At 41.5% G+C, this 72,089-nt stretch overlaps 2 protein-coding genes and 2 pseudogenes across 2 annotated transcripts in view; 3 read left to right on the top strand and 1 right to left on the bottom strand.

The window, feature by feature from the left end:
* The window catches only part of LOC139413167 (zinc finger protein 180-like), an 11,812-nt gene extending 7,364 nt beyond the window's left edge, over nucleotides 1–4,448 (bottom strand). Inside the window, exon 1 of the mRNA XM_071160265.1 lies at nucleotides 3,995–4,448. Within this exon, the coding sequence (XP_071016366.1) occupies nucleotides 3,995–4,448 (454 nt within the window). The remainder of the gene's footprint in view (nucleotides 1–3,994) is intronic.
* Nucleotides 4,449–12,577: 8,129 nt separating this feature from the next.
* On the top strand, nucleotides 12,578–19,222 carry LOC139412577 (zinc finger protein 79-like; annotated as a pseudogene).
* A 2,946-nt stretch (nucleotides 19,223–22,168) lies between these two features.
* Nucleotides 22,169–46,093, top strand: LOC139412576 (zinc finger protein 180-like; annotated as a pseudogene).
* A 15,668-nt stretch (nucleotides 46,094–61,761) lies between these two features.
* LOC139413165 (zinc finger protein 180-like) lies at nucleotides 61,762–69,857 on the top strand. The gene is made up of 3 exons (XM_071160263.1): nucleotides 61,762–62,493; nucleotides 65,452–68,718; nucleotides 68,907–69,857. The coding sequence occupies exons 1-2, from the start codon at nucleotides 61,986–61,988 to the stop codon at nucleotides 66,324–66,326; spliced, it is 1,383 nt and encodes a 460-aa protein (XP_071016364.1). The 5' UTR covers nucleotides 61,762–61,985; the 3' UTR covers nucleotides 66,327–68,718; nucleotides 68,907–69,857.
* The last annotated feature ends 2,232 nt before the right edge of the window (nucleotides 69,858–72,089 follow it).

Genomic DNA, 72,089 nt, shown 5'->3' with positions numbered 1-72,089 from the left:
TAACGACTGCTGGTGTAGTCTATTAACAGAAACTACAGGAGCATAATGACTGCTGGTGTAGTCTATTACCAGAAACCACAGGAGCATAACGACTGCTGGTGTAGTCTATTAACAGAAACTACAGGAGCATAACGACTGCTGGTGTAGCCTATTACCAGAAACTATAGGAGCATAACGACTGCTGGTGTAGTCTATTAACAGAAACTACAGGAGCATAACGACTGCTGGTGTAGCCTATTACCAGAAACTATAGGAGCATAACGACTGCTGGTGTAGCCTTTTACCAGAAAGTTTAGGAGCATAACATCAGAATTTACAAAGGAATTTAAGAAGGCAAGCAGCAGTGAGAGGAGTAGGCTAAGGAAGAAATATTTTTCTGATGGTTAGGCTATCTTGTTTCAGAGGGGTGTCATCAATAGCACATAATGACAAAATGAAAAGAGGTAATACATTATTTACTCATACCATTTGCTATGAGACTCGAAATTGCTTTCAGGTGCATCTTGTTTCCATTAATCTTCCTAGAGATGTATTGACAACTTGTTCAGAGTCCACCTGTGGTAAATTCAATTGATTGGATATGATTTGGAAGGCACACACCTGTCTATATATGGTCCCACAAATGACAGTGCATGTCAGAGCGAAAACCAAGCCATGAGGTCGAAGGAACTGTCCCTAGAGGTCCTAGACAAGATTGTGTCGAGGCACAGATCTGGAGAAGAATACAAAAAAGAATTCTGCAGCATTGAAGGTCCCCAAGAACACAGTGGCCTCCATCATTCTTAAATGGAATACTCTGCCTAGAGCTGGTCACCTCCCCCAATCGCTCAGTTTGGACAGAAGGGCCTTGGTCAGGGAGGTGACCAAAAACCTGATGGCCACTTAGACAGAGCTCCAGAGTTCCTCTGTGGAGATGGGATAACCTTCCAGAAGGACAACCATCTCTTCAGCACTCCACCAATCAGACCTTTATGGTAGAGTGGCCAGATGGAAACCACTCCTCAGTAAAAGGCACATGACAGCCTGCTCGGAGTTTGCCAAAAGGCACCTCAAGGACTCTTAGACCCTGAGAAACAAGATTCGCTGGCTTGATGAAACCAAGATTGAACTCTTTGGCCTGAATGCCAAGAGTTATGTCTGGAGGAAACCTGAAAGACCTGCTCCAGAGTGCTCAGGACCTCAGACTGGAGCAAAGGTTCACCGTCCAACAGGACAACGACCTTAAGCACACAACCAAGACAACACAGGAGTGGTTTCGGGACAAGTCTCCGAATGTCCTTGAGTGACCCAGCCAGAGCCCGGACTTGAGCCCGATCTAACATCTCTGGAGAGAACAGAAAATAGCTGTGCAGTGATGTTCCCCATCCAACTTGACAGAGCTAGAGAGGATCTGCAAAGAAGGATGGGAGAAACTCCAAATGCGGGTGTGCCAAATAAATGAGCTAAATGAAAGGGGGGAAAAATAATTTGATAAATTTTAGAAAAAGGCTTTAACATAACAAAATGTGGAAAAAGTCAAGGGGTCTGAATACTTTCCGAATGCACTGTATACAGCAACACCTCCCCATAAGAATTCCTGTTTATTCTGTAGAATTTATATTCCTGTATTGCTACTGCTGTATCAAAGGAATTATCTCAGTGAGTTTCAGAGATGAACAGTACAGTGCATTCCATATTCAATAGACAGGCAAGTAAACAAAAACGTTTTCAGAAAAAACCTATTCCAGAAAATGTCAAAGTGTATAAAACGCCCGTCTAAGAGACTGTGGACCAATGACATTGTCATGCTGTGACACACAGATCCTAAGCTAATTCTCACTAAATCTCTTTTTAAAGTCAGGGTATGAGTCGAGAAACATGCCTATTTTCCTTGAAAGCACAATGTTATGATTGCAAAGCTACACGATATTACAGAGAACAAGATAATTATCTCACATCTTTGAAAATATTTGTAATGTTGTGCTTCTTGTTCACAGAGGATAATTCATGCCAATGTTCTTTTCTTTAAGCTACTAATACGAATTCGAAAGGAGTTTCCAATATCCTAATTTCTTAAAGTATTTCTGGTGATAGCAAGTGATAGTGATACACAAGCTAGGTCTATTTGAAACATTGCCATTCAATGGCAGCATTTAGCAGTCACCAGATTCAGAAGCTTTAAAACCACATAAAAAATATTATATTTTTGCCCAAAGTTAAGATATCAATTATTCAAACTTAACATAATACAGGCTGGTTATTATTTTAGGCTATTTTAGTTTTGGAGTCAAAGATAGTTTTGGAATAGTTTTCATTTTTCAAACATGTTTGTTATTTTATTTCAGTTTACAAAATAGTTTTCCCCTAATTACTTTTTCTATAATAAGCATGGAGGTTTCCCCTATCAATCTGTCATAGGTACTGGAGACAAAGTGCCTCGTAACCTAGCTGGAAATGGGACAGACATAACCCTTCTGTGGTAACAGACAGGGGTGATTTGTAATCAAATCTAATTCCCAGGAATGGGGTTCATAGGAACCACAGAGGCTGTGTGTGGGATAATAACATGGCCGCGTCCAGAGAGGTGTCAGCAACATTTAAAAAAAATATATATATATATATAGTGTTTAATGACAAACCATTTTTACAAATCTGTCAAAACACCAACTTAGACTTTACCATGAAATGCTTTACTTACAAGCCCTTAACCAGCAGTGCAGTTCAGGAAGAAGAAAATGTTTACCAAGTAGACTAAAATAAAAAGTAATAATAAAAAGTAACACAATGAGAATAACAATAACGAGGCTATGTACAGGGGGCACCGGTACCGAGTCAGTGTGCATGAAGGTGGGGACGTAGTGACTATGCATAGGTAACAAACAACCAGCGAGTAGCAGCAGTGCACATAAGGGTAGTGGTGGGGGGGTTTTGGTCCTTTTGAGGATCTGGGTACCCATGCCAAATCTGTTCAGACTCCTGAGGGGGAAAAGGTTATGGTGTGCCCTCTTCATGACTGTCTTGGTATATACCCACGTAGGTGATTGAAAAATGAACTGGGGTCCACACTCCAGTCCAGTTGATGTTGGTAATGCACCTTAAAGTTGGTTGCCAACCGCCATATAAAGTCCAAAGAAGAAAAAGAAGCCTGAAGGAAGGAGAAATTACGAGAAACGAATTTGGTTTAGCGTATGGGGCGTCGCGACTGGTTACCTATTTTGATGTGATATGAAAGTAGTGTGAAATGATTTTGATGTGATATGAAACTATTGTGTAAAATTATTTTCATGTGATATGTAAGTATTGTGTGAAATGATTTTGATATGATAAGAAAGTACAGTGATTTATGTTTTTAGAAACGTATCGCAATTGAGAATCGATTCACATTTTGATGGAATATTTGACTATTTTAGCTGCCAGAGCCAGTCTCCCTCTGAAAATAACATACAGTCCTTGGACCTTGAGGAGTAACGGGGGCAGCAATCAGCAGTAGAAACAATAACAAAGCGTACTCCCTGCCCATTTTGGTAAAAAGCTGAGGGATGGTGCTGGAGAAATGCAACGATCCATGATATCAACATTATTGTTTTAACCATGTTTTGAGGATATACAGTGTTTGTTTATATTTACTGACAAACATTGGAGTAAAAAAAAACGTATATTTTGGGGTTTTGATGGGGTACGACAGTTGAACTATGCTCATGAGGCATTTATAAGTGAATTCTTCAAGAAACAATGAGTACATATCATTAATGTATAAGTCCCAAAATGGATGTAACAACTGCTGATTGCCCCTTTAAGAGTACATATTGGGCTAAGCTAACATGAGATATTGAGGACTACAGTCTTTCAGGCATTGTCATTGGATGCATTTGATCAATTGCTAACGTTGTGTTGATGGTCCACTCTTGATGTTCTACACGCTACAGTGTAGCTTCAGCAATTCCTACAGAACAACATTAAAGTGTAGAACCCCATTACTGCATATTGGTTCAACGACTGCAGAGACGGTACTTACTGGTGTTAAACAGATCTCCAACCTCCTCTTCTTCCTCCAATGTGACAGTAATCTCCCCCTCCTCCTCTTTCACTCCATAAACTACATCCTCTTTCTCTTCCTTCACTGTAACATCCTCCTCCTCTTTCACTCTGAAAGCATCTTCCTCTTCTTTCACTGAAACGTCTTTCTCTTCTTCTTTCACGGTAACAGCCTCACCCTCTACTTGTTTTTGTATTGTAACATCCTTCTCTTCCTCCTCCTCTTCTTTTACTGTAACATCCTCCTCCTCTTTCACTCTGAACGTATCTTCCTCTTCTTTCACTGAAACGTCTTTCTCTTCTTCTTTCACGGTAACAGCCTCACCCTCTTCTTGTTTTTGTACTGTAACAGCCTCCTCTTCCACAAGAGTTTCTTCCTCCGTCCAGCACACCGCCTCTTCTTTATCAGGAGGAGAGTAGCTTAGTGAACTCATGGTCGGGGATGTTAGCTAGCTAGCATTAGCGACTAGCCTAGTTCTAAGCTAACTTAGCAAACCAGCTAGCTGACAAACGTAAATATATAATTAAATGGGCCAACAAGTATATACGACAGAAGTGTGTTTAATACACAGCGACTAATATACACCAAAACAGTGTAAAGAGAGTGAATGTTGAAGCTGTGTTTGCTAGAAAGCTATCGAGGTGTCTGACTAGCTGTTGTTGCTGAAGGAGCGTCCCGTCCACTAGATTATACGTCACACTGGCAGCATCGCCTGATCCTAAAATACGCACATCGTCATCTGCTGACTGGAGTGGGCAACGCAGTTGAGGAACCAAAAGTTTATTTTTCATTTAGTTCATAAAAGTTTAATATTATATTAAGTCGTTCAAAGAGAAGCATGTGTTGATTGATTCGTTTTTAATGAGTGAGAATTTAAAACAAACTTTACACCCACTACACATTTGCATTGAACCATACTTCTGACATGGATCTGATTTTGACCCCAGAGGCATATCTTTTATCATAGCCAAAATGTGGTTTATTCAAATCTTCCATTTGTTCATGACTTTGACAATCAACTTGTTCTTAATAAATCTAAATCACGGTTTAGTGTTTCTGTATCAATATGGACTTTTAACATATTCAAATCCTTTACATCTTTGATAAATAGGACATTTATTTCAAATCAAAGTCTAATTTTATTGGTCACATTGACGTGTTTAGCAGATATTATTGCGGGAGTAGTGAAATGCTTGTGTTTCTAGCTCCGACGGTGCAGTAAAATCTAACAAGTAATATCTAACAATTTCACAACAAATACCCAATATACACAAATCTAAGTATTTGAATCTAGGTTTCTCTGTAGACATGATCCATCCCACCAGAGGGTGGAGGGGCACCTGTATCAGTGGTTTTGACCAGATAGACACCTGCAGATACACAGTACAGTGCCTCTCATGTACTCTCCTAAGTTTGGACTTTTCTATACCACGTATCACATGAATGTGTTCCTGCCAAGGCAGCAGCTACTCTTCCTGGTGTTTATTTTGGATCCCCATTAGTTCCTGCCAAGTAAGAAGTAAGGTCAGGGAGCGTGCCAGCCTGCCTGAACCGCCCCTTTCGAGCAAAAGGTATAAATGATGGGTTATGAACTAACAGGTATAAATGATGGGTTATGAATTAACAGGTATAAATGATGGGTTATGAACTAACAGTTATAAATGATGGGTTATGAACTAATAGGTATAAATGATGGGTTATGAATTAAAAGGTGTAAATGATGAGTTATGAACTAACAGGGATAAATGATGGGATACGATTTAACAGGTATAAATGATGGGTTATGAATTAACAGGTATAAATGATGGGTGATGAACTAACAGGTATAATGATGATGAACTAACAGGATATGGGATTTAACAGGTATAAATGATGGGTTATGAATTAACAGGTATAAGTGATGGGATATGATTTAACAGGTATAAATGAGGGGTTATGAACTAACAGGTATAAATGATGGGTTATGAATTAACAGGTATAAATGATGGGTTATGAACTAACAGGTATAAATGATGGGTTATGAACTAACAGTTATAAATGAGGGGTTATGAACTAATAGGTATAAATGATGGGTTATGAATTAACAGGTATAAATGATGGGTTATGAACTAACAGGCATAAATGATGGGTTATGAACTAACAGGTATAAATGATGGGTTATGAATTAACAGGTATAAATGATGGGTTATGATTTAACAGGTATAAATGATGGGTTATGAACTAACAGGTATAAATGATGGGTTATGAATTAACAGGTGTTAATGATGGGTTATGAATTAACAGGTATAAATTACGGGTTATAAATGAACAGGTATTTTAATGATGGGTTATGAATTAACAGGTATAAATGATGGGTTATAAATGAACAGGTATAAATGATGGGTTATGAATTAACAGGTATAAATGATGGGTTATGAACTAACAGTTATAAATGATGGGTTATGAACTAATAGGTATAAATGATGGGTTATGAATTAACAGGTATAAATGATGGGTTATGATTTAACAGGTATAAATGATGGGTTATGAACTAACAGGTATAAATGATGGGTTATGAATTAACAGGTGTTAATGATGGGTTATGAATTAACAGGTATAAATTACGGGTTATAAATGAACAGGTATTTTAATGATGGGTTATGAATTAACAGGTATAAATGATGGGTTATAAATGAACAGGTATAAATGATGGGTTATGAATTAACAGGTATAAATGATGGGTTATGAACTAACAGTTATAAATGATGGGTTATGAACAGGTATAAATGATGGGTTATGAATAACAGGTATAAATGATGGGTTGAACTAATAGGTATAAATGATGGGTTATGAATTAAAAGGTGTAAATGATGAGTTATGAACTAACAGGGATAAATGATGGGATACGATTTAACAGGTATAAATGATGGGTTATGAATTAACAGGTATAAATGATGGGTGATGAACTAACAGGTATAAATGATGGGATATGATTTAACAGGTATAAATGATGGGTTATGAATTAACAGGTATAAGTGATGGGATATGATTTAACAGGTATAAATGAGGGGTTATGAACTAACAGGTATAAATGATGGGTTATGAATTAACAGGTATAAATGATGGGTTATGAATTAACAGGTATAAATGATGGGTTATGAACTAACAGTTATAAATGAGGGGTTATGAACTAATAGGTATAAATGATGGGTTATGAATTAACAGGTATAAATGATGGGTTATGAACTAACAGGTATAAATGATGGGTTATGAACTAACAGGTATAAATGATGGGTTATGAATTAACAGGTATAAATGATGGGTTATGATTTAACAGGTATAAATGATGGGTTATGAACTAACAGGTATAAATGATGGTTTATGAATTAACAGGTGTTAATGATGGGTTATGAATTAACAGGTATAAATTACGGGTTATAAATGAACAGGTATTTTAATGATGGGTTATGAATTAACAGGTATAAATGATGGGTTATAAATGAACAGGTATAAATGATGGGTTATGAACTAACACATCCCCTCCAGGTATTTCAGTAGATTCAGGATTTCTTATAGTGACCATAACATGACAATACATGACATCTAAGTAGCTGAATATGATTATGGACTAACAGTCTAACAGTCTGAAGGACACAACTCATGTTATTCTGGTTAAACAGTGGGAGACTCGTTGATTAAAACCTCTTGGATATAGGGGGCGCTCTTTTAATTTTTCGATGAAAAACGTTCACGTTTTAAACAAGATATTTTGTCACGAAAAGATGCCCGACTATGCATATAATTGACAGCTTTGGAAAGAAAACACTCTGACGTTTCCAAAACTGCAAATATATTGTCTGTGAGTGCCACAGAACTGATGTTACAGGCGAAACCCAGATAAAAATCCAATCAGGAAGTGCCGCATTTTTTGAAACCGCCTCATGCCAATGACTCCTTATATGGCTGTGAAGGAGCTAGGAGTCAGCTTACGTTTTCAATGTTTTCCCCAAGGTGTCTACAGTATTGTGACGTCTTTTTAGGCATTTCCATTGGAGAATGGCTGTAAGAGACCATATAGGGCGAGTGGTCGCATGGTATCTCCCGGAGAAAACCTTGCGTAAAATACTGAGGTAGCCATTTTTCCAATCGTTTCTTATGAGAAACCAACTGCCTCGACGGATATATTATCGAATACATATGTTAAAAACACCTTGAGGATGGATCCTAAACAACGTTTGCCGTGTTTCTGTCGATATTATTGAGCAAATTTTGAAAAAAGTTTGGCGTTATAGTTTAAGAATTTTTCAGTCGATTTCTCAGATGAACAAACTCGTTACTCGTTTTTCGCCTACAAAAATATTATTTTTGGAAAAAAGGAACATTTGCTATCTAACTGGGAGTCTCCTGAGTGAAAGCATCTGAAGTTCTTCAAAGGTAAATGATTTAATTTGGTTGCTTTTCTTATTTTTGTGAAAATGTTGCCTGCTGCCAGCAGAGCTTTGCATAGCATTATGCCATGATAAACTTACACAAATGCTTGTCTAGCGTTGGCTGTAACGCATATTTTGAAAATCTGAGATGACAGTGTTGTTAACAAAAGGCTAAGCTTGTGTTCGAATATATTTATTTCATTTCATTTGCGATTTTTTGCGTATTTATGTCTGCTGCGTTATGCTAATGCATTTGAGGCTATGATTACGCTCCCGGATACGGGTTTGCTCGTCGCAAGAGGTTTTAAGGAGTGTGGATTTTTTGACAATTAGGAAATAATATGTTATGTTTTACTCGTACCTCAGCCAGCATTGTGAATGGTTAGGAAATAATATGTCATGTTTTACTCGTACCTCAGCCAGCATTGTGAATGGTTAGGAAATAATATGTCATGTTTTACTCGTACCCCAGCCAGCATTGTGAATGGTGTCTGAGGCAGTGACATACTAGACCATGGCAGTAAATCTAATACTTATGTGTTTTTAGTCACTCATGAAAGGTCTGTGGGGGTTCTGTGGTTATAAGTTACTGACCTTGGAATACTTTTCTGGCCATGCTGGCAGGGTCTGAATCAAACCTAATGTTCACCTGACACACTGACAGGATCTGAAACAAACCCAATGACCACCTGGCACACTGACAGGGTCTGAATCAAATGTCCACCTGGCACACTGGCAGGGTCTGAATCAAACCTAATGTTCACCTGACACACTGACAGGGTCTGAAACAAACCCAATGACCACCTGGCACACTGACAGGGTCTGAATCAAACCCAATGTCCACCTGACACACTGACAGGATCTGAATCAAATCCAATGTCCACCTGGCACACTGACAGGGTCTGAATCAAAGCCAATGTCCACCTGGCACACTGATAGGGTCTGAATCAAAGCCAATGTCCATCTGGCACACTGGTAGGGTCTGAATCAAACACAATGTTAAGGGGAGGGAAGATTGGTCAAGAGGGTGATGATTATTGTTGTTCTACTGCCTGATTGTTATGCAACAATACTGTTTACAAAAGCTTTGATAAAGAACAAGAATGCCTGCACACGGTTTACAAAAACGTTGATGAAGAACAAGAAGACCTGCACACGGTTTACAAAAACTTTGATGAAGAACAAGAAGGCCTGCACACAGTTTACAAAACATTTGATGAAGAACAAGAAGGCGTGCACACGGTTTACAAAAACTTTGATGAAGAACAAGAAGCCCTGCACACGGTTTACAAAAACTTTGATGAAGAACAAGAAGGCCTGCACACTGTTTACAAAAGCTTTGATGAAGAACAAGGCCTGCACACGGTTTACAAAAGCTTTGTTAAATAAGCACAACAGTTTTCAGCTGTGCTAACATAATTGCAGAAGTGTTTTATACTGATCAATGAACCTTTTAAAATGCCATTGAAACACAGGAGTGATGGTTGCTGATAATGGGCCTCTGTACGCCTATGTAGATATTCCATTTTCAGCCTTTTCCAGCTACAATAGTCATTTACAACATTAACCATGTCTACACTGTATTTCTGATCAATTTGATGTTATTTTAATGGACTTGTTTTTTTCTTCCAAAAACAAGGACATTTCTAAGTGTCCCCAAACTTTGGTTACACCATGTAGGAGCAGTCTAGACCTAGTCTGTTAATTAAATACATCTACATGATGTATTGTTACACCATGTAGGAGCAGTATAGACCTACAGTAGCTAGCTACTGTAATGGCTGTTGGAAGGAGTGGAGGACCAAGGTGCAGCGTGGTACATGTTCATCTTTATTATTTGAACTGAACACTGATTAACAAAAATAACAAAGAGAATGAACAAAAACCTAAACATTTCTGTCTGGTGCAGAAAGACACAAAACAGAAAACAACTACCCACAAAACCCATGTGGGGAAAAAGCTATCTAAGAATGGTTCTCAATCAGAGACAACGATGGACAATTAGGAAATAATATGTTATGTTTTACTCGTACCTCAGCCAGCATTGTGAATGGTTAGGAAATAATATGTCATGTTTTACTCGTACCTCAGCCAGCATTGTGAATGGTTAGGAAATAATATGTCATGTTTTACTCGTACCCCAGCCAGCATTGTGAATGGTGTCTGAGGCAGTGACATACTAGACCATGGCAGTAAATCTAATACTTATGTGTTTTTAGTCACTCATGAAAGGTCTGTGGGGGTTCTGTGGTTATAAGTTACTGACCTTGGAATACTTTTCTGGCCATGCTGGCAGGGTCTGAATCAAACCTAATGTTCACCTGACACACTGACAGGATCTGAAACAAACCCAATGACCACCTGGCACACTGACAGGGTCTGAATCAAATGTCCACCTGGCACACTGGCAGGGTCTGAATCAAACCTAATGTTCACCTGACACACTGACAGGGTCTGAAACAAACCCAATGACCACCTGGCACACTGACAGGGTCTGAATCAAACCCAATGTCCACCTGACACACTGACAGGATCTGAATCAAATCCAATGTCCACCTGGCACACTGACAGGGTCTGAATCAAAGCCAATGTCCACCTGGCACACTGATAGGGTCTGAATCAAAGCCAATGTCCATCTGGCACACTGGTAGGGTCTGAATCAAACACAATGTTAAGGGGAGGGAAGATTGGTCAAGAGGGTGATGATTATTGTTGTTCTACTGCCTGATTGTTATGCAACAATACTGTTTACAAAAGCTTTGATAAAGAACAAGAATGCCTGCACACGGTTTACAAAAACGTTGATGAAGAACAAGAAGACCTGCACACGGTTTACAAAAACTTTGATGAAGAACAAGAAGGCCTGCACACAGTTTACAAAACATTTGATGAAGAACAAGAAGGCGTGCACACGGTTTACAAAAACTTTGATGAAGAACAAGAAGCCCTGCACACGGTTTACAAAAACTTTGATGAAGAACAAGAAGGCCTGCACACTGTTTACAAAAGCTTTGATGAAGAACAAGGCCTGCACACGGTTTACAAAAGCTTTGTTAAATAAGCACAACAGTTTTCAGCTGTGCTAACATAATTGCAGAAGTGTTTTATACTGATCAATGAACCTTTTAAAATGCCATTGAAACACAGGAGTGATGGTTGCTGATAATGGGCCTCTGTACGCCTATGTAGATATTCCATTTTCAGCCTTTTCCAGCTACAATAGTCATTTACAACATTAACCATGTCTACACTGTATTTCTGATCAATTTGATGTTATTTTAATGGACTTGTTTTTTTCTTCCAAAAACAAGGACATTTCTAAGTGTCCCCAAACTTTGGTTACACCATGTAGGAGCAGTCTAGACCTAGTCTGTTAATTAAATACATCTACATGATGTATTGTTACACCATGTAGGAGCAGTATAGACCTACAGTAGCTAGCTACTGTAATGGCTGTTGGAAGGAGTGGAGGACCAAGGTGCAGCGTGGTACATGTTCATCTTTATTATTTGAACTGAACACTGATTAACAAAAATAACAAAGAGAATGAACAAAAACCTAAACATTTCTGTCTGGTGCAGAAAGACACAAAACAGAAAACAACTACCCACAAAACCCATGTGGGGAAAAAGCTATCTAAGAATGGTTCTCAATCAGAGACAACGATGGACAGCTGCCTCTAATTGAGAACCACAGGCCAAACAACAAAGAAATACAAAACATAGAAAATGAACATAGAATGCCCACCCTAGTCACACCCTGGCCTAACCAAAATAGAGCATAAAAGCCTCTCTATGGCCAGGGCATGACAGCTACTTATTTAGATTTAGTTTGACTTAAATGAAACTGCCTTAAATGTGCTGTAGTAAAAAAAAAAAATATTCGCACTAATCAATCAACACATTCCTGTCTTTGTATGTCTCAATATAATAGTATTATTTAAGTAAATCAATTTAAAATAATCTTTGTCTGAAAATAGGGTCTCTGGTGGCACAGCTGGCGCTGCAGTACAGCGCCCTTAACCACTGCGCCACCTGGGAGGCCCGTTTTAGACACACTTCTGTCGTATCTACACGTTAACCTATTTAATTTAATATTACATTATTTTGTATTAGTCAGCTATAGTAGCCTAGTTGCTAATGTAGCTAGCTACATGAGCTCCCTAAACTACTCCCCTCCTGTTAAAGAAGAGGAGGTCTGCTGGACGGATGAAGCTCTGGGGCTGAACATTGTCATGAAAGAAGAGGAAGAAGAGGAGGATGTCACAGTAAAACAAGAAGTAGAGGGTGAGGCTGTTACAGTGAAAGTAGAAGAGAAAGACGTGTTCAGATTGAAATAAGAGGAAGACGCTTTCAGAGTGAAAGAGGAGGATGTTACTGTGAAAGAAGATGAGGAAGGCAAAGAGGATGCAGTTTTTGGAGTGAAGAAGGAAGGGGAGACTACTGTCACATTGAAAGATGAGGAGGTGGAGATCGGAGATCTGATTAACACCAGTAAGTACCACCTTCAATTTGTTCAATTTGGATATTCGGAGTTGGCTCGTCAATACCTCTTCAACGGAGGGCCCTAGGATGATGACTGATATGTCTAGAATCAGACGACGTAGAGAGCAAGCTACCCGTTGTTTTCTCCGTTCCGTTTCCAAAAAGTGACTTAACATATATATTTGAAAAGGGTCTATCTGCTGACCGCAGACTGGGGGGCAGGGCATGTAGTGATTTTCATGTAGTGATGATTTACGACACACCGTGCCCCCCAATAGTGCCATGCAAGAGTTGGGTTGGCTACACCAAAGATTATGTATATACTGAAAAGATGACTCTCTGCCCTAACAAGGGGAGTCGTTGTCCACAAAGCTGCACTGCGGGTTGTCTTTCTCCCACCTATCCTGTCTTTGGATTGGTGGATCCATCTTATTATTGTAATCTATTGTTTATATTCTATGAGGGTTGTTGACGTCAACCGCCTGTATTCAATGGAGAGAGATGCTAAGCTACTAGCATGAATATGCATAGCGATCTGATGACAACTCCTATAGTGTTTTTATCAAAGTTGTCGGTATGTCACGTGTCCACATAACAACTTAATTATTACGAAACGTCTGTTGGATCAAGTAAACCTCACGTAGCAAATAAGCCATTAATTTTGTTGTTGACCAATTTCGACACTTTACACATTGGGTTGATAATTGTTTCCACTTGTATACAACCTACTGTAGCCTACTGGCATGACCTAGAGAGATACAACCTACTGTAGCCTACTGGCATGTCCTAGAGAGTTACAACCTATTGTAGCCTACTGGCATGTCCTAGAGAGTTATAACCTACTGTAGCCTACTGGCATGACCTAGAGAGATACAACCTACTGTAGCCTACTGGCATGACCTAGAGAGATACAACCTACTGTAGCCTACTGGCATGACCTAGAGAGTTACAACCTACTGTAGCCTACTGGCATGTCCTACAGAGATACAACCACTGGTATGCAAGCATTTCTAAACTTTTTTCTCTCACTTTTATGGGGTATTGTGATGTCATTGAGGTATTGTCTGAACATTGATAATTTAAAAAAAAATGTAATCCGTTTTAGAATTTGAACGTAACGTAACAAAATGTGTAAAAAGGGAAGGGGTCTGAATGCATGTATGTTGTATGTTCTAGGTATTTTCTTTCTACCAATTGATTGGTTGAAATTTTATGACGTGTATTTTTTCATATAGACACACCACGTGTGTTTAATAAAATCAACTGTATGTGCAGAACTTGAACTGATGCTTCAAGCTTTTGATTAAATAATTAAGACACACAAATGACTTGAGGAAGCCAGAGATCAATATAACCAGAATAAAATGACCAATTCCCGACCTGCTGCTGGCCTTCGTAAATTCTGACGTTAAGCTCGTGAAGTTTCCGGTGAAATCGACAACAAACCATTTCCATTTGGAGTGCCAATTTATGACCATTTCTACCGATCTGTGTGCCAGTTATGAACGAGGTTCAACACCTGTTTGGCCCCGCCTCTTCCAGGGTCGGCGAAGAGCGGTATTAAATTTAAGGAATAAATCAGAGTCTCATGCTCATCACCTGTGGAAGGCGGGGCTTCCAGCGAGACGTGGATTTAATAGTATGTTGTACCTAGTTTCCCTCCTTCAAGGAACAGTAGTTATAGTCATAAAATGTGGATTTAATAATATGTTGTACCTAGTTTCCCTCTTTCAGGGAACAGTAGTTATAGTCATAACTTTAAGCTTGTCATATGGTGAACTTAAACTTAAATAGTGGATCTTGCTGTCGGACAGTTTGTTGTATTCAGATCTCTGAAATGCTCTCTAACTACGTAACATTTAGTGGCTCTTGAAATTACGCTGGGAAAACAGTTTTCATGGGCACATAAATCATAAATCATTTCAGAGTTTGCTAAATCCAATGGTTCTACCCGAGAGTCACCTTAACTTTATTGACAACACCCAAATGGATACGGTCATTAATGCGGTTCTTCAATAATTACACATAATACTTAATACTGTAGCTGTTAGTCACATGTTCAACTATCATCAGCTGATTCAGGAAATCCTTTTCTGAATGACAAACATCACGACATGCAACAACAACCAAGGTGCTTCTTCATTCATTACTCTGGTAAAGACAGTTATGCCATGCTCCACGTTGGATCCAACATCCCTAACAAATTGATGTTTATAATGTGTTATTGTCTGTCTATGTTGTTGTTAGGTGAAGTTACGGGTCCTACAGTAGGTCTATGGTATTTGTATAACTAGTGGTTTCCTCAGTAGCATGGAGGAGTTTCTGCAACCAAATTGTGTGTGCATCGCCCTCATGCGGCATATTTAGCAAACACAGAAAGGGGCCTATATTGGAGACCAAAAGTCATCTGGCTTTCAACAACAACTTTAATAAATTACGTCTAGCCTACAATCATCGATGTTACTACTAATATGTGAACAAGACTAAATTACTATTGTTGCTCACTTGACTGTCTTAAGTCAATTGTCAAATAATTTTAACATTCATTACAGACGTCAATTGTTGCACAACGTCAGGGCTACGCTGTTGGCATCTTTTACGATGGATTCCTGCTGTTGTGGTCCTTAACCATCTGTCTGACTTGTTCACGCAGGAGAGAGACGTGACTATCCTGGGTTCTCTGGGGAGCCTCAACAACGTCATGATGCTGACGAGGCAGAGAAGAGTCTCTCCACATCAGAACTCCTCAAGAAACAACATAGGAGACCCACAGGGAAGAAATCTCATTGCTGCTCTGACTGTGGGAAACGTTGCAAATCTTCATCAGAACTTAAAATACACCAGCGAGTACACACAGGAGAGAAATCTCACCACTGTTTTGATTGTCGGAAGAGTTACTTAAGATTAAAAGTGCACATGAGAATTCACACTGGAGAGAAACCTTATAGCTGTGATCAATGTGGGAAGAGTTTTACTGTATCTAGCTATCTGATTATACATATAACTGTGATCAATGTGACAAGAGATACTCTGATAAAAGATCTTTGATCAAACATCAGAAAATACATACATGAAGGAGTTGTTTCATGATATCAATGAAATTATGTCACAATGTAGAAGGTTTTAACAATGTAGTAGGAGTATTTTAATGATGTCATAATGTAGAATGTTTTAACATTGTAGAAGGAGTATTTTAATGATGTCACAATGTAGAAGCCTAAATGTTTGTCCCCTGTTCTATTGATATGGATATTAGCCTCAGGGGGAGAATCCAGGCTCTGAATTGAAAGAGTACTCTTTATGTGATTTAACAAAAAGAGACTAACAAAAAAAGAGTTGTGTTGCACTTACAGTGCCTTGTGAAAGTATTTGGCCCCCTTGAACTTTGCGACCTTTTGCCACATTTCAGGCTTCAAACATAAAGATATAAAACTGTATTTTTTTGTGAAGAATCAACAACAAGTGGGACACAATCATGAAGTGGAACGACATTTATTGGATATTTCAAACTTTTTTAACAAATCAAAAACTGAAAAATTGGGCGTGCAAAATTATTCAGCCCCTTTACTTTCAGTGCAGCAAACTCTCTCCAGAAGTTCAGTGAGGATCTCTGAATGATCCAATGTTGACCTAAATGACTAATGATGATAAATACAATCCACCTGTGTGTAATCAAGTCTCCGTATAAATGCACCTGCACTGTGATAGTCTCAGAGGTCCGTTAAAAGCGCAGAGAGCATCATGAAGAACAAGGAACACACCAGGCAGGTCCGAGATACTGTTGTGAAGAAGTTTAAAGCCGGATTTGGATACAAAAAGATTTCCCAAGCTTTAAACATCCCAAGGAGCACTGTGCAAGCGATAATATTGAAATGGAAGGAGTATCAGACCACTGCAAATCTACCAAGACCTGGCGGTCCCTCTAAACTTTCAGCTCATACAAGGAGAAGACTGATCAGAGATGCAGCCAAGAGGCCCATGATCACTCTGGATGAACTGCAGAGATCTACAGCTGAGGTGGGAGACTCTGTCCATAGGACAACAATCAGTCGTATATTGCACAAATCTGGCCTTTATGGAAGAGTGGCAAGAAGAAAGCCATTTCTTTAAGATATCCATAAAAAGTGTTGTTTAAAGTTTGCCACAAGCCACCTGGGAGACACACCAAACATGTGGAAGAAGGTGCTCTGGTCAGATTAAACCAAAATTGAACTTTTTGGCAACAATGCAAAACGTTATGTTTGGCGTAAAAGCAACACAGCTCATCACCCTGAACACACCATCCCCACTGTCAAACATGGTGGTGGCAGCATCATGGTTTGGGCCTGCTTTTCTTCAGCAGGGACAGGGAAGATGGTTAAAATTGATGGGAAGATGGATGGAGCCAAATACAGGACCATTCTGGAAGAAAACCCGATGGAGTCTGCAAAAGACCTGAGACTGGGACAGAGATTTGTCTTCCAACAAGACAATGATCCAAAACATAAAGCAAAATCTACAATGGAATGGTTCAAAAATAAACATATCCAGGTGTTAGAATGGCCAAGTCAAAGTCCAGACCTGAATCCAATCGAGAATCTGTGGAAAGAACTGAAAACTGCTGTTCACAAATGCTCTCCATCCAACCTCACTGAGCTCAAGCTGTTTTGCAAGGAGGAATGGGAAAAAATGTCAGTCTCTTCGATGTGCAAAACTGATAGACATACCCCAAGCGACTTACAGCTGTAATTGCAGCAAAAGGTGGCGCTACAAAGTATTAACTTAAGGGGGCTGAATAATTTTGCACGCCCAATTTTTCAGTTTTTGATTTGTTAAAAAAGTTTGAAATATCCAATAAATGTCGTTCCACTTCATGATTGTGTCCCACTTGTTGTTGATTCTTCACAAAAAAATACAGTTTTATATCTTTATGTTTGAAGCCTGAAATGTGGCAAAATGTCGCAAAGTTCAAGGGGGCCGAATACTTTCGCAAGGCACTGTATATGTGGGAACTCCTTCAAGATTGTTGGAAAAGCACTCCAGGCGAAGCTGGTTGAGAGAATGCCAAGCGTGTGCGAAGCTATCAAAGGCAAAGGGTGGCTACTTTGAAGAATCCAAAATACATTTTTTTACCACTTTTTTGGGTTACTACATGATTCCATATGTGTTTTATGTGTTTCAAACATGTAAGGAAAGATTGTTTTTAAATCAAAAGGGATGCTGTCAAAAATATATTGAATTCAAATGGATTTACCCAGCCTACATAGCAGTACAGCCACTCTGTGATGACCAGTTCTGCTCTTTTATTGAGGGATCTAGTCTAGATTAAACCTCATAGGAAGACAGTTTTACTATGTGGAGGTTTCATTCATGTCTTTGTTTAACTAGATACTCTGTTTGTCTTTGGCAGGAGAGAGACCAGACTCTCGCTATGACAGCAGGAAGAGTCCTTTGGGGGAATCAGACCCAGAGACGCCCAAACCAGCGAGACAACACCACTGCTCCCACTGTGAAAAGAGTTTTCGCTGGTTAGGGAACCTAAAACGCCATGAGAGGACACACACAGGTAAAAAGCCATACCACTGCTTCCAATGTGTAAAAAAGATTTTCCGGATCAGGGGATTGTAAAGCTCATGAGAGGACACACACAGAGTTTTGTTCAGTTAGGAAGCCTGAAGGAGCATGAGTGGATGCACACAGGAGAAAAGCCATATCACTGTTCCCAGTGTGGATAGGATTTTACTGTGTTAAATAACGTGAAAAGGCACGAGAGAATACACACAGGAGAAAAGCCTTAGCACTGTTTCCAATGTGAAAAGAGATTATTCCAATCAAGGGACCTAAAAGCTCATGAGAGGACACACACAGGAGAAAAGCCTTTTCAATGCTCCCAGTGTAAAACTAGTTTTACTGTGTTAGCTAATCTGAAAATGCATGAGAGAATACACACAGGAGAAAATCCTTATCACTGTTCCCACTGTGGAATGAGTTTTATTCAGTCAAGGAGCCTGAAGGAGCATGAGTGGACACACACAGGAGAAAAGCCTTTCCAATGTTCCCAGTGTGGAAAGCGTTTTGTCGTGTTAAGTAACCTAAAAAGGCATGAGAGAATACACACAGGAGAAAAGCCATTCCAATGTTCCCATTGTGGAAACAGTTTTACTCAGAGAGGGCACCTACAAGAGCATGAGAGAATACAGACAGGAGAAAAGCCTTACCACTGCTCCCAGTGTAAAAATAGATTTTCCCGAGTAGGGGACCTAAAAGCTCACGAGAGGAAACACACAGGAGAAAAACCTTTCCAATGTTCCCAGTGTAGAGTTTTACCGTGTTAGCTACCCTGAAAACGCATGAGAGAAAACAAACAGAAGAAAATCCGGGCACCGAAGACGTGGATGTCGATTTAAGTCAGCACCCCGCACCTCTCTGATTCAGAGGGGTTTGGGTTAAATGCAGAAGACACATTTCAGTTGAATGCATTCAGTTGTACAACTGACTAGGTATCCCCCTTTCCCTTTGCTTATAGAGCTCTGCTATAAACATGAGAGCAAGATTAGATTTTATGTTCTGTATTATTATTATTATTATTATGGAGGCCACCAAGTTAAGAAATTATGGAATGTTCTGAAAACTGACTTCAGGTTTTTGAGGAATCTAGTCTTGCAGGAAGACAGTTTTATTTTATGGAGGTTTAATTCAGTTCTCTTCTTAGTATTTAGCTAAATATTATGTATTTGGTATGAGAGGGACTAGACTTATCACTGTTCCCACTGTGGAATGAGTTTTATTCAGTTAGGGAGCCTGAAGGAGCATGAGTGTTCAAACACAGGAGAGAAGCCTTACCACTGCTCCCAGCGTCAAATTTATTTTCACGAGTAGGGGACCTAAAAGCTCATGAGAGGACACACACAGGAGACAAGCCTTTCCAATACTCCCAGTGTGGAAAGAGTTTTGTCTGGTTAAGGAGCCTGAAGGAGCATAAGAAGACACACACCAAAAAAGCCCTACCACTGCTCTCTCTCTGTGTGGAAGGACATTTTCCCAGTCACAGAACCTGAAATCACATGAGAGAATAAAGGCGCTTTGTTCTGACTTTAATTTTTGACTGAGAATTTGTGTTTTTGTTTATGCCACATGAAATCATATTGTTTATGATTATACCTGTCTATATAAGGTTCCACAGTTGACAATGCTTGTCAGAGCAAACGCCAAGCAATGAGTTCGAAGAAATTGTCCATAGTGCTCTGAGACAGGATTGTGTCGAGGCACAGCTCTGGGGAAGGCTACCAAAAAATGTCTGTAGCATTGAAGGTCCCCAAGAACACAGTGGTCACCATCATTCTAGAATGGAAGAAGTTTGGAATGACCAAGACTCTTCCTAGAGCTGGCTGGCCACCTGCCAAACTGAGAAATGGGGGTAGAAGGGCCTTGGTCAGTGAGGTGATCAAGAACCCGATGGTCACTCTGACAGAGCTCCAGAGCTCCTCTGTGGAGATGGGAGAACCTTCCAGAAAGACAACCATCTCTGCAGCACTCCACCAACCAGGCCTTTATAGTAGAGTGGCCAGACATAAACCACTCTTCAGTAATAACAACAGGACAGCCCGCTTGGAGCCAAAAGGCACCTAAAGACTGAACTCGCCTGAATGCCAAGCGTCTCGCCTGGCGTAAAGCAGCGACAGGGACTGGGAGACTAATCAGCGGCAGGGGCTGGGAAACTAATCAGAAAGAGAAAGATGAACGTAGCAAAGTACAGAGAGAACCTTGATGAAAACCTTCTACAAAGAACGTAGGACCTCAGACTGGGGCAACAGTTCACCTACCAACAGTACAACAGCCTTAAGCCCAAAGCCAAGATAACGGCGGAGTTGCTTCGGGACAAGTCTCTGAATAACCTTGAGTGGCCCGGACTTGGACCCGATCTAACATCTCTATAGAGACCTGAAATTAGCTGTGCAGTGACGCTCCCAATCCAACCTGACAGAGCTCGAGAGGATCTGCAGAGAAGAATGGGAGAAACTCCCCAAATACAGGTGTGCCAAGCTTGTAGCTTCATACACAAGAAGACTCAAGGCTGTAATCGCTGCCAAAGGTGTTTCAACAAAGTACGTAGTAAAGAGTCTGAATACTTAGGTAAATATGATTTTTCAGTTTATTTGAATAAATTAGCAAAACAAAATCTAAAAACGTGTTAAGGGGTAGATGGTATTGTGTGTAGATTGATGAGTATTTTTTTAAATCCCTTTAGAATAAGGCTGCCATGGTAACGTAACAAAATGTAGAAAAATTGAAGTGGTTTGAATACTTTCTTAGTGAACTCATGGTCGGGAATAATAGCTGAAGTTATGGGTCCTACAGTAGGTGAATGTTATTGTTAGGTGAAGTTATGGATCCTACAGTAGGTCTATATTATTGGTATGTGAAGTTAGGGGTCCTTCAGTAGGTCTATGTTGTTGTTAGGTGAAGTTATGGGTCCATTTTGGCAAACACTTAGTTTACAAACCCTCATTGTCAGGCTGATGGAAAAACTAGCTAAAGAGCATTTTACTAGTTGAAGTGTTTTTTAAGTATGAAGCAGATGATTTGAGACAAACACAAACATTACACTAAGCAGGAGACTCAAGCGAGCCTTACAATTATAATCCAAAATTAGTGTGAAATGCACTCATATTCAACCTGTAAATGGAGGCTATTTTTGCTGTCAGCCTATGAGAACTCCCCTGAGTTTTCCCCCACGGTAGTGAATTAGTGAATAGACACAGAGCTTAATGTGAGTTTCCTTCAGTAGCACTCCTGATCTTGCGTTGTAATATTCAGAATACATTGTGAAAAACTAAAATCTTGGCTCACCATTTTTTGCTCCAACCAGATATACTACATCCATAACTAGTGGTTTCCTCATTACCAGATATACTACATCCATAACTAGCGGTTTCCTCATTACCAGATATACTACATCCATAACTAGCGGTTTCCTCATTAGCAGATATACTACATCCATAACTATCGGTTTCCTCATTAGCAGGGAGGAGTTTCTGCTACCAAATTGTGTGTGCTTCACCCTCGTGCGTCCATTTTAGCAAACAGAGAAAGGGGCCAAAATTGGAGACTAAAAGTTGTCTGGCACATTGCTTAGAGTTTCAGCATCTTTAATAACTTGTTTCTAGCCTCCAATCATCGATTTTACTACTAATGTAAAAACAATACAAAATTGTTGCTCACTTGACTGTTTTAAGACATTTGTCAAATAATTTAGCAGACGTCAATTGTTGTACAACTTCATGGGTACGATCTGGGCATCACCTTTTAACTCAAGTAAACAGAGGATTCCTGCTGTTTTGAGCCTTCAACCATCTGTCTGACTTTGTTGTTCACACAGGAGAGAGACGGGACTATCGTGGATCCTCTGGGGATCCTCAACAACATCATGATGCAGAGAAGAGTCTCTCCAGATCAGAACACCTCAAGAAACACCTGCAGAGACCCACAGAGAATAAATCTCACCACTGCTCTGACTGTGAGAAGGGTTACTCAAGATCAGATTCACTTAAACTACATAAGAGAATACACCAGCGAGTACACACAGGAGAGAAATCTCACCACTGTTTTGACTGTGGGAAGAGTTACTTAAAATCAGATTCACTTAAACTACACCTGATAATACACACTGGAGAGAATCTTCACTGCTGCTCTGACTGTGGGAAGAGATTCACCTCTTCAGTAGACCTTAAAATACATCAGAGAATTCACACTGGAGATAAACCGTTTGGCTGTGATCAATGTGGGAAGAGTTTTACTCAGTCAAGCAACCTGAAATCACACCAAATAACACACAATAGAGAAATCCCATAGCTGTAATCAATGTGGGAAGAGTTTTACTCAGTCAAACAGCCTGACATCACACCAGCGGACACACACAGGAGAGAAACCTCATAGCTGTAATCAGTGTGGGAAGAGATACTCTGATAAAATATATTTAATCAAACATCAGAAAATACATGGAGTTGTTTCATGATATCAATGAAATATTTTCACAATGTAGAATGTTTTAACTTTGTAGTAGGAGTATTTGAATGAATTTCACAATGTAGAACCCTAAACGTTTGCCTCCCCTGTTCAATTTGATAAATTGATTTCAGCATGATATGGATTTTAGCCTCTGGGGAAAAATCCAGGCTCTGAATTGAATGAGTTCTATTTATGTGATTTAACAAAAAGTGACTAACAAAAAGATCAGGTGTGATGTTAATGTTTGTATGTTTTGTATTGTTTATAAAATATATATTTTCAGGTCTTTTGTCATAACAAATGAATTTCAACGTACTTGCAGCCTATACACATGGACGCAGTATAATAAATTGGTATATAATCAATTTTATTAACAATCCTACATCACTCCAGCATTTATTGACAACATTCAAGTGCTAGTTGTCTTTATTCCACTACTGAAGAAGCATGACTCAAATCACCTCATATTTCAAACATTCAGCCTGACAAAGATACGTTTTATTATTCCATGTCTCACCAATCACATTTGCTTTTGATATATTATACCTAAATGTGACTTCTGTCATCTGATCACTCCAAGCTGCATTAGGTTCAGATCTACCAGGATGGGCCTTTGACATAATCTGGACACAGTCAGGCCACCAAATATGCATCAGCTATGTAAAGAGATGGAGTGAATGAGTGGGGAAAAGTATCTTTTACACAAATTACCTTCATAATATGAAAGAACAAATGTGTGTCTGAGGGGAAATTAACTTTCATACAGCCAAAAGGGGTGAGAAATTACACCAATATCAGTGGATAATTTGTACTAATGTAAACAAACATAGATGATGGAACATATTACCTTTTGCTCACGTGATGAACCGCTAAGGGGACATAAATATTTGCCATCTAAACCACGTGTTACGGATACAAGTATCCTGTGTGTGTATCTTGTGTGTGTTTTTCTTTTCGCTCCTTCTCCCCTCACAGGTGAAAATCATCAGTCCCCAATCAATCATCAATCAGAAGACACCCCCTCCTGTTTCCTGCCCAATCACAATTCCTTTCCCTTGGTTTAAAAACCCTGTCAATTGTTTGCTCTGGAGCTCAATCTCTCTGGTTCACGCTCGCCTATGTTGCTCTAGCGCTCTTTATGTATTGAGCTATCTTTTGTTTGAGTACCTCCATATCACTTTGTCCTCACCTGTGAGTATTTGTTTGATGGGAAAAGGGGGAACCAAGACAAGTTGCCCATGGGAATACACTACCTGTAGGTAAGCTTTGTTAGAACTGGGCGGACCACCCACTGTATTTTTGGCTAGTTAGCTGTTGAAATAGTCTAGCTTAAGGGTGTTTATGGGATACTTATTATTTCTTTCCTTGGGTCCAGCTCAGCCCCTTTTCCTGCTCCCCCCCCCCCCCCCCCCCCCCCCCCCTGTGTGTCTTCCAATAAACCATGTGTTTGATGGTAATTTAGGTGTCTGTGGTTATTTTGTTCTCACTCTAACTTTTTCACTATTATAATTTGCAAGAGTTATGTTACGGGTCTCGTTACCATCTCCCCTAGACTGTCGGGCCAAAAGGGATTTGTAACACCACGTGTGACCTCTCACCTCTCTAGCTGTAGAAGTGTTCTTCCTAACCAGTCCCTCAACAGCTCTTTGACTGAGCGTGTGACCTCCACCCTCACTGGGTCTTCAGATGAGAGGAGGGATGAATGGATCAGTCAGTCAAAGTGTAGAGCTGCTGTCTATGCTTTCTGACAATCACTTATCTAGCTAGATAACGGTATGTCTTAACTAGGCACAACTAGGTTTGGATTATTTCCCTCAACGAACTGAATCGTCAATGTCAGTCTTCCTCTTTATATAGCCTGCTACAGCATGCAATACTATTAACTCACAAGGGGGCATAACGTTACATGGACAATACTATCACATTTTGGAAACGTTACATGGATGTCACGACTCCTACCTCCTCTCCCTGTTCGGGTGGCGCTCCCATTTTGGATATTCCAAAGTATTTTTTTCAACTGCGATACCAACTCCAGTCAGCAGATGGCTGTGCGTCTTTCAGGTGATTCTGCCACTGACGTATAATCTCGTGGACGGAACGCTTCAACAGCTAGTCAGACACATTGGTTCACTAACTGTATGGTAAAAGGTTTATTCAATAAATCTAGCAACTCCACATACAAGGAAGACCCCCCCCCCCCCAAGCCTTAAGGGCAGTTTTATTTCAAATGTAGTACCCAGACGGAGAAAATCCAGTAAGCGTTTTATACACTACTCAAAAAACAAAGGGAACACTTAAACAACAGTCACTCCAAGTCAATCACACTTCTGTGAAATCAAACTGTCCACTTAGGAAGCAACACTGACAAATTTCAAATGCTGTTGTGCAAATGGAATAGACAACAGGTGGAAATTATAGGCAATTAGCAAGACACCCCGAATAAAGGAGTGGTTCTGCAAGTGGTGACTACAGACCACTTCTCAATTCCTATGCTTCCTGGCTGATGTTTTGGTCACTTTTGAATGCTGGCGGCGCTTTCACTCTAGTGGTAGCATGAGATGGAGTCTACAACCCACACAAGTGGCTCAGGTAGTGCAGCTCATCCAGGATGGAACATCAATGCGAGCTGTGGCAAGAAGGTTTGTTGTGTCTGTCAGCGTAGTGTTCAGAGCATGGAGGCGCTACCAGGAGACAGGCCAGTACATCAGGAGCCGTGGAGGAGGCTGTAGGAGGGCAACAACCCAGCAGCAGGACCGCTACCTCCGCCTTTGTGCAAGGAGGAGCACTGCCAGAGCCCTGCAAAATGACCTCCAGCAGACCACAAAAGTGCTTACAGCCCAACACCGTGCAGGACGTTTGGCATTTGCCAGAGAACACCAAGATTGGCAAATTCGCCACTGGCGCCCTGTGCTCTTCACAGATTAAAGCAGGTTCCCACTGAGCACGTGACAGACGTGACAGTCTGGAGACGCCGTGGAGAACGTTCTGCTGGCTGCAACATCCTCCAGCATGACCGGTTTGGCGGTGGGTCAGTCATGGTGTGGGGTGGCATTTCTTTGGGGGCCGCACAGCCCTCCATGTGCTCGCCAGAGGTAGCTTGACTGCCATTAGGTACCGAGATGAGATCCTCAGACCCAATGTGAGACCATATGCTGGTGCGGTTGGCCCTGGGTTCCTCCTAATGCAAGACAATGCTAGACCTCATGTGTCAGCAGTTCCTGCAAGAGGAAGGCATTGATGCTATGGACTGGCCCGCCCGTTCCCCAGACCTGAATCCAATTGAGCACATCTGGGACATCATGTCTCGCTCCATCCACCAACGCCACGTTGCACCACAGACTGTCCAGGAGTTTATGGATGCTTTAGTCCAGGTCTGGGAGGAGATTCCTCAGGAGACCATCCGCCACCTCATCAGGAGCATGCCCAGGCGTTGTAGGGAGGTCATACAGGCACATGGAGGCCACACACACCACTGAGCCTCATTTTGACTTGATTTAAGGACATTACATCAAAGTTGGATCAGCCTGTAGTGTGGTTTTCCACTTTAATTTTGAGTGTGACTCCAAATCCAGACCTCCATGGGTTGATAAATTTGATTTCCATTGATAATTTTTGTGTGATTTTGTTGTCAGCACATTCAACTATGTAAAGAATAAAGTATTTAATAAATATATTTCATTCATTCAGATCTAGGATGAGTAGCCTAGTGGTTAAAGTGTTGGACTAGTACAAGGTACAAATCTGTCGTTCTGCCCCTGAACAGGCAGTTAACCCACTGTTCTTAGGCCGTCATTGAAAATAAGAATTGGTTCTTAACTGACTTGCCTAGTTAAATAAAGGTACAATTTTTAGTGTTCCCTTTATTTTTTGAGCAGTGTAGTGTCATCCTTAGGGTAATTTACCATACGTGGACACACTCCCATCAGTTTCTGAGACAACTCCCCAGACTTTGTAGACAGTTTAATAATGCTTAAACCTCATCTTTATCAAATTATCCATTAAAGATGGATTATCCATTAAACTCAACCTACGATTGTCTTCATATGAGTTGTTTAAATTGTATCTAATTATATTCCCAGTATTACTTTATCAAATCTCTAGTAATCATTATACACACATACAATTCATCATATTTTCATATATTCACAGAATCCATATAAAATGTAGGAAATTCTAGGGGCACACGACAACCATTCCATTTGCTTTTTCAAGGACTCTCCACAGCTTCGAAGCAGCTCTCCAAACATACTCCCAGCGGAACCAAAAAAAATGATTTTGTTTCCCGGACAATGACCGGATCGTCAACGGTTCTCTAACTTCCCGGAGACCACGGCAAAATCAAGCCTCTCAGGAACTATAGACCTTCCGCTGCTTTCTAAAATACCATCCCGCTCTCAACACCACCCTGCGATATTCTATGATGGGCAGTGAATGAACGGAACCCCAAGATAACGTTATATCAAAGCTTATTATCCAAATGTCAATCAACTGATTAAGAATAGATCTCTGTGAGGAACTATAGAGCTCTGTGAGGAACTAAAGAGCTCTGTGAGGAACTATAGAGCTCTGTGAGGAACTATAGAGCTCTGTGAGGAACTATAGAGCTCTGTGAGGGACTATAGATCTCCGTGAGGAACTATAGATCTCCAGATTCTTGCTTTTTCAAGGACTCCAGCTACAAAGCAGCTCTCCAAACATACTCCCAGCAGAACAAAAAAATAAACTAAACTACAGATCTCTGTTTACAATCCAAACTTCAGATTAAGCTCAATCACACAATGCTATTTCCAAACATACCTAATCAATTAGTTGTTTTTCAACAATATCTTCACCTACAGGAATGTTTTCACATTTCTATGTCATGGTTAGTTCCTAGGATAATGTAACTCATACATTTACATCTTTCAATACTTCTAAAATGGGATCCAGGTTTAAAATAATTACAGGTTTAAAACAATTACAGGTGCATTTTACTAGCTTATACTATATCATACACGTCTTAACTAGTAAACACAGATTCTAATTTTCATCCAGTTCACACAGATAGCTGACTCAGCCCTCTTTACACCTCCAAGGTGCCCCCCCCCTCACTCAGGAATACACACTCAGACCCTATTGCCTCGGCCCTGTTTACGCCTCCAAGGTGCCCCCCTCACTCAGGAATACACACTCAGACCCTATTGCCTCGGCCCTGTTTACGCCTCCAAGGTGCCCCCCTCACTCAGGAATACACACTCAGAGCCTACGAGCCTTTTCTAGAAACTCCACTTGTTTCGCTCACCTTTTTCTTTTCTTTTTTAACTACGTTTGAGATGTGGTATCTACTCGGCTCGCTGCCTCTCAGATCAAAGGTGGGTCCATCTGCTCCGTTCCCGAAGTGTGGTCTCCTGAGATTCCAAGTTTGAGGGATCCCTCATGTACCATTTACCCAGGTCCTCAGGAGCGTCACAAAGTGAAGATTCACATCCCCAAATGTGGTTAATTTCTTTAATATCAAATGAGGAGACAAACTTATAACACAAGTCAGAGTTATTCTTAAACTAAATCTTTATTCACTTATTAATAAGGGAGCAGGTCAATACAACGCACACATATAAAGTGCATCAATTGAGTGTTCTACGATAACGATGGCTGGTCGACAAATCACCCCCAGATGATTTGTTGAGAGCCACGAGACAAAAGTACAAAGGTCTTTTATAGCTAAGATACACCCCTTTCAACCTACATGACCAACAATAGACATAGAACGGGTCACAAGGTTAAGATTTGTATGAAAGATACTTGTAATTCTTAGCAGACAGTATTTGCTGTAAAAACACTACTCTTTGTGTAGAGACCAGGATCTGGCCCTGGGGTCATCTCTCCCTGGTACCATATAGAACAGAAACATTAACTCATGCTCTGGAATGCGGTCTCTTTAGGTTTTATCACCCAAAAGACATTGTAAATCACCTGTCAGTGTTTTCTCCCAGAGGCCCATCTTCAGTAGAACAAACAGACACAATAGTTCTAAGAACCCTATATTCTGTAGCATTAAACAACCATTTGATGCAATAAAAGTATTATAACATAATGTTGCAGTTTTGCTCTCAGTGTCCACTGAAAGTTGACTAGTAACAACAACTGGGACATAAAAGTTACCTTGAAAATAAAAGAGAGCCGCACACTCTAGGAGCTCAGATGCAAAAATGTAATTACCAACGTTTCGACAGCCAGGCTGTCTTCATCTGTGTATAATCACAAACACGGCAGGATGACTCGTTTCTATAGTGTCAAAAGACACAGGTGTCTGTAATCATGGCCAAGAGTGGCCTAATATCATTGGTTAACAATCAAATATTAAAATGTCATACAAAGAACAGCATACAAACAACAAATGGATAGCATACGATCATAGATTAATTTGACTACACAAGCTTACAAACAATTACAATGGCAAAGTCACAATAATCACAAGAATGGCTTCAGCTCAAAGTCTGCGTTGAGACCGAAGGGCGCAAGGGTCTTTAAATTAAATATCCAGGCAGCCTCTCGTTTTAACAATAAATTATCAAGGTCACCCCCTCTCCTAGGGAGGGTGACATGTTCGATGCCAATATAATGCAGAGAGGAAATCGAGTGGCCTGCCTCCAAGAAGTGGGCCGCAACTGGATAAGTAAAGTTTTTACACCTAATGGTGCTATGATGCTCTGAGATACTTACTTTTAATTCGCGCTTTGTTTTACCTACATAATTTTTACCACAAGGACAAGTTATAAGATAAATAACTGCCTTAGTGGAGCACGTAATAACACCTTTGATTGGGATCGATTTCCCTGTTGGTGGGTTTGAAGGATCTACATTTATAAGTGCCATTGCATTGAGCACAGCCATTACATTTGTAGTTTCCATCCAGTAGGGGCGCAAATAGACGTTGTTCAGGAATATCTTGGGGTGGTAAATCAGTGTACCAATTGGTCTCTGAGATTTCTGCCCCGCAAGAATACGACCAAGGGAAGGTCCGAAAACATATTACCGAGACTATAATCTGATTTTAGGATGTGCCAATGTTTGTGAACATTTCCCTTAATTTGTTCAGAGCACTTTGAATAGCGGGTAGTTAGAACGCAATAATTATTTTGATTCGACAGAATTGGCTGTAGGGCAAACTATTTTTCAAGGGAAGTGGGTGACAACTATCAGCCCTCAACAAAATGTTACGATCAGTAGGCTTCCTGTAAAGATCAGTGTATAGAACGTTATCTTCACACAAGATCAGAAGATCAAGAAAACTGATTTGACGTGTGTCAGATTGTATAGTAATTCTCAGATGCTCAGAACAGGAGTTAAGAAAAGCATAGAATGCCTGGAGCTGTTTTGCATCATCGCTCCATAGGACAAGAATATCACCAATATACCGTTTCCAGATAATGATGTGAGGCAAGAAAACATTTTTGAGAGGATTGAAAATGGACTGTTTCTCCATGTAACCCACATACAAATTAGCATAGTTAGGAGCCATGGGGGATCCCAGAGCAGTATCATTCGTCTGAATAAAGAAATCATTTAGAAACATGAAATAGTTATGCGTGAGTACTATTTCAGCCAATGTTACGATGCATGCACTGGAAGGTAGTTCATTAGGGTCACGTTGCAGAAGAAAATGTTCCATAGCTTCAATACCGCCCTCGTGTGGAATATTAGTGTATAACGACTCAACATCAAAAGTAACTAACAAGGTATTCTCAGGGAGAGGATCAAGAGATTCAATGATAGAGATCATACTGCTGGTGTCCTTTACAAAGGAGGGGAGCTGTTCTGCGAGTGGTCTAATAAAAAAGTCAACAAAAGTAGATAGAGGGGCCGTTACTGCATCAATGCCCGCTACAGCCCTGGAGGTTGTGTAACATTCTTGTGTAATTTCGGCAAAGTATAGAAAGTGGCAATTTTAGGGTGTTGAATAACCAAAAAAGCATGTTCTTTTTTGGCTATCTGACCAGAACATAAATACCCATCTAGGACAGTAAAGAGAGTATTCTGAAATTGGGGTCACTTTTGAGTTTCTTGTAAAAGGTGTTGTCAAGCAGCTGTCTATGACACTCATGTACATAAACTGTCCTATCCATGAGTACAACCGACCCACCCTTATCAGCAGGACGAATAAGGACTGACGTATCGGATTGTAATTCAAGCAAAGCTTGTTTTTCCATCCTTAGGTAAATTATGGAAAGATTTGGACCCCTGTTTATTCTTACGGAGATGTCTAGCATAATTTTCCATGAGTCTGCAATATGTCTCGATAGAGTGATTGCGATTGGCTGGAGGTATAAAATAACTCTTGCTTTTAAAGGATTCGGAGTATGTGCAGGAGAGCAACCTACTGGTTCAATAGAAGTGTCAGAATTAGGGGAGCTAAAGTATTCCCTTAAACGGATATTTCTAAAACACTTAAACATCAAAATCGTTGCACTGGGTTGTAGGCACAAAAGATAACCATTTATTAAGCAAAGAGATATGGGCAGGGCTCAATATCTTGCTTGATAAATTAAAGACACCCACTATGAGACCCACCAAATCTGCCCAAGAAGAGGAAAACAGAAGAAAAACCCAAACCAAAACAAAAGTGGTTAAAATAATTTATTACAATCAATACCATTCATACTATTACAAAATCATAATTCTCATTCATTCTTAATTAATTCTATTTACAAAAACATCAAACAAAAACAAACCTCAGGGGAGCATTGTCCCTCCCCGTCATACCTAACCAATACCTAACCCTTTCCCTATCTCCCCTTCCCTAATCTATCCCCTTACCAAATTCACTCTAACACTCCCAGCCCTAAACCCCCTTTCCACCTCTCCCGTGCCGCATGCTTCCCCCACTTCCTCTCTTCCCTCTTCATCTTCCCCCTCAAATCACCTTCCACCCTTCTCACTATCCCTTCCACCCCCCAATCTCTCCCTGTCTTGACTAAATTCTGCCTGGCTTCCCACAGTCCTTTTTTAAAGAGACTCATGAGAAGCCACAGCAGAAACCTGTCCCTATCCGTTCCCTTTGCTCTCCCTACGCCTCTCTCTAGCCTAGCCCATGTCAAAACAAAAGCACTCCTAACCACACCTAGCATTACCCGTGCCCTAGCCCAGACTAGTCCGGCAAAGGCACAGTCCCAGAAGGCATGGCGCACAGTCTCCTCCCTGCCACAAGAGGATCTTGGACAGGTGGGGGATTGCACCAAACTATACCGGTACAAGATGGCACGTACCGGCAAGCACTTATGGAGGCCCAACCAATTCAGGTCCTTGAGCCTGTTGTCCAGGCCCCGCGCCTGCACTCCCTCCCAGACCACTGACGAGATGCCCGCTACAGGCGCAGGACTCCCTGCCTGCCTGACCTCCTCGTACAGGTGCCTGTGGTCTAAACCTACTCGGGCAACTTCAACCTCGGGGTCGCATGGCCAAAATGCCACGGCAGCTGTTCCGCCCGAGGACCCGCGTTAGACCACACCATTACGCTTCTCGCCTTATACGAGAAGAACACCCGCATGAGGTAACCGGACGGGTGTATAACCGGACGAGCAAGCTCCGTCAACAAGAAAGAAACAAAAATGGCGTCCAACTTGAGGGGGAAATGTGGTACCAACCCCTACCTCCCTCCCCGATGGGACAGATCATGCGTGCCCTGGCGACCCACTCGCACCTGCCACTCCACATAAACTGAAACACAAGCCTCACTAGAGGCCTCCTCAGACAAGCCGGCAATGGATAGATGTATGCCACATACAAAAGAGACGGCAACACATCCACCTTTAGGACCAGGACTTTGCCCATAAAAGACAAATACCTAGCCTTCCACATTGCTAGCTTCCTCTGTACCACTGCGATACGCATGTTCCAGTTTAGCGTCGCTGAGCCGGAGGTCTCAAAATGAACCCCGAGAATCCTCAGGGCCCCTTCACAGAGAGATAACCCCCCAGGCACATCCGTTCTACCGCGCCATCTTCCGAAAAACTTGACGGAAGACTTTGCATGGTTCAGAACCGCTCCCGACGCTCGGGTGAAATCCCCAAAGATGGCAAGGGACCTTGTCAGGCACGAGTCCTTGCACAACAGCAAGGAAGTGTCGTCGGCGTACTGCGTCATCTTAACACGCAGCCCACCGCTTCCAGGGATCAACAAGCCTTCCACCCCTGTGTCTGCCCTAATGGCAGCCCCCAGAGGCTCCATGTACAGAACGAAGAGGAGAGCCGAGAGTGGGCATCCCTGCCTGACCCCAGACGAGAGGTCAAAAACGTCACCTAAGTGACTATTTACACTAACTCGACACCCCGCTCCGACATATAAAGTACGGATCCATCCTATAAACTTCTCCCCAAATCCTAATCTACCTAACACCCTGAATAGAAAAGATCTATTCACGCGATCAAAAGCTTTCGCCTGATCTAGCGCTGCTACCATTAAAGGCAGCCCTCTATCTTCAACCCAAGCGATGGAATCCCTGATCAACTGTAGGTTCCATCTTATAGAGCGGCCCTCTACCCCGCACGTCTGATCCTCGTGGACGACGTAGGGAAGGGCTGTGCGCAACCGGTCTGCTAAAACCTTTGCAAGAATCTTGTAATCTACGCACAGCATGGTCAATGGCCGCCAGTTGCCAAGGTCAGTTGCTTCCCCCTTCTTATAAAGAAGTGACAGCACACCAACAGCCATTGATCCCCCCGGGACCCCCGTCTCAAGGATGGCCTTCAAGACTTCGAGAACCACTGGTCCAAGTATACCCCAAAACTTGAGGTAAAACTCAGCCGGCAGCCCATCCATCCCAGGCACCTTCCCTTTTCCCATCCTCCTAAGAGCGCTCTCAACCTCTTCTAGTGAGATCTGGGCCTCCATCACGTCTCTAATGTCCTCTGGCAACCGCCGGGACAAGTGTTCTAAAAACACGTTTCCCTGCTCTACATCTATTTCCCTTTCCTTAAATAAACCTTGGAAATGATCAGTTGTCACCCTGACCATTTCCTCTGGTTTACTTACTATACTACCATTTTCTTCCCTAACTCCCTTCATTACCTTTCTACTCTGTCTGGCCCTAACCGACTTAAAGAACATAGCGGAACAAGTCTCATTATGTTCTAGAAAGCCACTATGCGCACGCTCCAGGAAAGCTCGAGCCTTCTGCTCCTGCAGCTCCCTGAGCTGCGCCTTTAGGGCTGCGAATCTCTCCCAGTCAATCGACCCGCCGAGGTTGCCTGCCTCGTACTCGAGTTCAATTAACCTTTGGATACGATCCACCTCCCTCCTTTCCTCCCTTTTTTTCCTTCTACAATATCCTATTATAAAAGCCCTTATCCTCCCCTTGACTAAATCCCACCACTCTAACACCCCCTCGCACATGGACCGGAGGCCGTCAAGCCTCCGAAAGAAACAAAAAAATGCGTCAACGAAAGCCTGCTCCTCCAGTATATCCCGATCTAACTTCCAGTACCCCCTACCGAAGAGGCAGACTGGCGACCCCACCTGCAGGAACACCCCGTCGTGATCCGTGAAGAAAACAGGCAACAGCCGCCCAGACAACTGACCCAAAGACCTGGATACAAAAATGTAGTCGAGCCTCCGCGCAACCCACCTGGAGTTGCGCCATGTAGGACCGACCATTGCCGGAGTAGTGTGCAGGCCACCATCAACCAGACCATGGCAAGCCATTAGCCCAGAGATGGCACCTGCACTGCTATCACCGCCTAACCCTAAATCTATATTAAAGTCTCCTCCTATCACCAAGTGCCTGTTTGTAACACACAGGGGCGCCAGACAGTCCACCATCTCCCTCCTGTCTGCCGCCACCTGTGGCCCATACACCCCAATTAACCTATATCTAGCTTCTCTAAACTTAACATCTATCCCCAAAACTCTACCCTGCATTATTACAAAAGTGTTCTCTATTTTAACCTCTCTATGCCCACACAAAAGCCCTACTCCTGTTGAGTGCACCCCTCCTATTCCCCAAAAAAATTCCCCCTTATCCCACTCCCTCTTAAATCTACACACATCCCCGCCATCCCTCAGGTGAGCCTCCTGTAAAAAACAGAAATCAAACCCCACACCCTCTAAAAACAAAAAAACGCCCTCCTTTTAACATTATCCCTTAACCCCCTAACATTTAGACTAAAAAAAGAAACAGAACTATTCATTTAATTATTTACAACAAATAAAAACCCCAAAACCCAAAGAAAAACCAGGAGACTCACCCGATGCTCCCCTGGTCCATCTCCACCGGCGGGGACGTCCTCTCCTCTCCTGACGCCCCCCCGTCCTCCATCCCAACCCATGATCCAGGCAGTGTGTTGGGTCCTCCCTCCCCAGCCACCATCCCCCCCTCCCTGTTTGCCTCGGGGCTGCATATAGGGGACCCCATCTCCCCAAACAGGAGTTGGGATCCCTCTAGCAAACAACCCACCGACCCCTCACTGGAGTCATCCACTAAAATGCAAGGGGCTGAGGCAAACCGGGAGGACAAATTACCCTCCCCTCCCCCCCCGCCACTCTCTTAACCCCCCCCTCCCCCTCCACACCCCCCTCCCTCTCACTTCCTGCCAAGCTCCCCCTCTTTATCCCTTTCTTCTTTGGTGAAGGAGGTAGCGGGGAGACACAACGTCCCATCCCCACTAACCCCTCCACCAAATCCCTCATTTCGACCTCGAGGAAGCCTGGCAGGCTGTCCCCCCCCTCCCACCCCACCTCCACTCCTCCCTCCGTCACTGTCCCCGTTCCCTCTTCCACTCCTTCTCGTACCACTGTCCCCGTTCCCTCTTCCACTCCTTCTCGTACCACTGTCCCCTTCTCCCTCTTCTCAGCTCCTCCACCTTCTTCTTCTTCCGTCCCCTTTTTCTTCTCTCCTTCTGTTCCATTCTTTTCTTCTCCTCGCCTCTTTCTTCCCACCTCATCCTTCTTCCCATCTTCTTCCTGCGCCGTCTTTTCCCCTGTGCCATCCATGCAATCCGCACGCGTCCTTTCTTTCCTCCCCCCATCCCCCGCTCCCCCCCCAGCTGCAGACGCGTATGACCTGTGACGAGCCGGGCAATCACGCCACAGGTGTGCTCTTGAGCCACACCCGTGGCAAGCCTTGGGCTCGTCACACTCCTTGGCCTCGTGCTCTTCCGACCCACAAAAACGACATTTCTTGGCGCTGCACGAGGCCAGGATATGGCCGTAGGCCATACAACGCCTGCAGAACGGGGGCTGACGTGCATAGTAGAGTGTTCCCCTGTCAGCCCCCAGGGAGAACATCGCCGGAGGATGGAGGTAGCCATCCACACTCTTCGGGGACTCCCTGAGTAACGCCTGGAAACCTCTCCTCCCGTTCCAGAAACCCAGGGAGTCCCTGAGGTACCTCGCTGAGGAGACATTGTCCATGTACCTCCCCAGAAAGGCCCTCACCTCTTCATCTTTCACATGCGGATTGTACATGGTTACGGTGACCACCCTGAAGTTGTTCTTCGCCAGGCTGGTCATCGCATAATGGCACAGGGGTCCCGTTTTCTCCGCTTCCTTTGCCATCTTCATTACTTTGTCATGTTTTTCTTCTTTGTGAAACGTCACATCGAAAGCCTTCTCATTCGGGTTCCCTTGAAGGCAGAGCACTTCCTTCACCTCTATCCTGAGGCATCCCATCAAAATGGTCCTTCCAAATGTCTCTCTACTCCACTGCTCCATCTCCTTTTCAGTCCAGGCAAATCGAAAGGTATTTGCCATACCAATCCCCGGAACAGATCTTGTTTGCTTGTATTGATTCATTTAAAAAAATAAGCTCTCTTCAGAAAGAAGCTTCAACCTGAAATGAAAACATATTTAAACCAAAAGTGTGGCGCAACTAAAGGTGTTGACTCTCCACATCTATCAAGACAACTGGAGCACTGGGCCAGACACTCTTAAATAGAACCTGGACCAGCTCAGGTGAAACACCTTCCCACTAACGAGACGGACAAGCCAGCACAGGTGTAACATATACTGACTAACGAGGTGACACCAATCAGTGCGTCCTACGTGCTAACGAGCTACACGGGCTTAAATTCCAACCTCAAAACATAAATGCAAAAACCAAAGACTGTAACACCTTAAAAGAATGCGCACCACCAACAGAAAACAACTTCCATTTCACATTATAATCAACTACAATGCTTCACCTTCTACAATATAAACATGGTGTCTACTGGCTGGCAACAATTAAAAACAAGAACAAAAACGTGTATTTTTTCCCTTCCTAAAACTCACTTGCTTCTAGAACTCTCGTCCCCTTGGAACATGACTCATCTCTAATACGGAAAGTCAAAATAATTTGTGATCCATGGACCGCACTGGCTAAACACAAAACACAAATCTTTTTGACTGCCCAACCTTGAGACAATCAGAAACTAAGTTGTCCTCACCATGGACACAAGCACCAAAAATGCTGTTGTTTTGACAAGTAGCAATAAATCACTGATATCGATTAGGGGGGAGATCAGATTGTACTTGCTGTTGAAACTAACATCTAAAAAAACACGTGGAAATGGGAGATATCTTTTACATCTACTGATTAGAGGACAACCTGCAGAAGACAGTCAGCTACATTTTGGAGTGATGCATTTAAATGTAGGGGTCGCTAAACAAAGGAACGCAACACTTATTTGTCATCACTCATCGATATCACGTTGAAATCAATTGTGCCGAGAGGAGGGATGAGGTTGCACGTCCTGTTAAAACTAACAGCTCAAAAACCACACGGAATCTGGGAATAATGTGTACATCACTGGTTAGAGGACAATTTGTAGAAAACAGCTAGCTGCATTTTGACTCAAGTGGGTCACCAATGTGGTAAGTGTAACGACTCTTTTTGTTCGTCACTTTTTCTTAAATCTCATAAATAGTACTCTTCCATTTCAGAGCCTGGATTTTTCCCCTGGGGCTAATATCCACATCATGCTGAAATCAATAAAAAAGGGGGCAAACGTTTAGGATTCTACATTGTGACATCATTAAAATACTCCTACTACAATGTTAAAACATTCTACATTGTGAAATCATTTCATTGATATCATGAAACAAATCTTTCATGTATGTATTTTCTGATGTTTGATCGGAGATCTTTTTTCAGAGTTTCTCTGGTCACACTGATTACAGCTATGAGGTTTCTCTCCTGTGTGTGTTCTCTGGTGTATCTTCAGAGAGCTAGATTGAACAAAACTCTTCCCACATTGATCACAGCTATAAGGTTTCTCTCCTGTGTGTGTTCTCTGGTGCAATATCAGGCCGTTTAGCTGAGTAAAACTCTTCCCACATTGAGTACAGCTATAAAAAATGTATCCTGTGTGTGTTCTCCGGTGACTCTTCAGTTCCCCAGATTGAACAAAACTCTTCACACATACAGTACAGCTATAAGATTTCTCTCCTGTGTGTCTTCTCTGGTGTGTCTTCAGAAAGCTAGATGTAAAACAAAAACAAATCCCACATTGAGTAGAGCTATAGGATTTCTCTCCTGTGTGTGTTCTCTGGTGAAGAGTCAGATTGCACGAACTAGTAAAACTCTTCCCACATTCATCACAGCTATACGATTTCTCTCCTGTGTGTGCTCTGGTGTGATATCAGGCTTCTTAGCTGAGTAAAACTCTTCCCACATTAATCACAGATATACGATTTCTCTCCTGTGTGTGTTCTCTGGTGTGATATCAGGCTGGTTGAATGAGTATAACTCTTCCCACATTGAGTACAGCTATACGATTTCTTTCCTGTGTGTTCTTTGGTGAAGAGTCAGATTGCTCGAAAAAGCAAAACTATTACCACATTCATCACAGCTAAACACTTTATCTCCTGTGTGTATTCTCCGGTGTGATATCAGGGTGCCGATGTGAGTAAAACTCTTCCCATATTGATTACAGCTATAAGATTTCTCTCCAGTGTGTATTCTCTGGTGTGATATCAGGGTGCTGATGTGAGTAAAACTCTTCCCACATTGATTACAGCTATAAGGTTTCTCTCCAGTGTGGATTCTCTGATGCATTTTAATGCCTGCTGATGAGGTGAATCTCTTCCCATAGTCAGAGCGGTGATTTATCTTCCCTGTGGGTCTCTGCTGGTGTTTCTTGAGGAGTTCTGATCTGGAGAGAATCTTCTCTGCCTCATCAGCATCATGAGGTTGTTGAGGATCCACAGAGGGTCCACGATAGTCACATCTCTCTCCTGTGTGAATGACAAAGTCATACAGATGGTTAAAGGCCCACAACAGCAGAAATCCACTGTAAAAGATGATGCCAACAGCGTAGCCATGATGTTGTACAACAATTGACGTACAGTGCCTTGCGAAAGTATTCTGCCCCCTTGAACTTTGCGACCTTTTGCCACATTTCAGGCTTCAAACATAAAGATATAAAACTGTATTTTTTGTGAAGAATCAACAACAAGTGGGACACAATCATGAAGTGGAACGACATTTAATGGATATTTCAAACTTTTGTAACAAATCAAAAACTGAAAAATTGGGCGTGCAAAATTATTCAGCCCTTTTACTTTCAGTGCAGCAAACTCTCTCCGGAAGTTCAGTGAGGATCTCTGAATGATCCAATGTTGACCTAAATGACTAATGATGATAAATACAATCCACCTGTGTGTAATCAAGTCTCCGTATAAATGCACCTGCACTGTGATAGTCTCAGAGGTCCGTCAAAAGCGCAGAGAGCATCATGAAGAACAAGGAACACACCAGGCAGGTCCGAGATACTGTTGTGAAGAAGTTTAAAGCCGGATTTGGATACAAAAAGATTTCCCAAGCTTTAAACATCCCAAGGAGCACTGTGCAAGCAATAATATTGAAATGGAAGGAGTATCAGACCACTGCAAATCTACCAAGACCTGGCCGTCCCTCTAAACTTTCAGCTCATACAAGGAGAAGACTGATCAGAGATGCAGCCAAGAGGCCCATGATCACTCTGGATGAACTGCAGAGATCTACAGCTGAGGTGGGAGACTCTGTCCATAGGACAACAATCAGTCAGTCGTATATTGCACAAATCTGGCCTTTATGGAAGAGTGGCAAGAAGAAAGCCATTTCTTAAAGTGTCGTTTAAAGTTTGCCACAAGCCACCTGGGAGACACACCAAACATGTGGAAGAAGGTGCTCTGGTCAGATGAAACCAAAATTGAACTTTTTGGCAACAATGCAAAACGTTATGTTTGGCGTAAAAGCAACACAGCTCATCACCCTGAACACACTATCCCCACTGTCAAACATGGTGGTGGCAGCATCATGGTTTGGGCCTGCTTTTCTTCAGCAGGGACAGGGAAGATGGTTAAAATTGATGGGAAGATGGATGGAGCCAAATACAGGACCATTCTGGAAGAAAACCTGATGGAGTCTGCAAAAGACCTGAGACTGGGACGGAGATTTGTCTTCCAACAAGACAATGATCCAAAACATAAAGCAAAATCTACAATGGAATGGTTCAAAAATAAACATATCCAGGTGTTAGAATGGCCAAGTCAAAGTCCAGACCTGAATCCAATCGAGAATCTGTGGAGAGAACTGAAAACTGCTGTTCACAAATGCTCTCCATCCAACCTCACTGAGCTCAAGCTGTTTTGCAAGGAGGAATGGGAAAAAATTTCAGTCTCTCGATGTGCAAAACTGATAGAGACATACCCCAAGCGACTTACAGCTGTAATCGCAGCAAAAGGTGGCGCTACAAAGTATTAACTTAAGGGGGCTGAATAATTTTGCACGCCCAATTTTTCAGTTTTTGATTTGTTAAAAAAGTTTGAAATATCCAATAAATGTCGTTCCACTTCATGATTGTGTCCCACTTGTTGTTCATTCTTCACAAAAAAATACAGTTTTAGATCTTTATGTTTGAAGCCTGAAATGTGGCAAAAGGTCGCAAAGTTTAAGGGGGCCGAATACGTTCGCAAGGCACTGTATATACACTGCTCAAAAAAATAAAGGGAACACTAAAATAACACATCCTAGATCGGAATGAATGAAATATTCTTATTAAATACTTTTTTCTTTACATATTTGAATGTGCTGACAACAAAATCACACACAAATGATCAATGGAAATCAAATGTATCAACCCATGGAGGTCTGGATTTGGAGTCACACTCAAAATTAAAGTGGAAAACCACACTACAGGCTGATCCAATTTTGATGTAATGTCCTTAAAACAAGTCAAAATGAGGCTCAGTAGTGTGTGTGGCCTCCACGTGACTGTATGACCTCCCTACAACGCCTGGGCATGCTCCTGATGAGGTGGCGGATGGTCTCCTGAGGGATCTCCTCCCAGACCTGGACTAAAGCATCCGCCAACTCCTGGACAGTCTGTGGTGCAATGTGGCGTTGGTGAATGGAGCGAGACATGATGTCCCAGATGTGCTCAATTGGATTCAGGTCTGGGGAACGGGCGGGCCAGTCCATAGCATCAATGCCTTCTTCTTGCAGGAACTGCTGACACACTCCAGCCACCCCACACCATGACTGACCCACCGCCAAACCGGTCATGCTGAAGGATGTTGCAGGCAGCAGAACGTTCTCTACGGCGTCTCCAGACTGTCACGTCTGTCACATGTGTTCAGTGGGAACCTGCTTTCATCTGTGAAGAGCACAGGGCGCCAGTGACGAATTTGCCAATCTTGGTGTTCTCTGGCAAATGCCAAACGTCCTGCACGGTGTTGGGCTGTAAGCACAACCCCCACCTGTGGACGTCCGGCCCTCATACCACCCTCATGGAGTCTGTTTCTGACCGTTTGAGCAGACACATGCACATTTTGCAGGGCTCTGGCAGTGCTCCTCCTGCTCCTCTTTGCACAACGGCGGAGGTAGCGGTCCTGCTGCTGGGTTGTTGCCCTCCTACGGCCTCCTCCACGTCTCCTGATGTACTGGCCTGTCTCCTGGTAGCGCCTCCATGCTCTGGACACTACGCTGACAGACACAGCAAATCTTCTTGCCACAGCTCGCATTGATGAGCCATCCTGGATGAGCTGCACTACCTTAGCCACTTGTGTGGGTTGTAGACTCCGTCTCATGCTACCACTAGAGTGAAAGCACCGCCAGCATTCAAAAGTGACCAAAACATCAGCCAGGAAGCATAGGAACTGCGAAGTGGTCTGTGGTCACCACCTGCAGAACCACTCCTTTATTGGGGGTGTCTTGCTAATTGCCTAAATTGTCCACCTGTTGTTTATTCCATTTGCACAACAGCATGTGAAATTTATTATCAATCAGTGTTGCTTCCTAAGTGGACAGTTTGATTTCACAGAAGTGTGATTGACTTGGAGTTACATTGTGTTTAAGTGTTCCCTTTGTTTTTTTGAGCAGTGTATATATATATATATTTATCTTAACTTTATTGACAACAGTCAAATGGATACTGTCATTAATGCGTTTTTTCAATAATTACACATTCTTAATACTGAAGCTATTTAGTTAGTCACGTGACTAACTATCATCAGCTGATCCAGGAAATCATTTTTTGAATAACAGTCAAATGACAAACATCACAACATGCAGCAACAACCAAAGTGCTTGCTTCAGCTGGTCCCCAGTGCGTCTCCTTTCGCCGCACTTGAGCACGGTCCGGTTTTTCCAGTACCACCTCCACACCCCAGCCCTCCGGTAGCAGCTCCCCGCACCAGGCTTCCTGTGCGTGTCCTCGGCCCAGTACCACCAGTGCCAGCACCACGCATCTGTTAGCATAGAGCTGCCAGTTAGCATAGAGCTGCCAGTTAGCATAGAGCTGCCAGTTAGCATAGAGCTGCCAGTCTGCATAGAGCTGCCAGTCTGCATAGAGCTGCCAGTCTGCATAGAGCTGCCAGTCTGCATAGAGCTGCCAGTCTGCAAGGAGCTGCCAGTCTGCAAGGAGCTGCCAGTCTGCAAGGAGCCGCCAGAGCTGCCTGTCTGCAGGATGCCGCCAAAGCTGCCAGTCTGCAAGGAGCCGCCAGAGCTGCCAGTCTGCAAGGAGCCGCCAGAGCTGCCAGTCTGCAAGGAGCCGCCAGAGCTGCCAGTCTGCAAGGAGCCGCCAGAGCTGCCAGTTAGCATGGAGCAGCCAGGGCCGCCAGTCAGCATGGAGCAGCCAGGGCCGCCAGTCAGCATGGAGCAGCCAGGGCCGCCAGTCAGCATGGAGCAGCCAGTCAGCATGGAGCAGCCAGTCAGCATGGAGCAGCCAGTCAGCATGGAGCAGCCAGAGCAGCCAGTCAGCATGGAGCAGCCAGAGCTGCCAGTCAGCATGGAGCAGCCAGTCAGCATGGAGCAGCCAGAGCTGCCAGTCAGCATGGAGCATCCAGTCAGCATGGAGCAGCCAGAGCTGCCAGTCAGCATGGAGCAGCCAGAGCTGTCAGTCAGCATGGAGCAGCCAGTCAGCATGGAGCAGCCAGAGCTGCCAGTCGACCAGACTCTTCCAGATCTGCCAGTCGACCAGACTCTTCCAGATCTGCCAGTCGACCAGACTCTTCCAGATCTGCCAGTCGACCAGACTCTTCCAGATCTGCCAGTCGACCAGACTCTTCCAGATCTGCCAGTCGACCAGACTCTTCCAGATCTGCCAGTCGACCAGACTCTTCCAGATCTGCCAGTCGACCAGGATCTTCCAGATCTGCCAGTCGACCAGGATCTTCCAGATCTGCCAGTCGACCAGGATCTTCCAGATCTGCCAGTCGACCAGGATCTGCCAGTCAGCCAGGATCTGCCGAAACCACCAGCCAGCCAGGATCTGGTAGATTCATCAACCTGCCTGAGCTTCCTCTCACTCCTGAGCTTCCTCTCACTCCTGAGCTTCCCCTCAGTCCCGAGCTGCCTCAGTCCCGAGCTGCCCCTCAGTCCCAATCTGCTCCTCAGTCCAGTGGGGTTCTGGGTGAGGACTACTAGGCCATGGTCGGCGGCGAGGGTGGACTATCCAGGGACGCGAGGAGAAGGGGCTAAGACATTGATTGAGTGGGGTCCACGTCCCGCGCCGGAGCCGCCACCATGGACAGACGCCCACCCGGACCCTCCCTATTGTTTTGAGGTGCGTTCGGGAGTCCGCACCTTAGGGGGGGGGGTTCTGTCACACCCTGGTCAAAGTATTTTGTGTTTATCTTTATTTATTTGGTCAGGCCAGGGTGTGGCATGGGTTTTTGTATGTGGTGTGTATGTATGGGGATTGTAGCTAGTGGGGTGTTCTAGTTAAGTCTATGGCTGTCTGAAGTGGTTCTCAATCAGAGGCAGGTGTTTATCGTTGTCTCTGATTGGGAACCATATTTAGGCAGCCATATTCTTTGAGTTTGTCGTGGGTGATTGTCCTTAGTGTTAGTTTGCACCAGTTTAGGCTGTTTCGGTTTTCATTACGTTTATTATTTTGTAGTGTTTGTATTTTGATTCGTGTTTTACGTTTGTTTAATAAACATGGATCGCAATCTACACGCCGCATTTTGGTCCGACTCTCCTTCGCATCAAGAAAACCGTTATACTGGTAAAGACAGTTATGCCGTACTACACGTTGGATCCAACATCCCTAACAAATTGATGTTTATAATGCTATTGCCTGCTTGATTTATAGTAGGGTCTCGTTAGTCTGTTTGGAAACAGAGATACTTAGCTTATAATGTGTAGAGAACTGTTCCTTGATGGATAGGCTATTGTACAACACACAGAGCTATTTTCCTATATTTGTTGTTAGGTGAAGTTATGGGTCCTACAGTAGGTCTATGTTATTGTTAGGTATAGTTATGGGTCCTACAGTAGGTGTATGGTATAATTAGGTGGGCTAACTTGGCAAACAGTGTACAAACCCTCATTGACAGGCTGATGAAAAAGCCAAGGAGCATTCTACTGGTTTAAGTGTTTTTTAACTACAAAGTGGTTGATTTGTGATGACGACACAAACATTATATTAAGCAGGACATTCAAACGAGCCTTACAATTATAATCCAAAGTAGTGTGAAATGCACTCATTAGCAACCTGGAAATGGAGGTTACTCCCCTGAGTTTCTCCCTATTCAGAAATACATTGTGAAAAACTAAAATCTTTGCTCACCATTTTTGCTCCAGGCAGATATACTACATAAAATTTTAGCAAACACAGAAAGGGGCCTATATTGGAGACCAAAAATCGTCTGGCACACTGCTTAGAGTTTCAACAACATGAATAACTTATTTCTAGTCTACAATCTTAGATGTTACTACTAATTTTAAAACAAGACAATATGACTTGTTGCTCATTTTAAGACAAATGTCAAATGATTGTTATATTCATTACAGACGTCAATTGTTGTACAACATCATGGCTACGCTGTTGGCATCACCTTTTACAATGGATTTCTGCTGTTGTGGGCCTTTAACCATCTGTATGACTTTGTCATTCACACAGGAGAGAGACGTGACTATCGTGGATCCTCTGGGGAGCCTCAACAACCTCATGATGCTGACGAGGCAGAGAAGAGTCTCTCCAGATCAGAACTCCTTAAGAAATACCAGCAGAAACCCACAGGGAAGATAATTCACTGCTCTGACTGTGGGAAGAGATCCACCTCATTAGCAGGAATTAAAATGCATCAGAGAATCCACACAGGAGAGAAACCTTATGTCTGTGATCAATGTGGGAAGAGTTTTACTCACTTAAGCAACCTGATATCACACCAGAGAATACACACAGGAGAGAAACCTTATGTCTGTGTTCAGTGTGGGAAGAGTTTCTCACTTAAGCACCCTGAAATCACACCAGAGAATACACACAGGAGAGAAATCTTATATCTGTGATCAATGTGGGAAGAGTTTTACTCAGCTAAGCAGCCTGATATCACACCAGAGAACACACACAGGAGAGAAATCGTATAGCTGTGGTGACTGTGGGAAGAGTTTTACTGAGTTGACCGGTCTGACTGTACACCAGAGAACACACACAGGAGAGAAATCGTATAGCTGTGGTGACTGTGGGAAGAGTTTTACTGAGTTGACCGGTCTGACTGTACACCAGAGAAGACACACAGGAGAGAAATCTCCTAGCTGTACTGTATGTGGGAAGAGTTTTGTTCAATCTTGCGAAGTAAATATACACCAGAGAGCACACACAGGAGAGAAACCTTATAGCTGTACTCAATGTGGGAAGAGTTTTTTTCAATCTGGGGAACTGAAGAGACACCAGAGAACACACACAGGAGAGAAATCGTATAGCTGTGATCAATGTGACCAGAGAGACTCTGATAAAAGATCTCTGATTAATCTTTAGAAAATGCATGAAGGTGTTTTTTCATGATATCAAACATTGTAGAAGGAGTATTTTAATATGTCACGATGTAGAATATTTTAACATTGTAGAAGGAGTTTTTGGTTGCTTATTGTCTCAAGGGTGGGCATTCAAAAAGTTTTGTGTTTTGCTTTTAGCCAGTGCATCACAATTTATTTTGCCTGCATTTTTTTTGGTATTGGAGATGAGTTTTGTTTGGGCTCCTTCCAAGGGGATGAGAGTTCGAGAAGCTAGTGAGTTTTAGGATTCTATAGAAAGAAAAAGAAAATATACTATTGTATATTATTATTCAGAAATAAAAGTTTTTTCTTGTTTTTAATTGTTGACAGCCAGTAGAAACCATGTTTATATTGTAGGAGGTGAAGCATTGTAGTTGATTATAATGTGAAATTGAAGTTATTTTCTGTTGGTGGTGCCAACTTTTCAAACTTGTTTTCTTAAAAACTTCTTGCTCCTACTTGAGACGCAGATGTCTCAAGTAGGCACCTGGAAATGCAAATGCGCTACGCTAAATGCTAAATGTACTCGTTCAAACTCAAACGTTCATCAAAATACACATGCAGGGTATTGAATTAAAGCTACACTCGTTGTGAATCTAGCCAACAAGTCAGATTTTTAAAATGCTTTTCGGCGAAAGCATGAGAAGCTATTATCTGATAGCATGCAACACCCCAAAATGCCTGAATGCGACGTAAACAAAGATTTAGCGTAGCCGGCGCTACACAAAACGCATAAATAAAATATAAAACATTCATTACCTTTGACGAGCTTCTTTCTTGGCACTCCTATATGCCCCATAAACATCACTATTGGGTCTTTTTTTCGATTAAATCGGTCCATATATACCCAAAATAGCCATCTATGGAAGCTGTGAAATTCAGAAAAAAACATAGTTTTAAAACGTAGCGTCATTTTTTAAAATTAAAAAAGTCGACGATAAACTTTCACAAAACACTTCGAAATACTTTTGTAATCCAACTTTCGGTATTAGTAAACGTTTATAATCTATCAAAATGATTACAGGGCGATGTGTATTCAACAGCTCCTTTTCTTCAAATCAATGGCTGAAAATGTGCACTTCAAAACATCCTGGCGGAGACCGGAAGAAATGGAATCCAGTTAGTTGGATTTACCAACAAAAAACTCCCCGGAAAATGACGACAATGGCGACATCGTGTGGAATCTGTAGGAATTGCATGCAGGTCCATAATTAATTTTGTGCCCTTTTAACAACCCATGAAAGTGACGCATGGATATTATTTTTAGCTTTCAGTGAGCAGTTTTTCTTGCGCTTTTCGATGAAACACACGATCTGTTATAGTCACAGCCGTGATTTAACCAGTTTTAGAAACTTCAGAGTGTTTTCTACCCACACATACTAATCATATGCATATACTATATTCCTGGCATGAGTAGCAGGTCGCTGAAAAGTTGCGCGATTCTTAACAGAATGTTCGAAAAAGGAGGGGGTAGGATGAAGAGGTTTTAAGGGGGAAAGTGTTACTGGCTTTGGTTTTTCCATTTATGTTTTGAGGTTGAACGTAGGGCGCACTGATTGGTGTCACCTCGTTAGTCAGTATGTGTTACACCAGTTATTTTGTCTTCCTCTTCTTGGTTAGATTTAGTGGCTCCCAGTTGTTGTTACTAGTCAACTTTCAGTGGACTCTGAGAGAGCAAAAATTGCAAGATTATGTTATAATACTTTTATTGCATCAAGTGGTTGTTTTATGCAACAGAATAGAGGGTTCTTATAACTATTGTGTCTGTGTGTTCTACTGAGGATGGGCCTCTGGGAGATAACACTGACATGAGATTTACAATGTCTTTTGGGTGATAAAACCTAAATAGACCTAATTCCAGAGCATGAGTTAATGTTTCTGTTCTATATGGTACCAGGGAGAGATGACCTCAGGGCCAGACCCTGGTCTCCACACAAAGACTACTGTTTTTACGGCAGATACTATCTTTCATACAAATCTTAACCTTGTGATCCGTTCTATGCACCTGTTAGTCGTCATGTAGGTTGAAAGGGGTGTATCTTGGCTGTAAAAGACCTTTGAACTTTCATCTGGGGGTGATTTGTCGACAAGCCATCATTATCGTAGAGCACTCAATTGATTCACTTTATATGTGTACGTTGTATTGGCCTGCTCCCTTATTATTAAGTGAATAAAGATGTAGTTTAAGAATAACTTTGACTTGTGTGATAAGTTTGTCTCCTCATTTGATATTAAAGAAATTAACCACCACATTTGGCGATGGGGATGTGAATCCTGATTTGGTGACCGCTCCTGGCGACCTGGGTAAATGGTGCACGAGGGATCCCTCTAACTTGGGATCTTAGGGAGACCACACTTCGGGAACGGAGCAGATGGGCCCACCTTTGATCTGAGAGGCAGCGAGCCGAGTGGATAACACTTCTCCAACCTAGTTTTTTTTAAAGAAAGGGGTGAGCGAAACAAGTGGAGTTTTTAGAATAGCCTCGTAGGCACTGAGTGTGTATTCTTGTGTGAGGGGGGCACCCTGGAGGCGTAAACAGGGCCGAGTCAGGGGGCTCTGAGTGAACTGGATGAAAACTATAATCTGTGTTTACTAGTTAAGGCAATTTATGATATAGATTGTAAGGTGTAATTGTAATTGTTTTAAACCTGTAATTGTTTTAAACCTGTACCCCATTTTAGAAGTATTGACAGATGTAAATGTATGAGTTGCATTATCCTAGGAACTAACCATGACATAGAAATGTGAAAATATTCCTGTAGGTGCAGGTTAAAATATTGTTCAAAAACAACTAATTGATTAGGTATGTTTGGAAACAACATTGTGTGTCTGTGATATGAGAGTTGTGTGACTGTGATATGAGAGTTGTGTGATATGTGAGTTGTGTGACTGTGATATGAGAGTTGTGTGATATGTGAGTTGTGTGACTGAGTCTTAATCAGAAGTTTGGATAGTAACATAGATCAAAAGTTCCTCACAGAGATCTATAGTTCCTCTCAGAGATCTTTCGGTCCTCACAGAGATCTATAGTTCCTCCTAGAGATCTATAGTTCCTCCTAGAGATCTATAGTTCCTCCTAGAGGTCTATAGTTCCTCCTAGAGGTCTATAGTTCCTCCTAGAGGTCTATAGTTCCTCCTAGAGGTCTATAGTTCCTCCTAGAGGTCTATAGTTCCTCATATAGAAATATGCTTAATCAGATGATTGACATGTGGATAATAAGCTTTGATATAATGTTATCTTGGGGTTCTGTTACTTCACTGCCCATCATAGAGTATCATGGGGTGGTATTGAGAGCGGAATGATATTTTAGAAAGCAGCGGAAGGTCTATAGTTCCTGGGAGGCTTGATTTTGCCGTGGTCTCTGGGAGGTTAGAGAACCATTGAATTCCGGTCATTGTCCGGAAAACAAACATATATTGTTTGGGTTCCGCTGGGAGTATGTTTGGAGAGCTGCTTCGTTGCTGTGGAGAGTCCTTGAAAAAGCAAATGGAATGGTTGTCGTGAGTACCTGAGAATTTCTTACGTTTTATATGGATTCTGTGAAAATATGATGAATTGTATGTGTGTATAATGATTACTAGAGATTTGATAAAGTAATACTGGGAATATAATTAGATACAATTTAAACAACCCATATGTAGACTAACGCAGGTTTTGAGTTCTCTTTAATGGATAGTTTGATAAAGATGAGGTTTAGGCATTATTAAACAGTCTACAAAGTCTGGGCAGTTGTCTCAGAAACTGATGGGAGTGTGTCCACTTTAGGGTAATTAAGAACCCTACGTTTCTTAGGGGATCTGAGAACAACTCCAGTTGAACCCTTCATTTTTAGAGTTGTAGTCGGATCTATTTACTCTCAGATTCAAAACATGATGATTAGCATCAACGATCAAGTCTGCTGCTGCTGCTCCAATACAGTATGAAGTAAGATGGTGAACTGATGTTGAACTGGGCAGTCAGTCATTCATTCTGTACTATGAGTCTATCAAATCAAATTGTATTAGTCACATGCGCCGAATACAACAGGTGTAGTGAAATGCTTACAGTGAATCCTTAGAGTGAAATGCTGACTTAAGCCCCTAACCAACAATGCAGTTTTAAAAAGTACAAATAAGAATAAGAAGTAAAAGGAACAAGTAATTAAAGAGCAGAAATGAAATATCAATAGCTAGACTATATACAGAGGATACCGGTACAGAGTCAATGTGGATACTATATACAGGGCGTACTGGTACAGAGTCAATGTGCGGGGACACCGGTTAGTCGAGGCAATTGAGGTAATATGTACATACATTGGGTAGAACAAGTATTTGATACACAGGTTTTCTTACTTACAAAGTATGTAGAGGTCTGTAATTTGTATCATAGGTACACTTCAACTGTGAGAGACAGAATCTAAAACAAAAATCCAGAAGATCACATTGTACGATTTTTTTTTTTATTACATTTTTTTTATTTTATTTTACCCCCTTTAATCTCCCCAATTTCGTGGTATCCAATTGTTAGTAGTTACTATCTTGTCTCATCGCTACAACTCCCGTACGGGCTCGGGAGAGACGAAGGTCGAAAGTCATGCGTCCTCCGATACACAACCCAACCAAGCCGCACTGCTTCTTTAACACAGCGCACATCCAACCCAGAAGCCTGAGACAAGGACAAGGTCGTGGCCGGTTACAAAAGAGCCTGGGCGTGAACCAAGAGTCTCTGGTGGCACAGCAGTACAGCGCCCTTAACCTCTGCGCCACGGGAGGCCACATTGTATGATTTTTAAGTCATTAATTTGCATTTTATTGCATGACATAAGTATTTGATCACCTACCAACCAGTAAGAATTCTGGCTCTCACAGACCTGTTAGTTTTTCTTTAAGAAGTCCTCCTGTTCTCCTGTATTAACTGCACCTGTTTGAACTCGTTACCTGTATAAAAGACACCTGTCCACACACTCAATCAAACAGACTCCAACCTCTCCACAATGGCCAAGACCAGAAGGCTGTGTAAGGACATCGGGGTTAAATTGTAGACCTGCACAAGGCTGGGATGGGCTACAGGACAATAGGCAAGCAGCTTGGTGAGAAGGCAACAATGGGGTTGGTGCAATTATTAGAAAATGGAAGACGTTCAAGATGACGGTCAATCACCCTCAGTCTGGGGCTCCATGCAAGATCTCATCTCGTGGGGCATCAATGATCATGAGGAAGGTGAGGGATCAGCCCAGAACTACACGGCAGGACCTGGTCAATGACCTGAAGAGAGCTGGGACCACAGTCTCAAAGAAAACCATTAGTAACACACTACGCCGTCATGGATTAAAATCCTGCAGCACATGCAAGGTCCCCCTGCTCAAGCCAGCGCATGTCCAGGCCCGTCTGAAGTTTGCCAATGACCATCTGGATGATCCAGAGGAGGAATGGGAGAAGGTCATGTGGTCTGATGAGACAAAAATAGAGCTTTTGGTCTAAACTCTACTCGCTGTGTTTGGAGGAAGAAGAAGAATGAGTACAACCCCAAGAACACCATCCCAACCGTGAAGCATGGAGGTGGCATCGGAAAACTTAATGATGGTGTTGGAGTCATGCCTGGCCGTGCAGTCATGAGTGAACAGGGAGTACAGGAGGGGGCTGAGCACGAACCCCTGAGGGGCCCCTGTATTGAGGATCAGCATGGCAGATGTGTTGTTACCTACCCTTAAAAAACGTGAGCTTGCTCACACCCAGAAAAATTGTTTGTGTGGAGGTGCTGACTAACAGCAAATAAACTATCAAAAGAAAGAAAGTCGCATACTCCATGTATAAGCTCCAAGCAATTTAATGGGTTTTGACCAACGTTTCGCATCACTGTGCCTTCCTCAGGGTGATGTCATAAATACTTAAACCAGGTTATGTAGACAAACAGTGCAATTAGTGTAACCAATGACAACAGTGAGGGCTGTGTCATAATGATTAAGTTAATTAAAATGAATTAGTGAAACTGTTAAAAAATACTACATGGCATATTAAATATATTACTCTATTGTTATCATATAGAAATATCATGGAATATTGTACATCATATTAGCATCAACATACATTATTGTTTCTAATTTCACATAACGATATTTCATATTTAAAAGTACAGAAGTCAGAACCCATCACCTGCTATGTAAAAGGGACAGAATAATGCACAATGGTCAATGCTATCTGGGATCCTTGGGACATCCCTACCCTAAACCCTAACCATTTTAAAGGTCAACTTCAACAGGCTAGCGACGTCCCAAGGATGTATCTCAACCTGAAAATACATGATCTAAGTGATTGATAGTTGGTATTCATCAGTCATTATTTACTTTCATGAACTACTAAAATAGTGATTTTTGTCAGACAGCATAGACAGCAGCTCTTCACTTTATTGACTGACTGATCCATTCATCCTTCCATCCCTCCTCAGCCTTCCTCTCCTCTGAAGACCCAGTGAGGGTGGAGCTCGGTCAGAGAGCTGTTGAGGGACTGGTTAGGAAGAACACTTCTACAGCCAGAGAGGTGAGAGGTCACACATTAGTTTAGATGGTAAATATTTATGTCCCCTTAGCGGTTCATCACGTAAGCAAAAGGGAATATGTTCCATCATCTATGTTTATTTACATTAGTGCAAATTGTCCACTGATTTGGGTGTAGTTTGTCACCCCTTTTGGCTGTATGAAAGTGAATTTCCCCTCAGGCACACACATTTGTTCTTTGTTATTACCCGAGCCACTGCCTGTTCAGCCCGCTATTATCCAGAACGCGAAGTCAGTACAAGTGCATCAAAGCTGGGACCAAGAGTCAGAAGCTGTTTTTCCATCACTAACGCAGAGAGGATGCTGCCTACATACAGCGGGGCAAAAAAGTATTTTGTCAGCCACCAATTGTGCAAGTTCTCCCACTCCCACAGATGAGAGAGGCCTGTAATTTTCATCATAGGTACACTTCAACTATGACAGACAACTATGACAGACAAAATGAGAAAAAAAATCCAGAAAATCACATTGTAGGATTTTTTATGAATTTATTTGCAAATTATGGTGGAAAATTAGATATTACTGCACTGTTGGAGCTAGGAATGCAATAACATTTGATTTGATTTATGATTTATTATGAAGGTCACTTGTGTAAAAATGTACTTTTCCCCACTCATCTTTTGACATTGCTGATGCATATTCAGTGGCCTGACTGATTCCAGACAATGTCAAAGGCCCATACTGGTTGTTCTGAACCTAATGCAGCTTGGAGTGATCAGAAGTCACATTTAGGTGCCAGGTGTAACTGAGGCCATAGATGCTCCATATCCATTACTTTGAGTGTTTTATATAATATGGCTAAATGTGTTTCTTTCTGTGTTACAGGGGCAGTCAAGAAATGGAACGGCAAGGCCACAGAACATGACATAAGCAGAGCAAAGCTGTGGGAGACCACCTCAAGTCCCTGGTAGAGCCAGGGGTGGTGTTTACCACTCCACCTCGCCTTCAGCAGGCTGGGAAAGTAGGACCAAGAGTCTGTTGATTGGTCAGGCATTGGGTTAATTTGTTTTGCAATATGTTCAAATCAAGCTTTATTTATACAGCACATTTCAGAAATGGATGCAACACAATGACTTCACAGGAAAAAACTGAAAATAAACAAACATATTTAGTACACAAACATAAGATTTAAAAAAAAATAACTTAAAGACTAATGAGCATCCTAAGGAAATGTCATTAAAATGTTAATATATCCAACCCAAAATATTAGCTTGTGTTTTAGGAGGGGCTCTGAAAGACACTATACACTATTGGGGTGTCCAATGAAAGTTGACAAGTAACAACAACTGGGACAAAAAGACTCCCACCATGAGACCCAGTAAATCTGCCCAAGAAGAGGAAAACAAAAGAAAAACCCACACCAAACTTAAAGACAGGAAGCAAACCAAAAAGGTGTTGACTCTCCACATCCATCAAGAGAACTGGAGCACTGGGCCAGACACTCTTAAATAGAACCTGGACCAGCTCAGGTGGAACAAGTTGTCCTCACCATGAACACAAGCACCAAAAACCCTGTTGTTTTGACAAGTAGCAATAAATCACTGATATCGATTAGGGGGGAGATCAGGTTGTACTTGCTGTTGAAACTAACATCTAAAAAAAACACATGGAAATGGGAGATATCTTTAAGTTCACTGGTTCGAGGACAACCTGTAGAAGACAGTCAGCTTCATTTGGGAGAGATGCATTTAAATGTAGGGGTCGCTAAACAAAGGAACGCAACACTTATTTCTCATCACTCATCGATATCATGTTAAAATCAATTGTGCGAGAGGTGGGAGATGAGGTTGCACGTCCTGTTAAAACTAACAGCTCAAAAACTACACAGAATCAGGGAATAATGTGTACATCCCTGGTTAGAGGACAATTTGTAGAAAACAGCTCGCTACATTTTGAAGTGTTGCATTTTGATTCAAGAGGGTCACCAACATGGTACGTGTAACACAGCTCTTTTTGTGTTAGTCAGGTTTAGTTAAATCACATAAATAGTAATCTTCCATTTCAGAGCCTGGATTTTCCCCCTGAGGCTAATATCCATATCATGTTGAAATCAAGCAATGTTCTACATTGTGACATTATTAAAATACTCCTACTACAATGTGTTTACATTGTGACATTAATTCATTGATATCATGAAACAACTCCTTCATGTATGTATTTTTTACTATATGAGACCTTTTATCAGATTATCTGGAGATTTCTTTCCTGTGTGTGTTCTCTGGTGTACTGTCAGATTGCCAGATTGAACAAAACTCTTCCCACATTGAGTACAGCTATAAGGTTTCTCTCTTGTGTGTGTTCTCTGGTGAAGAGTCAGATTGCCCGAAGTAGTAAAACTCTTCCCACATTCATTACAGCTATATGGTTTATCTCCTGTGTGTGTTCTCTGGTGTGATATCAGGCTGCTGAGCTGAGTAAAACTCTTCCCACATTGACCACAGCTATATGGTTTCTCTCCTGTGTGTGTTCTCTGGTGTGATATCAGGCTGGTTGAATGAGTAAAACTCTTCCCACATAAAACTCTTCCCACATTGAGTACAGCTATAAAGTTTCTCTACTGTGTGGAGTCTCTGATGAATTTTAATGCCTGCTGAGGAGGTGAATCTCTTCCCACAGTCAGAGCAGCAGTGAGTTCTCTTCCCTGTGGAACTCTGCAGGTGTTTCTTGAGGTGTTCTGATCTGGAGAGACTCTTTTCTGCCTCGTCAGCATCATGAGGTTGTTGACTTCTCCCAGAGGATCCACGATAGTGCCGTCTCTCTCCTGTGTGAACAACAAAGTCAGACAGATGGTTAAAAGCCAACAACAGCGGAAATCCACTGTAAAAAGTGATGCCGGGCCTCCCGGGTGGCCAAGGGCGCTGTACTGCAGCGCCAGCTGTGCCATTAGAGACTCTGGGTTCGCGCCCAAACTCTGTCGTAACCGGCCGCGAAGGATCGGTAGAATGGTCAGTTTTACGAGGGTATGTTTGGCATCACAAGTGAAGGATGCTTTGTTGCGAAATAGGAAGCCGATTCTAGATTTAATTTTGGATTGGAGATGCTTAATGTGAGTCTGGAAGGAGAGTTTACAGTCTAACCAGACACCTTGGTATTTGTAGTTGTCCATGTATTCTAAGTCAGAGCCGTCCAGAGTAGTGATGCTGGACGGGCGAGCAGGTGCGGGCAGTGATCAGTTGAAGAGCATGCATTTAGTTTTACTTGTATTTAAGAGCAATTGGAGGCCACGGAAGGAGAGTTGTATGGCATTGAAGCCCGTCTGGAGGTTAATTAACACAGTGCCAAAGAGGGGCCAGAAGTATACAGAATGGTGTCGTCTGCATTGAGGTGTATCAGAGAATCACCGGAAGCAAGAGCAACATCATGGATGTATACAGAGAAGAGTCGGCCCGAGGGTTGAACCCTATGGCACCCCCATAGAGACAACCTGAGGTCCGGACAACAGGCCATCTGATTTGACACACCCACCCGTAGCACGCGCTCCAGAAGGTATATCTCTCTGGTCACCCCCAAAACCAATTCCCCCTTTGGCCGCCTCTCCTTCCAGTTCTCTGCTGCCAATGACTGGAACGAACTACAAAAATCTCTGAAACTGGAAATACTTATCTCCCTCACTAGCTTTAAGCACCAGCTGTCAGAGCAGCTCACAGATTACTGCACCTGTACATAGCCCATCTATAATTTAGCCCAAACAACTACCTGTATTTATTTATTTATTTTGCTCCTTTGCACCCCATTATTTCTATTTCTACTTTGCACATTCTTCCACTGCAAATCTACCATTCCAGTGTTTTACTTGCTATATTGTATTTACTTTGCCACCATGGCCTTTTTTTGCCTTCACCTCCCTTATCTCACCTCACTTGCTCACATTGTATATAGACTTATTTTTCTACTGTATTATTGACTGTTTGTTACACTCCATGTGTAACTCTGTGTTGTTGTATGTGTCGAACTGCTTTGCTTTATCTTGGCCAGGTCGCAGTTGTAAATGAGAACCTGTTCTTGACTTGCCTACCTGGTTAAATAAAGGTGAAATTTTTTTTTTTTTTTAAATAACTGTAGTATCCTGTATAACTGTAGTATCCAGTATAACTGTAGTATCCTGTATAACTGAAGTATCCAGTATAACTGTAGTATCCTGTATAACTGTAGTATCCAGCATAACTGTAGTATCCAGCATAACTGTAGTATCCTGTATAACTGTAGTATCCTGTATAACTGTAGTATCCAGTATAACTGTAGTATTCATTATAACTGTAGTATCCTGTATAGCTGTAGTATCCTGTATAACTGTAGTATCCTGTATAACTGTACTATCCTGTATAACTGTAGTATCCTGTATAACTGTAGTATCCTGTATAACTGTAGTATCCAGTATAACTGTAGTATTCATTATAACTGTAGTATCCTGTATAGCTGTAGTATCCAGTATAACTGTAGTATCGTGTATAACTGTAGTTTCCTGTATAACTGTAGTATCCTGTATAACTGTAGTATCCTGTATAACTAGTATCCTGAATGACTGTAGTATCCAGTATAACTGTAGTATCCTGTATAACGCACATCGCCGTCTGCTGACTGGAGTGGAAACGCAGTTGAGGATCATATTTTATTTTCAGACAAAGATTATTTTAAATGGATTTAATTAAATAATACTATTATATTGAGACATACAGAGACCTGAATGTGTTGACTGATTAGTGCGAATTTTTCTTTTTTTACTACAGCACATTTAAGGCAGTTTCATTAAGTCAAACTAAATCTAAATAAGTAGCCAGCTACTGTCGGTCTATACTGCTCCTACATGGTGTAACAATACATAATGTAGATGTATATAATGAACAGACTAGGTCTATACTGCTCCTACATGGTGTAACAATACATCATGTAGATGTATACTACCGTTCAAAAGTTTGGGGTCACTTAGAAATGTCCTTGTTTTTGAAAGAAAAGCAATTTTTTTGTAAACAGTGTGGGCCTTCTTGTTCTTTAATAAAGGTTTTGAAAACAGTGTTTTTGCATGCAGCAATTCAATCATGAAGGCCTTATTCACGCTGTCTCCTCTGAACAGTTGATGTTGAGATGTGTCTGTTACTTGAACTCTGTGAAGCCTTTATTTGGGCTGCAATCTGAGGTGCAGTTAACTCTAATGAAGGTATATTCTGCAGCAGAGGTAACTCTGGGTCTTCCTTTCCTGTGGCAATCCTCATGAGAGCCACACATACCTTTGTCACAACACAACTGATTGGCTCAAACACATTAAGAAAGAAAGAAATTCCACAAATGAACATTTCACTAGGCATACCTGTTCATTGAAAATAATTCCAGGTGACTACCTCATGAAGCAGGTTGAGAAAATGCCAAGAGTGTGCAAAGCTGTCATCAAGGCAAAGGGTGACTGCTTTGAAATATCTCAAACATTAGATATATTTTGATTTGTTTAACCCTTTTTTGGTTACTACATTATTCCATATGTGTTATTTCATAGTTTTGATGTCTTCACTATTATTTTACAATTAAGAAAATAGTAAAAATAAAACCCTTGAATGTGTGTCCAAACTTTTGACTGATACTGTATGTAAATGTGATATTTCAGTTGTTGTTTTTGTTACATTTGCAAACATTTCTAAAAACCTGTTTTTGCTTTGTCATTATGGGGTATTGTGTGTAGATTGATGAGGAAAAACATATATTTAATCAATTTTAGAATAACGTAACAAAATGTGTAAAAAGTGAAGGGGTCTGAATACTTTCCAAATGCACTGTATATATAGGGGCAGTACTTAGTGACATCACTTCCTGAAACAGGAGGTACAAATATATAACACAGGTTCACAATATCAACATTCAATGTATCAAAATATATGACCAAGCTGGAAGTGTAAACGCCAGCCCAGCCACAATCCTAGAGTTTCACTGATGATTAACCTCCTCCTTCACATCTGACTCCTGATGATCAACCTCCTCCTTCACATCTGACTACAGTGATCAATCCAGAGTGTCTTCTTTTTTGGGGAATCCCGATGGACGACGTCATCCAATAGGCCGTCATCACCACCACCGCCCACAAGTTAATTGTCATTCAGGTTATCAATATGAAGAACATTAGCAATATGTCCTGTCCGGTAACTTGTCTCATTTAATGGATTTAAATTGGCAGGTGTAAAAAAAAAAAAACTCTGTTGATTTCAAACAGAGGAAAAACTTTTGGAAGTCTTGAACTGTATCAAAGTCTGTGGCCTGTGATGTTGGGACAAATGATAGTCCCTTATTATACAAGAGACATAATTCACTAATTCTACAGCACAACGACAGAGTCATGTCTTAAGTTTAAAACTAACAATGACTCAATAATCCTTCTGGGAATGTTATGACGTCATAAAGTTATGGGAGGAGTTAGAAAGTTGGCTGTCAGAAGTACAGTTATACAATGTAAAATTACTTTTAATCCATCTGTCTGTATATTTCAAAACATGGCAAATGAGGATGTAGTGAGATACCCGATGGTTGGATGATACTTTTCTAATCAGTCATCTTAAATATTATACTTAATTAAAACCTGGAAATCAAATTATAATTCAGAAGAATGCCAAAGTCAGGTGTAAAGTAATATGGAGGACCAGCCTATTCCCTATGATGTAAACAACAACAGAAATAACTTCAAATTAAACCAATCGTTTCCACTCATGACTTGAGTGATCGAAATAAACCAACGTTTTGGAAATACATAACGCCATCTGACCAAATATCAAAGAATGTTAGCTATATGCAGTTATCTTAGCCAGAGACATACAGAATGATGGCAGGGAAAATCCCCAAAATCCTAAATATAAAGATTACAGGTGTCAGTCAGCTAGCGCGCTAGCAGTAAGCCAAGGTTGTAAAAGTTACAAAACTCCCACTGTCTTCTTCACAGAGAACATGCTGAAAAGTAGTGATGGGGAAACAAAGCTTCCTGAAGCATTGATGCTTTCCAGCCAATTGTGTCAAAAATAGGTTCATTACTCAACGCTTTGAGCGAAACAGAATTTTGAACAGCCACATTATTATAGATGACGTCCCACACCGTAGCAGCGTAGCCTTTATGTCTTCCTACTAAATCACTGGCCTTGATCAAGAACATCAAATCCATGCTGCATTGTGGGTAAATTGACTGACTGACTGATTTATAAATAATAATGAGTAGTTATTTATGATGTATAGTGATTTGTAGATCAGTCAGTTGGCAGTCGCCTGCAGCGTTGAACAAGCCCAATACCAAACCAATCAGGCTGTTTGTTATTCGATGAAATTATGCTTCAGACGCCATTGATCACGTGCTGCTAATAAAGTCATACAGGCGTCAGCACACTGCTTTGAATGATTGTTTAGTGATTTGGACGCATGGCTCGTAGCTCCGGTATCAAACGTAACATCCATATCGAAAAGTTGACCGAACATAAAGGAGCAAGCAGGTTGATTTTCTCTTTTGATTTGAGCCCACGGCAAGAAGCCTACCGTGCTAACGGGTTCCCACTAGATAACACAATCACACAGTTCATGAAAAGCATGAGGTGAAGCTTGAGCTAGATATCAACCTAGCATGACCTTCCTAGATATCGAGCTAGTTCCTAGTCCCTTCCCTCAAGTCAGTGAGTCAACACAGGAAGGAGCAATGGATGGATAGTTCATTTATTTCCAAAGCTCCAATGATGGGACACACACAGTATGGATGAATGATTAGTAGTGACGGGATATAAATAGCACTCCCACAGCAATTCTACATAAATCTGACCTATAAATATACTAACAAAAAAACAGTTGAAATGTCTATCAAAGTTATCAAAGTTATTGTGATCGTATGGTGGATTTAACAATTCCTACTAATTCCTAATTTACTACAATAAAAATAAATACATTATTTCCATGTGTCTCATATTCACTACATCAGAACAAACTGTCATCCATTTTAGTATCAAAAATTATCAAATAAACTTGAAAGATTACTCAGTGTCTCCCTCTGGTGGCGAAAATGTATAAGTATAAGGAGTATAATTCACCAAAACTAACGATACCGGGCTAATAAACTCGCTGGTGTTCATGAGTTTATAAAACATATACTTTATACATTTGTCATAAATTGCCTGCATTGATGAGACACACAGTGTGGATGAATGATCAGTAGATGACAGAATAAAAATAGCAAACCTAAAGAAGATGCAATTTTCAGTTTGCTACCAAATTGAAAGAGGGAACCTTAGCATAAAACCCACATGGAAAACTGAGATTCGGCAAATAACATACAAAGAGAGGCTTATTTGACGCCAAACCAACAACAGTAGTTTCTAAAACATAAATTGCTAATGTATGATTTAAAACGTGGATTTTATTATGTAATGTCAACTTTATACATTTCTATCCCATGACCACTCAATTTTCAAATTCTCAAAAAATCTGCTGTGGATTTTCAGATTCCCATACCTTCATCACTGAGTGTATTACACCGAGTGTAATGTAAACACACGAGCAGCGCAGCAGTCTAAGGTACGGCGTCACTCTCAGTGCTACAGGCGTCACTACAGACCCTGGTTCAAATCCAGGCTGTATCATAACAAGCCGTGATTTGGAGTCGCAAAGGGCAGCTCACAATTGGCCCAGCATCGTATGGGTTAGGGTTTGGCAGGGGCAGGCCGTCAATGTAAATAATAATTTGTTCTTAACTGACTTGCCTAGTTAAATATATTTAAAAAAATGTAACTTTATTACACCGTTACACTGGCATACAAACTCAGTAGCACAGAGTTGATCATCCATATGACGTGAAGAAATACTGCATTGTGGGTAGTCTGGAAGAGTTCACAAAATAAGTGAATAAATATGTAATAACGAAAAAGCATAACTGTTTGTACTTATAGGTAACCGTATCGTGTCTACAACTAGCTTACTAAGTCTTTAACCACAATGTATTGTTACACTGGTAAGTAAAAACTCATGCTCCCTACACTTTAACTTGTTGTCTGAAGATAAAATATACATTTTACTCAGCTGCGTTACCCACTCCAGTCAACAGATGGCGGTCTGGGAATTTAAGGTTATGCTGTTGGCATGACGTATAATCTAGTGGACGGAACGCTCCTTTCATCAGCAGCAACAACAGTTAGTCAGACACCTGGGTAGCTTGCTAGACAAAATAGCCCAACCAATATTACTCTTTAGACGCTTTAGTGTGTTTTAGCCACTGTGTTTTAAACCCACTCCTGTCTTCTTGTTAGTTATCCGATTTCATTTCATATTTACAGTGTTGTTATTAGTCAACTAGCGGTCTGGTTAAGTTAGCATTAGCCTAGCTAACATCCTCGACCATGCGGTCACTAAGCTACTCTCCTGATGAAGAGGAGGAAGATATCACAGTAAAACAAGAAGTAGAGGGCGAGGCCGTTACTGTGAAAGAAGAGGAAGAGGCGTTCAGAGTGAAAGAGGAGGAGGATGTTACAGTAAAAGGAGAGGAGGAAGAGAAAGAGGGTCTGTGGCTGAACATTGTCGTGAAAGAGGAGGGAGAGAAGGATGTTACAATACAAAAACAAGTAGAGGGTGAGGCTGTTACCGTGAAAGAAGAAGAGAAAGACGTTTCAGTGAAAGAAGAGGGAGAGGCGTTCAGAGTGAAAGAGGAGGAGGATGTTACAGTAAAAGGGGAGGATGAAGCAGTTTATGGAGTGAAAGAGGAGGGGGAGATGACTGTTACATCGGAAGAGGAGGAGGAAACTGGATATCTCGGCCTAGTTTCCCAAACGCATCTTAAGGCATCCAATGGTTCTAACAATGAATTTAGCCATAAAATGGTTTTGAGAAACCGTTCCCGGATTAACACTAGTAAGTACTGTCTTAAAAACAGAGGCACAAACTCTGCAGTTGTTGAATTGATGTTTGGTGTTAAGGTGGAAATCTGCAATTGCTACATCCATATTTTGACTTTTAAATTATTTATTTTTAGCCATTGATTCTTGAAGAATATAACACATGCTTCATGAGCTTAGTTCAACTGTTGTACCCCATCAGAACCCCAAAATAAGCTTTTTTTTACTCTAATGTTTAGAAACAATGTAAATCAACACTGTATAGCCTCAACATGGTTAAAACTATAATTTTGATATCATGGAGGGTCAGTCCTTGCAACACCTAGCGACATCGTCAAGAAGTAAAGACATCTTGGCGTAGCAGTTATAAGGTGTTGGCTTGACGGTCGCTGGACCCAGGTTTGAGTTCAGCTCAGGGCTACCCCCAGAATTCACTACACTATGAATACAAGGACTGGCCATAGGTAACTTTTTAAAGGTAACTTTTATTGCCATTGCCAACTATGTAAAAATAAATTTGCCTACATAAAGCCAACACATGCAAACATGACATTCTGCAGGTAGAAAATATCCTTATAAAAATATCAACAACAAACTTGAAACATTGTATCAACTATCAACTGGGTCAGGAAACTCGGGTAGCAAGCTTGCAACATTGTATACAATATGCTTAGTTTCCTTCCCTCAGACTTTGTTTACTTGCTGTTTGGAGGTAAAGAAAAAATACTTTGAGAAGCTCCACAACTCATTATTGGTGGTGCATTAGGACAATCAGAAATAATATCAGACATCCCCAAATGGGCACATTTATAGGTCTACATTTGTGTGCATGCCAGGTAGACTAGTCCTACTACAAAATGCGTAATCAGGTGTGCGTCCTTACTCAACATTGGCAGGAGTGTTTCAAACAAAAGACAATGAATAAATTGACAAAACTGACGCATCTTGCGAGGTAAGGTCTGGGTGGTCTGTCAGGGGTCGTTTCATTTAGTATCCGTTTGGGTCGGTTGGGGGATGATTGTATTTCCCCATAGTATGTTGTACCAAAGTTGACCAACTGAAAGGGAGTGTAACTTTGATTATAATTACTCTTCCCTTAAGGAGGGAATCGAGGTTCAACACCTGTTTGTCCCCTCCCTTTCCTGGGTTGGTGAAGAGCGGTATTACATTTTAAGGAATAAATCCGAGCCTCACTCTCATCACCTGTGGACGGTGGTGCTTCCAGCGAGCCGTGGATTTAATAGTTTGTTGTACCTAGTTTCCCTCCATCAGGGAACAGTAGTTATAGTCATAACGTTATGCTTGTCATATGATGAACTTCAACTTAAATACTGGATCTTACTATCGGACAGTTTTTTTGTATTCTGAAATGCACTCAAACTATGTATCATTTAGTGGCTCCTTATGTTATGCTGGGAAAACCGTTTTCATGGGCACAGAAATACTAAATAATTTCAGAGTTTGCTAAATCCAATGGTTTTTAACAGAGTCATCTTGTAATCCAAGATGGTGTAGCATTAAGATGTGTTTGTTATAAATGGAATGTATTTTTAGTCTATTTTTGTATATATTGCAATATATTTCAATCTTTTAACATTTTTAAATGAATTATACCTTCCGGCAACACGCCTCACCCATTATGAAACAGATCTGCTATTTATTTATTTAGACCTTATAGCTAGAACCTCCATCAGCAGCTAGCCATCAGAAGCTAACCAGCTAATTAGCTACTAGCTATTTAGTCATTGTTATCCACTGCTAGTGGCCTTTACCTTTTTAGCTCAGACACCAGCCACTTTTAGCCTGGATAATACCTGCCGTCTGCACAGCGCGATATCAATCCTGAGCATATCAGACTGTTTTTCTCCACTAAATCACCGTGTTCCTGCCGTAAGCTCTGGACCATTACACCGGATAATGGCAGCTAGCTAGCTGCCACCGAGTGGCCCAGCCCCGAAGCTAGCCTTGAGCCAGGCCCATCTCCCGGCCTGCTCAGTGGACCCTATAATCACTCGGCTACACAGCTGATGCCTCCCAGACTCTTCACTAAGACGACTAGAAGCCACTACATCACCGGATTCCTGCCGTAAGCTCTGGATATTTGCACCGGATTGGCTATAGGGGCTAACAACCTTGTCCCGTAGCTAGCACCAGTTAGCCTCAAGCCAGGTGCATGTCCCGGCTAGCAAACAAAATGACTCCAGCTACAATACCTCTTTTGCCAATTGGCCTGGACCCTTTGTCGACACGGAGCACTGCAGATCCATCACAACTGTTGTAAATGAGAACTTGTTCTCAACTGGTCTACCTGGTTAAATAATGGTGAAATAAAAAAAGTATTTACTTTATTGACAACACCCAAATGGATACTGTCATTAACGTGGTTCTTCAATAATTACACATAATTCTTAATATTCTTTAATATTGTAGCAAACATATTAAATAGGACATTCAAATGAGCCTTACAATTATAATCCAAAGTAGTGTGAAATGTACTCATAAGCAACCTGGAAATGGAGGTTACTCCCCTGAGTTTTCCCCCATTCACATTCAGAATACATTGTGAAGAACTAAAATCTTTGCTCACCATATTTGCTCCAGGCAGATATACTACATCCATAACTATTGGTTTCCTCATTAGCAAGGAGGTGTTTATGCAATCAAATTGCCTTCATGCCGCAATTCTAGCAAACACAGAAAGGGGCCGATATTGGAGACCAAAAGTCGTCTGGCACACTGCTTAGTTTCAACATGAATAACTTATTTCTAGTTCCTAATCTTAGATGTTACTACTAATGTGAAAACAAGATAATGACTTTTCTTGCTCATTTTAAGACAATATTCAAATCATTTTAACATCAATTACAGTCAATTGTTGTACAACATCATGGCTACGCTATTGGCATCACCTTTTACAATGGATTTCCACTGTTGTGGGTCTTTAATCATCTGTCTGACTTTGTTGTTCACACAGGAGAGAGACGGGACTATTGTGGATCCTCTGGGGATCCTCAACAACCTCATGATGCTGACGGGGCAGAGAAGAGTCTCTCCAGATCAGAACACCTCAGGAAACGCCTGCAGAGACCAACAGAGAAGAGAACTCACTGCTGCTCTGACTGTGGGAAGAGATTCACCTCATCAGGCATTAAACTTCATCGGAGAACACACACAGGAGAGAAACCTTACAGCTGTGTTCAATGTGGCAAGAGTTTTGGTCAATCTGGCCATCTGACTCAACATAGGAGAATACACACAGGGGAGAAACCTTATAGCTGTGATCAATGTGGGAAGAGTTTTGGTCAATCTGCAGAGCGGACAGTGCACCAGAGAACACACACAGGAGAGAAACCTTACAGCTGTGTTCAATGTGGGAAGAGTTTTGTTCGATCTTGCCATCTGACTCAACACAAGAGAATACACACAGGAGAGAAACCTTTTAGCTGTGATCAATGTGGGAAGAGTTTTGGTCACTCTGGAGAGCTGACAGTGCACCAGAGAGCACACACAGGAGAGAAACCTTACAGCTGTGTTCAATGTGGGAAGAGTTTTGGTCGATCTGGCCATCTGACTAGACACCAGAGAATACACACAGGTGAGAAATCTTACAGCTGTGTTCAGTGTGGGAAGAGTTTTGGTCAATCTGGCCACTTGACTCAACACCAGAGAATACACACAGGAGAGAAACCTTATAGCTGTGGTCAATGTGGGAAAAGATGTACAACATCTGGCTCTTTGACTCTACACCAGAGAACACACACAGGAGAGAAATCTCATAGCTGTGATCAGTGTGACAAGAGATACTCTGATAAAAGATCTCTGATCAAACATCAGAAAATACATATATGAAGGTGTTGTTTCGTGATATCAATGAAATTATGTCACAATATAGAATATTTAAACATTGTAGTAGGAGTATTTTTAAGGAATTTCACAATGTAGAACCCTAAACGTTTGCCTCATTGAATTGATTTCAGCGTAATATGGATATTAGCCTCGGGGGAAATCCAGGCTCTGAATTGAAAGAGTACTATTTATGTGACTTAACAAAAATTGATTCACAAAAAAAGAGCTGTGTTACACTTATCATGTTGGTGTTCCATGTTGGAATCAAAATTCAACACTTCAAAATGCAGCTAGCTGTTTTCTACAAATTGTCCTCTAACCAGTGATGTACACATTATTCCCAGATTCCGTGTGGTTTTTGAGCTGTTAGTTTTAACAGGACGTGCAACCTCATCTCCCTCCTCTCGGCACAATTGATTTCAACGTGATATCGATGAGTGATGACAAATAAGTGTTGCGTTCCTTTGTTTAGCGACCCCTAAATTGAAATGCATCACTCCAAAATGTAGCTGACTGTCTTCGGCAGGTTGTCCTCTAACCAATGAGCTAAAAGATCTCCCATTTCCATGTGTTTTTTTAGATGTTAGTTTCAACAGCAAGTACAACCTGATTTCCCCTCTAATCGATATCAGTGATTTATTGCTACTTTTGCTACTTTTATTTATTGCTACCACAGCGTTTTTTGTGCTTGTGTCCATGGTGAGGACAACTTGGTTTCTGATTGTCTCAAGGTGTGGCAGTCAAAAGTTTTGTTTTGCGTTTAGCCAGTGAGTTGCCATGGATCTTTTTTTGACTGCACGTTTTTCCGTTTTGGAGATGAGTTTTGTTTGGGCTCGTTCCAAGTGGACGAGAGTTCTAGAAGCAAGTGAGTTTTAGGAAGACGAGAGTTCTAGAAGTGAGTGAGTTTTAGGAAGGGAAAAAATAAACTTTTTCTTGTTTTTAATTGTTGATAGGCAGAAGTCACCATATTTAAATTGATGAAGGTGAAGCATTGTAGTTGATTAGAATGTGAAATGGAAGTTGTTTTCTGTTGGTGGTGAGCATTCTCTTAAACCTGTTACGACTAGATGTTCCGCTACATCCCGATGAAATTGCAGAGTGCGAAATTCAAAGAAATTATTTGAAATATTTAACTTTCAAAAAATCACAAGTGTAATACATCAAAATCAAGCTTAACTTCTTGTTAATTCAGCCACCGTGTGTCAGCTTTCAAAAAGGCTTTACGGCGAAAGCAAACTAAGCGATTATCTGAGGACAGCGCACCATCATACAAATGCATGACCAACATTTTTCAACCAGGGAGGTGCGACACGAAAGTCAGAAATAACAATATAATTCATGCCTTACCTTTGAAAATCTTCTTCTGTTGTCACTCCAAAATGTCCCAGAAACATCACAGATGGTCCTTTTGTTCGATAAATTACTTTGTTATATCCCCAAAATGTCCATTTATTTGGCGCGTTTGATTCAGAAATACACCCGTTCCAACTCGCCCAACATGACTCCAAACAAATCTACCTGTAAAGTTGGTCCAAACATTTCAACCAACTTTCCTAATCCTTCCTCAGGTATCCTAAAACATAAATAATCAATCAAATTTAAGACGGAATATACTGTGTTCAATAGCGGATAAAATCAACGTGGAGTGGGCTCCAGGTCGGGCGCAAAACACAATAGAGTCCACTTGGCTTGACACTCAGAGAACAGCTGTACTTCTTAATTTCTCTATAGAAAAACATCAACCAATTTCTAAAGACTGTTGACATCTAGTGGAATCCATAGGAACTGCAACCAGGTGCCTCATAAATATAGTTTCCCGTAGAATGTATTTTGAAAACACAGTGACCTGAAAAAAAATGTCCTGCATGGTTTGTCCTCGGGGTTTCGCCTGCCAAATAAGTTCTGTTATACTCACAGACATTATTCAAATAGTTTTTGAAAATTCTGAGTGTTTTCTATCCAAATCTACAAATAATATGCATATCCTAGCTTCTGGGCCTGAGTAGCAGGCAGTTTGGGCACGCTTTTCATCCGGACGTGAAACTACTGCCCCCTAGCCCAAAGAGGTTTAAGGTGTTTACAGTCTTTGGTTTTTCCATTTATGTTTTGAGGTTGGACTTTATAGCTCGTTAGCACGTAGGGCACACTGATTGGTGTCGCCTCATTCGTCAGTATGTGTTACACCTGTGCTGGCTTGTCCATCTCGTTACTCGGAAGGTGTTTCACCTGAGCTGGTCCAGGTTCTATTTAAGAGTGTCTGGCCCAGTGCTCCAGTTGTCTTGATAGATGTGGAGTGTCAACAACTTTAGTTGCGCTACCCTTTTGGGTTGCTTCCTGTCTTGAAGTTTGTTGTGGGTTTTTCTTTTGTTTGCCTCTTCTTGGGCAGATTTAGTGGGTATCATTTATCAAATCAAATCAAATTTATTTATATAGCCCTTCGTACATCAGCTGATATCTCAAAGTGCTGTACAGAAACCCAGCCTAAAACCCCAAACAGCAAGCAATGCAGGTGTAGAAGCACGGTGGCTAGGAAAAACTCCCTAGAAAGGCCAAAACCTAGGAAGAAACCTAGAGAGGAACCAGGTTATGTATTTATGTCCCAGTTGTTGTTAACAGTCAACTTTCAGTGGACACCGTGAGAGCAAGATTGTTATAATACTTTTATTGCATCAAATGGTTGTTTTATGCAACAGAATAGAGGGTTCTTAGAACTATTGTGTCTGTGTGTTCTACTGAGGATAGGCCTCTGGGAGATAACTGACAGGAGATTGTTAAGGGAATTTTTATCAATAATGACTAATTATGTATACATTTCAATCAGGACTGACTAATCAGAATACTATTATGTTACTGTATATGTACTAATCAGAATATGTTACTGTATATGTATGAATTTTCTTTTTAATCTTAGTACTGAATATAATGTATGCAAATATAATCAAGAATTAGAACAATGACTGTCTGTACCATGGTAGAAATGAATGAACTCATAGCCAGACTGGATAGAATGCTTATCTACACCAGCTGCCCTGAGCTCAAGTCATATATCATCTTAATAGGGAAAGACGATGTGTTTAATTTTAATTGGGTGTTAAAACATAGAGCAATTTAATTCCTGCAACAGAGATTTACAATGTCTTTTGGGTGATTAAAACCTAAAGAGAGCACATTCCAGAGCATGAGTTAATGTTTCTGTTCTGTATGGTACCAGGGAGAGATGACCCCAGGTTCTCTACACAAAGAGTACTGTTTTTACAGCAGATACCTATAATTCTCAGCAGACAGTATCTTTCATACAAATCTTAATCTTGTGACCCATTCTATACATCTGTTGTTCATCATATATGGTTGAAAGGGGTGTATCTTGGATGTAAAATACCTTTGTACTTTTGTCTCTGGGCTCTCAACAAATCATCTGGGGGTGATTCGTCGACCAGCCATCATTTATCATAGATCACTCAATTTATTCACTTTATATATGTTTGTTGTATTGCCCTGCTCCCTTATTAAGTGAATAAAGATTTAGTTTAAGAATAACTCTGACTTGTGCGATAAGTTTGTCTCATTTGATATTAAAGAAATTAACAAACCACATTTGGCGATGGGGACGTGAATCTTGACTTGGTGACTGACAACCTGGGTAAATGACCTGGCTCCAGACAACCTGGCTAGATGGAGCACGAGAGATCCCTCTAACTTGGGATCTCAGGGAGACCACACTTCGGGAACTGAGCAGATGAACCCACCTTTGATCTGAGTGGATACCACAACTCAAACCTAGTTAAAAAAAAATAATGAGGTGATCGAAACTACAAGTGTAGTTTTTAGAAAAGCCTCCTAGGCTCTGAGTGTGTATTCCTGTGTGAGGGGGGCACCTTGGAGGTGTAAACAGGGCCGAGCCAGCTATCTGTGTTTACTAGTGGAGACCATTTATGATATAGTATAAGCTAGTAAAGTGCACCTGTAATTGTTTTAAACCTGTCATTATTTTAAACCTGTGATTGTTTTAAACCTGTACCCCATTTTAGAAGTATTGAAAGATGTACATGTATGAGTTGCATTATCCTAGGAATTAACCATGACATAGAAATGTGAAAATATTCCTGCAGGTTAAAATATTGTTGAAAAACAACTAATTGATTAGGTACGTTTGGAAATAGCATTGTATGACTGTGATATGAGAGTTGTGTGACTGCGATATGAGAGTTGTGTGACTGTGATATGAGAGTTGTGTGACTGCGATATGAGAGTTGTGTGACTGAGTCTTAATCTGAAGTTTGGATAGTAACATAGATCTATAGTTCCTCACAGAGATCTATAGTTCCTCACAGAGATCTATAGTTCCTCGCAGAGATCTATAGTTCCTCGCAGAGATCTGGACTGTCAAAATAGCAGGATGATGTCCTCACCCCTGCCTCGCCTCTACCTCGGCTAGGCCTTATTCTCTTTTTGTCTATATCCATTCCATGGACTTCATTCATTTCTGAGAAGATCATTTGCACACATTTGTATGCTAATGGATTTCAGTTTGTATTGACTGCTATGTAGGTTTGAGTTTATTTTATTTTTACAGGGACAGTGCACATTAATCAACGTTTCAGTAAAAGTGCCGGTTTAACCAGCCGGCTAATTTTCAACCGCAGTCCCTGGGCAGGTTATTAAAAACTATTACAATATAGACGATCATTGAGCAGGGAGCACACGCAGAGCAACATAGGACAAGCAATACATAGCATACAAACAGAGCAACATAGGACAAAAATCAGCAAGACAAAATTCTTAAAAGCAACAAAGTGTTTCCACACCTCACAAGCTACAGACAACATGGAAAGCGTCAATACACAGCTAGGGATTATGATCACAAATCTGATTGACCTTTAGCCATGTTTTTTGTGAAGGTGTGATATGTGGTGCAGTTACAGTGGGGAGAACAAGTATTTGATACACTGCCGCCGATTTTGCAGGTTTTCATACTTACAAAGCATGTAGAGGTCTGTAATTTTTATCATAGGAACACTTCAACTGTGAGAGACGGAATCTAAAACAAAAATCCAGAAAATCACATTGTATGATTGTTAAATAATTCATTTGCATTTTATTGCATGACATAAGTATTTGATACATCAGAAAAGCAGAATTTAATATTTGGTACAGAAACCTTTGTTTGCAATTACAGAGATCATACGTGGTAGAAAATGCAATTGATTAAAATACAAAATACTGGAATTATCCCTTTACACATGTACTGCACTGGAATTATCCCTCAACACCCTTTACACATGTAATGTACTGTAATTATTCATCTACATATGTACTGTACTGGAATTATCCCTCTACACCCTTTACACATGTAATGTACTGGAATTATCCCTCTACACCCTTTACACATGTACTGTACTGGAATTATCCCTCTACACCCTTTACACATGTACTGTACTGGAATTATCCCTCTACACCCTTTACATATGTACTGTACTGGCATTATCCCTCTACACATGTACTGTACTGGGATTATCCCTCTACACATGTACTGTACTGGGATTATCTCTCTACACATGTACTGCACTGAAATTATCCCTCAACACCCTTTACACATGTAATGTACTGTAATTATCCCTCTACAGCCTTTACACATGTACTGTACTGGAATTATCCCTCTACACCCTTTACACATGTACTGTACTGGAATTATCCCTCTACACATGTACTGTACTGGAATTATCCCTCTACACATGTACTGTACTGGAATTATCCCTCTACACGTGT

Source organism: Oncorhynchus clarkii, chromosome 7, assembly GCF_045791955.1.
Source record: "Oncorhynchus clarkii lewisi isolate Uvic-CL-2024 chromosome 7, UVic_Ocla_1.0, whole genome shotgun sequence".
Lineage (NCBI taxonomy): Eukaryota > Metazoa > Chordata > Actinopteri > Salmoniformes > Salmonidae > Oncorhynchus > Oncorhynchus clarkii.
Note: the sequence above shows the minus strand (reverse complement) of the source record. Positions and strands in the feature narration are given on the sequence as shown.

Excerpts from the sequence above, each read along its gene's own strand:
- LOC139413165 (XM_071160263.1), top strand. The coding sequence starts at position 61,986 with ATGCGGTCACTAAGCTACTCTCCTGATGAAGAGGAGGAAGATATCACA. Across the intron at positions 62,494-65,451 it reads CCGTTCCCGGATTAACACTA|GAGAGAGACGGGACTATTGT; the intron begins GTAAGTACTGTC and ends TTGTTCACACAG.